Source organism: Rutidosis leptorrhynchoides, chromosome 1 (assembly GCF_046630445.1).
Source record: "Rutidosis leptorrhynchoides isolate AG116_Rl617_1_P2 chromosome 1, CSIRO_AGI_Rlap_v1, whole genome shotgun sequence".
Taxonomy (NCBI): Eukaryota; Viridiplantae; Streptophyta; class Magnoliopsida; order Asterales; family Asteraceae; genus Rutidosis; species Rutidosis leptorrhynchoides.
Genome location: NC_092333.1, coordinates 552,421,700 through 552,493,788, shown reverse-complemented (window position 1 = coordinate 552,493,788; position 72,089 = coordinate 552,421,700). Strand labels below are relative to the sequence as shown.

The 72,089-nt window shown below is 35.7% G+C and overlaps 1 long non-coding RNA gene across 1 annotated transcript; it reads left to right on the top strand.

Annotated features, from left to right (window-relative positions):
* The first annotated feature begins 46,775 nt into the window (after positions 1 to 46,775).
* On the top strand, positions 46,776 to 52,570 carry LOC139886371 (uncharacterized). The gene is made up of 3 exons (XR_011772412.1): positions 46,776 to 46,891; positions 46,957 to 47,059; positions 52,512 to 52,570. It is a non-coding gene; the product is annotated as an uncharacterized lncRNA (long non-coding RNA).
* The last annotated feature ends 19,519 nt before the right edge of the window (positions 52,571 to 72,089 follow it).

Below are 72,089 nucleotides of genomic sequence, written 5' to 3'. Positions count from 1 at the left end.
AATTCAATCCACCTACGCTGCCTCATATTCAGTTGTTTCTGATTAAATATGTGTTGTAAGACGTTGTTATAACGATAATCGTTATATATATCATTTTTGAGTTTCTTAAATTAATAGTCTCATTTTTATGTATATAACTCATTGTTAAAATACCTAATGAGATACATACTTATAATAAAAACATGTTAACTATATATATAACCATATATATGTCATCGTATAGTTTTTACAAGTTTTAACGTTCGTGAATCACCGGTCAACTTGGGTGGTCAATTGCCTATATGAAACATATTTCAATTAATCAAGTCTTAACAAGTTTGATCGGAGGATCCCGGAATGATAGGGGATATTCTTATATGTATCTAGTTAATGTCGGTTACCAGGTGTTCACCATATGAATGATTATTTTTGTCTCTATGCATGGGACGTATATTTATGAGAACTGGAAATGAAATTCTTGTGGTCTATTAAAATGATGGAAATAAATGATTATGATAAACTAATGAACTCACCAACCTTTTGGTTGACACTTTAAAGCATGTTTATTCTCAGGTGTTAAAGAAATCTTCCGCTGTGCATTTGCTCATTTTAAAGATATTACTTGGAGTCTTTCATAGCATATTTCGAAGAACGTTGCATTCGAGTCATTAAGTTCATCAAAGATTATTATTAAATCAATTTATAGTTGGATAGTGGATATTATGAAATGGTATGCATGCCTGTCAATTTTCAATGTAAAGAAAGTTTGTCTTTTAAAAACGAATGCAAGAAGATGAAATGTCTTATTCATTCATATGGTGAACACAATAATATTAATTGAGTAAGTTTCATTTGCCTATCAGAGCAAATACCTCGCCTGTCATTTCATAATATCCACTATCCAACTATAAATTGATTTAATAATAATCTTTGATGAACTCAATGACTCGAATGCAACGTTCTTCGAAATATGTTATGAAAGACTCCAAGTAATATCTTTAAAATGAGCAAATGCACAGCGGAAGATTTCTTTAACACCTGAGAATAAACATGCTTTAAAGTGTCAACCAAAAGGTTGGTGAGTTCATTAGTTTATCATAATCATTTATTTCCATCATTTTAATAGACCACAAGAATTTCATTTCCAGTTCTCATAAATATACGTCCCATGCATAGAGACAAAAATAATCATTCATATGGTGAACACCTGGTAACCGACATTAACTAGATACATATAAGAATATCCCCTATCATTCCGGGATCCTCCTTCGGACATGATATAAATTTCGAAGTACTAAAGCATCCGGTACTTTGGATGGGGTTTGTTAGGCCCAATAGATCTATCTTTAGGATTCGCGTCAATTAGGGTGTCTGTTCCCTAATTCTTAGATTACCAGACTTTAAAAAAATGGGGCATATTCGATTTCGATAATTCAACCATAGAATGTAGTTTCAATTACTTGTGTCTATTTCGTCAAACATTTATAAAAGCGCATGTATTCTCAGTCCCAAAAATATAAAGGGTAAAAAGGCAAATGAAACTCACCATACTATATTTCGTAGTAAAAATACATATAACGTCATTGAACAAGTGCAAGGTTGGCCTCGGATTCACGAACCTAAATTAATTATATATAATTATATGTTGGTCAATATTTGTCTAACAATTAGGTCAGGTCATAGTGTACCACAATCATAATGCTCGAGACTAATATGCAAAAAAGTCAATTTGACTCAAAATGATTTCCAAAATTTATACATGATTATAATATATTTTAAATATCATCGTTTTATATTTTTAAATATTTTTAAAAGATTTATTAGAGTAAATAATATAATTCATTTATTAATAAATAAAATTTTATATTAAAATTTATATAATAAAATATACTTTTATATATATTAAGTAATAAAATTTATAGGGTTCATTTAATATCATAAAGATAATATGATAGGTATTATTAAAGTAATTTATTACACGTAGTAAAATATGTTTGTATTACATATTTATTTGATAAAATAATATCTATAATGTTAGTAAATAAAAGTTGTATTATTTTGTAATAATAATTATTATTATAAAAATATCAATATTTATAATTACTAAGATGATATTATGATAAAACGATAATTCTAATTATGATAACTTTAATATTTACGATAATTTTTAATATTATCTTTAAAATAATAATTCTATTTAAAATGATAATAAAAATGATATTTTATAGTAACAATGACATTTCTATTAAAATGATAATTTTTGTTAAAATGATATTTTTTGTTAAAATGATAGTTTTGATATTAACGATACTTTTAATAATAATAGTAATGATAAAAATAATAAGAACGATAATTTTATCTAAATCAATATCTTATAATATTTTAATTTCATCATGATACTCTTACTCATTATTTCCTAATCGTTTCGTTTAATAGCTTTTAATCGTCTTTTATATCGTGTTCATAATAATGATAATAATAGTAATCAAAATAATTAGGTGTTACAAATATTTGTTTTAATTACACTAATATTAATAATGATAGTTACTATAACATTTTTAACGATAATACTAATAATTATCTTAATGATAATATAGTAATAATAATAATAACAATGACAATATCCATTTTTAAATAATGATATATATATTAATAATGATAATAATAATAATAATAATAATAATAATAATAATAATAATAATAATAATAATAATTGGATAATAATAATAATAATACTAATTATAACTTTAACGATAATAACGATAGTAATAAAAAAAATAACAATTTTTAATGATAAATCCCTTTTATTGATAAAGATAATAATAATGATAATAATAAGATAAAAAAAGAACGACGATAAAAATGACGATAATAATAATCATTTATAATAAAAATATAGAATATTCAATTGATTATAACTTCTAATCCGTTCATCGAAACCATTCGATATCTAAAGGAAAAGTCCTTAATTTTTCGCTAGCTTTCCAAGGACATGCATATCTTATACCTTATCTCAACCGCAAGTGTAACTAATTCAATATTCAACCTAACCTGTCTAAGGGCAATATCAAAAGTACAAGCATGCATAATCCTAAATACTCGAGCACTAGTCAGGGATACACTATTAGTATGTAAAAGTTAAATTATGAGTACTCACGTATCAATATTGAGATTCAATATTGCAGGAAAGGTACGTAGACGCAACGGAAATGATAAACACTATATTGACCTCATGAGCATACCCATGAACCATACTCAATCACCTCCATAGCTATAACCCATAATTTCCTTAATCCTATCCTACTCGAAAAACAATTTCGAAATCACTCGGACAGCACTCCGTCGTAATATTTTATGTATACTAATAATATCTTGAAATAATACGGAGTAAATATATATATATGTAAATCGATTGAGAGAGTTTAGAGAAAAATATTTTCAAGTTTCTATGAAATAATGAAACCTATTGAATTCTATTTATAATAGATTTTTGAATTATTAAAGTGAATTATTAAAGTATGAATTATTAAAGTGAATTATTAAAGTATGAATTATTAAAGTGAATTATTAAAGTATGAATTATTAAAGTGAATTATTAAAGTATGAATTATTAAAGTGAATTATTAAAGTATGAATTATTAAAGTGAATTATTAAAGTTAAAGTAAACTAAAAATAAAGTAAAGGTAAAGTTTAAGTATAGTAAAAGTATAAAACTATGTACGTATAATACGCGTATAAATATATATAATATTAATTTAAATCGTTATATATATTTAATAAAATAAAATATAAATATCGTTATCTTTACATACTAGTTAAGTAATGAGTTGTCAAAAGTGGTTCTAGATATTTATAAAAGTTATATATGTTTTAATAATAAAGTTCTTTTTAAACTGAAAACGTTTTTGTACTTTTGAAACTAAATAGATCAATCGAGTCTTTATGAGATTCAATCTTCCACTATCCTTTATCTAGTTCTCAATGATTGACAATTTGTTCTTATTTATAAATCACTTTACCATTTTCCGAATATTGTTAAAACGGAAAGATTTCTCAAATCAACGTGGGCCTTTCAACAGAGACTTGTAATCATAATTCAATATATCTGATAATTCAATCATTTGATCTTATCTTCTAATTCCATTGATAAATATTTTGAAACAGATACAATCATATAAAGTATTTAATCTAATATTTTGTTTACGTTTCAAGTTATAATATATATACACATATACATATATAATCATATTCGTTTAATGGTTCGTGAATCGTTGGAACATGATCGAGGTTGAATGAATGTATGAACATAGTTTAAAATTCTTGCAATTTAACTTAACAAATATTGCTTATCGTGTCGGAAACATATAAAGATTAAAGTTTAAATTTGGTTGGAAATTTCCGGGTTGTCACAGTACCTACCCGTTAAAGAAATTTCGTCTCGAAATTTGAGTGGAAAGGTCGTGAATGATAATAAGTATGTTTTCATGATGCATACAGGCTGAAAATTAGAGTTTTATATCAGCGAATAATTTGGATAAATAATCCATTTATATGAAAAGTACGAATGAAGCTAACATAGAAGAGTGAAATGAGTAAGTGTAGATTCATCTTATCATTTGACGTAGATATGAATGATTTCCAGATTTCAAGGGATTTGAAGAAAATCTTTGTAATAAGATTTGATTCTCCGGTAACAAAGGGAATTAGGATCCGCTTTAAATGCGATCGTCCATTTTAATTGTTCTGTCGGAGATTTTCTTATAAATTCACCTCCTTCGTTTTCTTACAACTCACACCTTCTGTTGATGCATTTTATGCAAGTCCCTAGACATCTACCCACATCCATTGCAGGTACAACAGTTTACAGGCCACCATGATAGTTCGTTATTATCCTATCCGTGTTTGTATGTGGTTACAGGAACTGCAGGAACGAGATTTGGATGTTTGACTATGTTAGACTTAGTCAGACGTCCGAGTGAAGCCTCACTCGTACGGATGACAGGCTCATACGCACGGTTGATGCTGAGCTAAGTCACAATTACAACCTAAATGAGAAGACACGAGTGAGTGATCACCCGTACGGCTGATGAAGCCAACTCATATGTGTGATGGATGAATCGTACGGGTGAGTCAATAGCAGTGGGTATATAAAGTCTTATGTTCTTCATTTTAGGTTAAGCCTCTCATTTGTTACACACACTCAGATCTAGTGAGCTCCTCCGATTCTCTCTCAACCCAAATCACCCAGGTGGTGAATAATAGCTCTAAGTGTTGATCTAATCACAATTGATTTAGTTGTGGTATGACTAAATTAATCCCAAAAAGCTTAACCTATTCACTAGAGGGTTTGATTCACTTATTCCGTCATTGTGTGAGTTAAATCTGTTGATTTCTAAGTTCCTAGTCATGTTTCATCACCTTCTATTCTTTCCCCCTCAACTCATATTTTAAAGTATTCATCAATATGCTCCATCCAGTTCTGATTCTCGATATACTTCTAACTTTCATATCGGTCATTCTTCTTTTTCATCTACCGCCGGAAGAATCTATTTACTTCTACTATACTCTTGGGTTTATAGTGTTTCTAGTTCTCCCGTGTCTTTATATTGCTATATGCATCGATATATATGGTTTATAACTTTTGGTTTGTCGTTGGGCTTTATATCTTCCCTTATATTTCAAAGTCTCTGTTTCTATCTTCTATAATCATTGTTATCCACAGTTAATGCTCTCTTTTATTTGCTGCAATTTATACCCCAATTTCTATTTCGTAGTTTTGTCCTTTCGTTTCTTTTTCTTGCGATTAAGCACCGCTTGTAATGGTCCAGAATTTGCAGATATGAATTTTGAAATGAACATTGTTAATGTTCTAGGAAGAAAATTGTAATGGCACGATCTTGACTTGTCAAATTACCAGAATACCTCAGAAAAAGCCGAATCATCAAGAAATATTTTCTTGATATTTTAGAGGTTAAATAGAATACAAGAGTCGTATAACATGGCACATGATGATGTTATGATCTGTGAATCATCACGTTCCATTTAGAAACTCGGCATCAATTACTGTAATATAATCACGTTGATCAAGTGTCATTATATTATACTAACTCATGCTTCAGTTTCCAACACTACTTCAAAAATATTCATATTTTAAACTCAAAGGTTTACAGAGTATAGGAACTAAACAGTTTCCTTTTTGATGTAATACAGATAGCGCAAAGAGATAAATGATTCCAGATAAGAATAGTTATGGAAATATCTTCAGAAATATGGAGGATATTTATAATGAAAGATACGATGATATCTTAGAATTTCTAATATCAGAGGATGATGAAGTATGTTGTCTGTAAGGGTTTAGTGTCAGGAGCAAGGTATTCGTTAATGACTTCAGCAGACACTGAATCATTTGGATTCTTTGAAGGCAGGTTCAGTCTTTGTGATTTGTCCACAGCCTCCTTCATACTTTGCTCAATCCGTTTTCCAGTTCCAAAACTTCTCTATTTCTGAGCTTTGCTAATACACTAATCTTTATCATCAAACTTTTTACTGCTAAGGTCGTTTACAGTTTTTGTTACTTCATCAGCATTTCGAGAACTAGTTCGCGGTTCAGAGTGTTTTTCAGAAACTTCACATTCGAAGTATGTAAGCCTTGGAAATAGACGTTATGTATAACTGTTGGCGTCAACATGCTGTGAGATTTCAAAATACTGATTTCTAATTCCCAATGATTCATATGGCAATTCTCGTTACAAGAGGCAGATGAGTAAATGATGAGGTTTCGATAAATATAATGATTCTTCAGAATGCCCAAGATCAGTGAAGTTGTTGGTAAGTTTATTGCTAATGTGGTGGAATATGAAAGGTTCTCTGGTAACAAAAGGGAAATCACATATATCAAAATTATGATAAGGCTACTCCGAATGAAAAAATTGAAGTTGTCTTGCTGGAGCTGTGATATAATTTGCTACTTTGCAAAGGAATTGCAAGGTTATTTTTGCTAATAAATGCCAAAAGATCTGACACAGATATGTGTTGAATTATGACTTTGGTTTCGAGAGCTTTTTAAGTACATAACTGTGGGTAATATGTGGTTGGATCATCATCTCGATTGCTCATTATTTGAAGTGTCTTCAGAGATTTTCGAAGGGTTTGAACACAGATTGTAATCGTTTGTATACATTTGATGTTCTAACACACTTTTGAAGTCAAAGTATAGCTTTGAAAGATGTAGGAATCTAAAAGTGATGGTACCGGTTATATCTCAAAATGAATTCTGAGATTTTAAAATCAGAATATGTAATTGGATTTGAATGAGTATGGTTGTTTTGATTTCTATGAAAGAATGTATATTATTGTGAAAGTAGGAAGTATAATTGATAATTTGCTTAATCTGATTCGAAGAATATAACATATTAATTGTGAATTTATATATATCTCTCGGGTATTACCTACCCATTAAAAAAAATTTCACAATTAATATTTTGTACATAAGAATTTTATTACAGTCTTTATGAAAATATATATGTATATATTCTTCTCAGATGTAACATAGATTTTAATGAGTTAATACTAAATTAAACTCATTCGATTTACGGTTGGAACTAGAATTGAATAATTCCTTGAAGGCTTTAGAGGTTACATAAGTATTTCTTCAATAATATTGAAATTATGAATCAATACTTCGTTATTTGTTGAGATGTGATGTTGGTTTTTGTTAAATTCTTGTGAACTTCACAAAGTACGAATGATGTTATCTGAAAAGTTTCGGTTACATCAATGATGAAGTGTAAAATCAAATATATACTTGATTTATTAGGAATTGGAATTTGTTGAATTGAGACAGAGATTGTAGTTAACGATGGTTAAGTCGCGGGTGAGGGACGTACATTATTGCATATTTGTAATATGAATTAACCGAGTAGTTAAGATTCACACACAATAGCTTAGCACGGAAAGATTTATTTTTTATTTCAAAATATATATATATATATATATATAAAATATATATATAATTTCTTCAGAGGGAATGAGTTAATTCTTCATAACTTGTTGATACAATATACACGTTATTGATTCGTAATGATGTAAACAGTGATTCTTGAACTGACGGAGTTTGTGATGTTATAGGTGTTGTTGATTCTGATGTTGACTGTACTGACGATGCTGGTGATGCTGACGGTACTGTTGATGCTATTGGTAAAACAAGTTTAACTTGTTAATCACACACCATTTTTGTCAGGGTTTTTACTCTTCCTTCTATCATTTTGGTTCGCTTAACTGATTTATGGTTAGGGCTAGATTAGATAATCTCTAAGACTTTAGAGATTATATAATCGCCGTGGAATGTTTCTCCAATGAAGTTATGAATTAATACTTCGTCAGTTATTGTTGTTGGTACTCCTTGGTATCTATGGTGCGTATGACGTTGATGCTCGTGGGACAGATTATGAAGTTGAGGTTTACAACGCGGTTGTGGTTGGAGGTGGTAATGGTACTGTTGGCGTTGATGATGGTGGTACTGGTTATGTTGCTGATGCTGCTGCTGGTGTTTGTAATCTCTGCACCATATTATCCAAAGCCACTACCCGAGCGCGAAGTTCGTTGACTTCTTCTATTATTCCAGGATGATTGTCGGTCGGAACGAGCGGATAAATAAAATCTAGAATTTGATGTAGTATATAATCGTGACGAGATACCCTGGAAATGAGAGAGAAAATGGTGTCTCGAACAGGTTCGCCGGTAAATGCTTCAGGTTCTTCGCCAAGAGGGCAATGTGGTGGATGGAAAGGATCGCCTTCTTCTTGTTTTCAATGATTGAGGAGGCTACGAACCCATCCCCCAATTCATCCAGAATAGGTGATGACTGATTGATTGATCCATTCCGGTCACACGGCTTTCGGAGCTTGAGTGAGATTCTATTTCGGAATCCGAGTGACTTGAACTGATGACAAATTCCATTTCATACGATTGGATAAAGGATTTTTAGATATAAAATGATTTTTCGGCTATCGGGTGGTATTCTATTTACATAGGATATCTATATATAGAGATCAAATGATTTCAAAGATTACGGAGGAATTTGCGGGATATGTCAGGTAAAGTTTAAAGTAACAGATACGATAAGATATGATTTAGCAGATACGCTAAGATATGAATTTTGTCTATACACTACTCATGCAATTAATGTAGCAAGACGTGTCTAGACTAATAATGATAAGCAGGTAATTTCCTATGGATGATAAGCAGATGATTTCCGACTAGAAATGATAAGCAAAACTTTTGACATGCAGACACGGTCGAAGTCCAGACTCACTAATGCATCCTAACGACTTATCAGTTAGACACACTAATGCAGACCTGGTTCGCTAAGACCACCGCTCTGATACCAACTGAAATGGCCCGTTCATATACATTATAAACGATTCACAATAGTTGATTACATTGTGAGGTATTTGACCTCTATATGATACATTTTACAAACATTGCATTCGTTTTTAAAAGACAAAATTTCTTTACATCGAAAATTGACAGGCATGCATACCATTTCATAATATCCACTATCCAACTATAAATTGATTTAATAATAATCTATGATGAACTCAATGACTCGAATGCAACGTTCTTCGAAATATGTATGAAAGACTCCAAGTAATATCTTTAAAATGAGCAAATGCACAGCGGAAGATTTCTTTAACACCTGAGAATAAACATGCTTTAAAGTGTCAACCAAAAGGTTGGTGAGTTCATTAGTTTATCATAATCATTTATTTCCATCATTTTAATAGACCACAAGAATTTCATTTCCAGTTCTCATAAATATACGTCCCATGCATAGAGACAAAAATAATCATTCATATGGTGAACACCTGGTAACCGACATTAACTAGATACATATAAGAATATCCCCTATCATTCCGGGATCCTCCTTCGGACATGATATAAATTTCGAAGTACTAAAGCATCCAGTACTTTGGATGGGGTTTGTTAGGCCCAATAGATCTATCTTTAGGATTCGCGTCAATTAGGGTGTCTGTTCCCTAATTCTTAGATTACCAGACTTTAAAAAAATGGGGCATATTCGATTTCGATAATTCAACCATAGAATGTAGTTTCAATTACTTGTGTCTATTTCGTCAAACATTTATAAAAGCGCATGTATTCTCAGTCCCAAAAATATAAAGGGTAAAAAGGCAAATGAAACTCACCATACTGTATTTCGTAGTAAAAATACATATAACGTCATTGAACAAGTGCAAGGTTGGCCTCGGATTCACGAACCTAAATTAATTATATATAATTATATGTTGGTCAATATTTGTCTAACAATTAGGTCAGGTCATAGTGTACCACAATCCTAATGCTCGAGACTATTATGCAAAAGTCAACAAAAGTCAATTTGACTCAAAATGATTTCCAAAATTTATACATGATTATAATATATTTTAAATATCGTCGTTTTATATTTTTAAATATTTTTAAAAGATTTATTAGAGTAAATAATATAATTCATTTATTAATAAATAAAATTTTATATTAAAATTTATATAATAAAATATACTTTTATATATATTAAGTAATAAAATTTATAGGGTTCATTTAATATCATAAAGATAATATGATAGGTATTATTAAAGTAATTTATTACACGTAGTAAAATATGTTTGTATTACATATTTATTTGATAAAATAATATCTATAATGTTAGTAAATAAAAGTTGTATTATTTTGTAATAATAATTATTATTATAAAAATATCAATATTTATAATTACTAAGATGATATTATGATAAAACGATAATTCTAATTATGATAACTTTAATATTTACGATATTTTTTAATATTATCTTTAAAATAATAATTCTATTTAAAATGATAATAAAAATGATATTTTATAGTAACAATGACATTTCTATTAAAATGATAATTTTTGTTAAAATGATATTTTTTGTTAAAATGATAGTTTTGATATTAACGATACTTTTAATAATAATAGTAATGATAAAAATAATAAGAACGATAATTTTATCTAAATCAATATCTTATAATATTTTAATTTCATCATGATACTCTTACTCGTTATTTCCTAATCGTTTCGTTTAATAGCTTTTAATCGTCTTTTATATCGTGTTCATAATAATGATAATAATAGTAATCAAAATAATTAGGTGTTACAAATATTTGTTTTAATTACACTAATATTAATAATGATAGTTACTATAACATTTTTAACGATAATACTAATAATTATCTTAATGATAATATAGTAATAATAATAATAACAATGACAATATCCATTTTTAAATAATGATATATATATTAATAATGATAATAATAATAATAATACTAATAATAATAATAATAATAATAATAATAATTGGATAATAATAATAATAATACTAATTATAACTTTAACTATAATAACGATAGTAATAAAAAAAATAACAATTTTTAATGATAAATCCCTTTTATTGATAAAGATAATAATAATGATAATAATAAGATAAAACTAGAACGACGATAAAAATGACGATAATAATAATCATTTATAATAAAAATATAGAATATTCAATTGATTATAACTTCTAATCCGTTCATCGAAACCATTCGATATCTAAAGGAAAAGTCCTTAATTTTTCGCTAGCTTTCCAAGGACATGCATATCTTATACCTTATCTCAACCGCAAGTGTAACTAATTCAATATTCAACCTAACTTGTCTAAGGGCAATATCAAAAGTACAAGCATGCATAATCCTAAATACTCGAGCACTAGTCAGGGATACACTATTAGTATGTAAAAGTTAAATTATGAGTACTCACGTATCAATATTGAGATTCAATATTGCAGGAAAGGTACGTAGACGCAACGGAAATGATAAACACTATATTGACCTCATGAGCATACCCATGAACCATACTCAATCACCTCCATAGCTATAACCCATTATTTCCTTAATCCTATCCTACTCGAAAAACAATTTCGAAATCACTCGGACAGCACTCCGTCGTAATATTTTATGTATACTAATAATATCTTGAAATAATACGGAGTAAATATATATATGTAAATCGATTGAGAGAGTTTAGAGAAAAATATTTTCAAGTTTCTATGAAATAATGAAACCTATTGAATTCTATTTATAATAGATTTTTGAATTATTAAAGTATGAATTATTAAAGTGAATTATTAAAGTATGAATTATTAAAGTGAATTATTAAAGTATGAATTATTAAAGTGAATTATTAAAGTATGAATTATTAAAGTGAATTATTAAAGTATGAATTATTAAAGTGAATTATTAAAGTTAAAGTAAACTAAAAATAAAGTAAAGGTAAAGTTTAAGTATAGTAAAAGTATAAAACTATGTACGTATAATACGCGTATAAATATATATAATATTAATTTAAATCGTTATATATATTTAATAAAATAAAATATAAATATCGTTATCTTTATCATACTAGTTAAGTAATGAGTTGTCAAAAGTGGTTCTAGATATTTATAAAAGTTATATATGTTTTAATAATAAAGTTCTTTTTAAACTGAAAACGTTTTTGTACTTTTGAAACTAAATAGATCAATCGAGTCTTTATGAGATTCAATCTTCCACTATCCTTTATCTAGTTCTCAATGATTGACAATTTGTTCTTATTTATAAATCACTTTACCATTTTCCGAATATTGTTAAAACGGAAAGATTTCTCAAATCAACGTGGGCCTTTCAACAGAGACTTGTAATCATAATTCAATATATCTGATAATTCAATCATTTGATCTTATCTTCTAATTCCATTGATAAATATTTTGAAACAGATACAATCATATAAAGTATTTAATCTAATATTTTGTTTACGTTTCAAGTTATAATATATATACACATATACATATATAATCATATTCGTTTAATGGTTCGTGAATCGTTGGAACATGGTCGAGGTTGAATGAATGTATGAACAAAGTTTAAAATTCTTGCAATTTAACTTAACAAATATTGTTTATCGTGTCGGAAACATATAAAGATTAAAGTTTAAATTTGGTTAGAAATTTCCGGGTTGTCACAGTAATACAAATATGTTACAACAAAATAAGTTTCTTGAATGCAGTTTTTACACAATATCATACAAGCATGGACTCCAAATCTCGTCCTTATTTAAGTATGCGACAGCGGAAGCTCTTAATAATCACCTGAGAATAAACATGCTTAAAACGTCAACAAAAATGTTGGTGAGTTATAGGTTTAACCTATATATATCAAATCATAATAATAGACCACAAGATTTCATATTTCAATACACATCCCATACATAGAGATAAAAATCATTCATATGGTGAACACCTGGTAACCGACATTAACAACATGCATATATAAGAATATCCCCATCATTCAGGGACACCCTTCGGATATGATATAAGTTTCGAAGTACTAAAGCATCCGGTACTTTGGATGGGGTTTGTTAGGCCCAATAGATCTATCTTTAGGATTCGCGTCAATTAGGGTGTCTGTTCCCTAATTCTTAGATTACCAGACTTAATAAAAAAGGGGCATATTCGATTTCGATAATTCAACCATAGAATGTAGTTTCACGTACTTGTGTCTATTTTGTAAATCATTTATAAAACCTGCATGTATTCTCATCTCAAAAATATTAGATTTTAAAAGTGGGACTATAACTCACTTTCACGGATTTTTACTTCGTCGGGAAGTAAGACTTGGCCACTGGTTGATTCACGAACCTATAACAATATATACATATATATTAAAGTATGTTCAAAATATATTTACAACACTTTTAATATATTTTGATGTTTTAAGTTTATTAAGTCAGCTGTCCTCGTTAGTAACCTACAACTAGTTGTCCACAGTTAGATGTACATAAATAAATCGATAAATATTATCTTGAATCAATCCACGACCCAGTGTATACGTATCTCAGTATTGATCACAACTCAAACTATATATATTTTGGAATCAACCTCAACCCTGTATAGCTAACTCCAACATTCACATATAGAGTGTCTATGGTTGTTCCGAAATATATATAGATGTGTCGACATGATAGGTCGAAACATTGTATACGTGTCTATGGTATCTCAAGATTACATAATATATAATACAAGTTGATTAAGTTTTGGTTGGAATAGATTTGTTACCAATTTTCACGTAGCTAAAATGAGAAAAATTATCCAATCTTGTTTTACCCATAACTTCTTCATTTTAAATCCGTTTTGAGTGAATCAAATTGCTATGGTTTCATATTGAACTCTATTTTATGAATCTAAACAGAAAAAGTATAGGTTTATAGTCAGAAAAATAAGTTACGAGTCGTTTTTGTAAAGGTAGTCATTTCAGTCGAAAGAACGACGTCTAGATGACCATTTTAGAAAACATACTTCCACTTTGAGTTTAACCATAATTTTTGGATATAGTTTCATGTTCATAATAAAAATTATTTTCTCAGAATAACAACTTTTAAATCAAATTTTATCATAGTTTTTAATTAACTAACCCAAAACAGCCCGCGGTGTTACTACGACGGCGTAAATCCGGTTTTACGGTGTTTTTCGTGTTTCCAGGTTTTAAATCATTAAGTTAGCATATGATATAGATATAGAACATGTGTGTAGTTAATTTTAAAAGTCAAGTTAGAAGGTTTAACTTTTGTTTGCGAACAAGTTTAGAATTAACTAAACTATGTTCTAGTGATTACGAGTTTAAACCTTCGAATAAGATAGCTTTATATGTATGAATCGAATGATGTTATGAACATCATTACTACCTTAAGTTCCTTGGATAAACCTACTGGAAAAGAGAAAAATGGATCTAGCTTCAACGGATCCTTGGATGGCTCGAAGTTCTTGAAGCAGAATCATGACACGAAAACAAGTTCAAGTAAGATCATCACTTGAAATAAGATTGTTATAGTTATAGAAATTGAACCAAAGTTTGAATATGATTATTACCTTGTATTAGAATGATAACCTACTGTAGAAACAAAGATTTCTTGAGGTTGGATGATCACCTTACAAGATTGGAAGTGAGCTAGCAAACTTGAAAGTATTCTTGATTTTATGTAACTAGAACTTGTAGAATATATGAAGAACACTTAGAACTTGAAGATAGAACTTGAGAGAGATTAATTAGATGAATAAAATTGAAGAATGAAAGTGTTTGTAGGTGTTTTTGGTCGTTGGTGTATGGATTAGATATAAAGGATATGTAATTTTGTTTTCATGTAAATAAGTCATGAATGATTACTCATATTTTTGTAATTTTATGAGATATTTCATGCTAGTTGCCAAATGATGGTTCCCACATGTGTTAGGTGACTCACATGGGCTGCTAAGAGCTGATCATTGGAGTGTATATACCAATAGTACATACATCTAAAAGCTGTGTATTGTACGAGTACGAATACGGGTGCATACGAGTAGAATTGTTGATGAAACTGAACGAGGATGTAATTGTAAGAATTTTTGTTAAGTAGAAGTATTTTGATAAGTGTCTTGAAGTCTTTCAAAAGTGTATGAATACATATTAAAACACTACATGTATATACATTTTAACTGAGTCGTTAAGTCATCGTTAGTCGTTACATGTAAATGTTGTTTTGAAACCTTTAGGTTAATGATCTTGTTGAATGTTGTTAACCCATTGTTTATTATAACAAATGAGATGTTAAATTGTTATATTATCATGATATTATGATATATAATATATCTCAGTATGATGTATATACAGTTAAATGTCGTTACAACGATAATCGTTACATATATGTCTCGTTTCGAAATCATTAAGTTAGTAGTCTTATTTTTACATATGTATTTCATTGTTAATACACTTAATAATATATTTACTTATCATTTAACATAATTAACCAAGTGTATCAATATCTTAATATGATTCATATGTACCTAGTAAGACGTTGTTATAACGATAATCGTTATATATATCGTTTTCGAGTTTCTTAAATTAATAGTCTCATTTTTATGTATATAACTCATTGTTAAAATACCTAATGAGATACATACTTATAATAAAAACATGTTAACTATATATATAACCATATATATGTCATCGTATAGTTTTTACAAGTTTTAACGTTCGTGAATCACCGGTCAACTTGGGTGGTCAATTGTCTATATGAAATACATTTCAATTAATCAAGTCTTAACAAGTTTGATTGCTTAACATGTTGGAAACATTTAATCATGTAAATATCAATCTCAATTAATGTATATAAACATGGAAAAGTTCGGGTCACTACAGTACCTACCCGTTAAATAAATTTCGTCCCGAAATTTTAAGCTGTTGAAGGTGTTGACGAATCTTCTGGAAATAGATGCGGGTATTTCTTCTTCATCTGATCTTCATGCTCCCAGGTGAACTCGGGTCCTCTACGAGCATTCCATCGAACCTTAACAATTGGTATCTTGTTTTTCTTAAGTCTTTTAACCTCACGATCCATTATTTCGACGGGTTCTTCGATGAATTGAAGTTTTTCGTTGATTTGGATTTCATCTAACGGAATAGTGAGATCTTCTTTAGCAAAACATTTCTTCAAATTCGAGACGTGGAAAGTGTTATGTACAGCCGCGAGTTGTTGAGGTAACTCAAGTCGGTAATCTACTGGTCCTACACGATCAATAATCTTGAATGGTCCAATATACCTTGGATTTAATTTCCCTCGTTTACCAAATCGAACAACGCATTTCCAAGGTGCAACTTTAAGCATGTTACAGTATTATTATTATTATTAATATTATTATGATTATTATTGTAATATTATGATTATCGTCATTAAGATGATTATGAACATATTAACAACATTCATGTTACAAAATTAATAATAAAAGTGATACGATAAAAATTATGAAAAATGGTCATAATTATTTGAATATAGGTACAATTATGAATACGATTACAAATTTAAGTTATAGAAACTGTAGTCATAAGTTTAGAAATTATAAGAAACTTAGGATAAATCTGATATGTATTATTAGCACTGATATTATTATCATTTACTAGAAGTATCATTTTAATTAAAATTATCAAAATTAGCATTTTTATTAAGATTACCATATACATTAAAATAGATACTATTACTACTAATATTATTACTATTATTATTATCATTACTATTATCATTCTTGTCAATACTGGTATTATTACAAATAGATATTTTATACAACAATACATTACAATAATATTAATATTACGTATCATTATATGGTTATTATTAAAATGATAATTACTAAATTATATATATAAAATGTATCAGTTAATACACAAATATATATTGTTATCATATATAAAACCTTACATATATATGTATAATATAAATAATGATAAATATTAACTATATAAAATATATAAATTAAATATATTAAAATGATCCAAATAACATGAAATATAACAAGTATATTATTAATAATAATATATATAAACTTGCTCGATTACGATTATATGTTTTAATAAATATACAATTGATATAGGTTCGTGAATCCGAGGCCAACCCTGCATTGTTCAATATAGTCATATGTATTTTTACTACAAAATACATTAGGTGAGTTTCATTAATCCCTTTTTAAATGCTTTTGCAATATATATATTTGGGACTGAGAATACATGCGCTGTTTTTATAACTGTTTTACGAAATAGACACAAGTAATTGAAACTACATTATACGGTTGAATGATCGAAACTGAGTATGCCCCTTTTTATTAAGTCTGGTAATATAAGAATTAGGGAACAGACACCCTAATTGACGCGAACTCTAAAGATAGATCTATCGGGCCCAACAAGCCCCATCCAAAGTACCGGATGCTTTAGTACTTCGAAATTTATATCATGTCCGAAGGAGGATCCCGGAATGATGGGGATATTCTTATATGCATATTGTGAATGTCGGTTACCAGGTGTTCACTCCATATGAATGATATTTTTGTCTCTATGCATGGGACGTATGTTTATGAGAAATGGAAATATGAAATCTTGTGGTCTATTAAAATTATGAAATGATTATTTATGATAAACTAATGAACTCACCAACCTTTTGGTTGACAATTGAAAGCATGTTTATTCTCAGGTATGAAAGAAATCTTCCGCTGTGCATTTGCTCATTTTAGAAACATTACTTGGAGTCATTCATGGCATATTTCAAAAGACGTTGCATTCGAGTCGTCGAGTTCATCAAGATTATTATTAAGTCAATTATAGTTGGATATATTCTGAAATTGTATGCATGCCGTCAATTTTCGTTGTAAAGAAAGAATGTCTTTTAAAATTGAATGCAATGATTGTAACATCCGTGTTACATCTGTCCCACATCGGTTGGAGAGGGGAACGAAGCATGCCTTATAAGGGTGTGGAGACCTTTCCTAGCATGACGCGTTTTGGCACCACAAGCGCAGCAGATACCATGAGAACTCTGCAGTTAAGCATGCTCGGGCGAGTGCACTACCAGGATGGGTGACCTCCTGGGAAAGTGTTCGTCGTCTTTGTTCGCCAAGAAAAATCCGTGAGCAACCTACGGGGGAGACAAGGGTACGTCCCTAATTCTGCAAAGCGGACAATATCATGCTACGGGGAACGTTTTACCTGGGATGCTACAGATGGTATCAGAGCCAGGCCCCGGACCAAACGTGCACAGCGAGTACGCTGTGTCCCATTAGGGGGGAGGATTGTAACATCCGTGTTACATCCGTCCCACATCGGTTGGAGAGGGGAACGAAGCATGCCTTATAAGGGTGTGGAGACCTTTCCTAGCATGACGCGTTTTGGGACCACAAGCGCAGCAGATACCATGAGAACTCTGCAGTTAAGCGTGCTCGGGCGAGTGCACTACCAGGATGGGTGACCTCCTGGGAAAGTGTTCGTCGTCTTTGTTCGCCAAGAAAAATCCGTGAGCAACCTACGGGGGAGACAAGGGTACGTCCCTATCTCTGCAAAGCGGACAATATCATGCTACGGGGAACGTTTTACCTGGGATGCTACATATATCATTGTTGCAAATCTTGTGGTTCACTTGTACTTACTTACTCAAACCTATGATTTCACCAACATTTTCGTTGACAAATTTCTATATTTTTCTCAGGTCCTTGAACATTTGTGTGATACATGCTTCCGCTCATTACTTTTGATACTTGCTTGGATGTCGAGTAAACATGCATACGTGAAGCGTCTTTTGGGTACTTTCATTTGTGTCGCATATGTTTAAATTGTACTTTAAACTTTGTTATGTAACTAGTTGTCGAACTACCTTGTAAACCTTGAAACATCTTTACTTTTGAAATGAATGCGACATACTTTTGGTCAAACGTTGTTTTAAAGACTTATGACCACGTAACGGGACCTAAGTAGACGCCGCCGTCAATGACGATTTTGACGGGTCGCTACAGATGGTATCAAAGCGTTGGTTGTAGGGATTTAGAGTTCATTGGTGTCAACCCCGAGTCATAGGGTACATTAGTGAGTCTAGACTACAACCGGCATATAGACTTGAAGTAGGAATTACTTGACTACTTGGCATTATACTCGAACGTTTCTACTCATATCTACTCTTGTTTCATCTTAACCTCACGTTGTTTAATTTGATTGACGCGCCACCTTGACTATATGAAATGATGTCGAATACACATATGAATCAGGGTAATATAATTTCCGGGATTATATTACGGTGACTCATATGAACGTTCCGATATTGTGGCATAAAGAATTTAAGGCGAGTCAAGGAAAATTTTTCTCTCTATCCTTATTCCATATCATGATTAGTATTATTGAAAATACTAATCAACGGTATTCTTGTGTTTTGAAAGAACAATGCCTCCTCGTCGTGTGCCACGCCATGAGACTCCCGAACAAGCTCTACAACGAATGATACCACCGCCGTGGAAGCGGCCATGGCCGATCACTCCTCCAACAATAACAACAACCACAACAACAATCAAGGAGCCAGTAACTCAAGCGAGGGATGCTCCTATAAAGCCTTCATGGGGTGCAAACCTCACACTTTTGATGGAACCGGGGGACCGGTTGTACTCACTCGATGGTTCGAACAAACGGAAGCCGTTTTTAGCATAAGCGGTTGTCGAGACCAAGATAAAGTCAAATATTCCACCCACACCTTTTCCGGTATCGCCCTACGTGGTGGAACACCTATGTACAATCGGTGGGTACCGATGAAGCTCACGCCCTCTCTTGGGCCGACTTGAGGGAAAAGATGATTGTCGAATATTTCCCTCGTGAAGAAACCCGAAGGCTTGAACCAGAATTAAGAACTTTAAAGGCGGTCGGAGATGATCTCAAGGCATATACTCAACGATTTTCCGAACTAGCCTTGATGTGCCCAAATCTTGTGAACCCCGAAGCTTTAAGGGTTGAACTTTACATGGATGGTCTTCCAAAGAGCATCAAACACGGAGTAATGTCATCCAAACCCACTAATCATCAAGAAGCTTTGAACATGGCCCGCAAATTGATAGAAACGGTGGACGAAATTGTAGTGCCGGCACCTAAAGCCGAGGATAAGTCGGGTAACAACAAAAGAAAATGGGAAGCCCCCCAAACAAGCAACAACAACTTTGCTAAGAAGCCTTACACCTCCGACGGCAAGAAGGGTTATGCCGGGAACCTACCTCTTTGCAACAAACATCACTTTGGTGAATGTGGCAAGTTAATTTGCCACCAGTGCCAAGGAGTTGGTCATAAGGCCAATGAGTGTAAAAGTGTTGCCCCCATCGCTCGAAAGGGGCCCAATGCACCAAAAACGGGCACTTGTTATGAATGTGACCAAACGGGCCATTATAGAAATGCATGCCCGAAGAGGAAAGATAACCCCAATACGCGCGGCCGAGCTTTCAACATCAACACCGAGGAAGCCTGAGATGACAATGAATTAGTCACGGGTACGTTTCTTCTCAACAACACTTATGTTACTTGTTTATTCGATTCGGGTGCCGATAAATGCTTTGTATCCGAGACTTTGATTCATTCTTTTAGCACTCCACCACTCCCACTAGATACCACTTATACCATTGAAGTGGCCAACGGGAAACTATTGAGTGCCGACACATATTACCAGGGGTGCACATTAAACATTTTGGGTAATGAATTTGAAATTGACTTGATACCCATGGAACTAGGAAGCTTCGATGTAATAATCGGTATGAATTGGCTAGCTAAAACGAAATCTCACATCCTTTGTGATCTTAACGCAATCCGAATTCCTATCGAGAATGGTGAACCTTTGATTGTTTATGGCGATAAGAGTTGCACCGGACTCAACCTCGTTTCGTGCCTTAAAGTTAGAAAACTACTCTGTAAGGGTTGTTTCGCGATCCTTGTTCACGTTAAGAAAGTCGAGTCCGATGAGAAGCACATCGATGATGTGCCAATTGTTAGTGACTATTCCGATGTATTTCCAGACGAATTGCCGGGTCTTCCACCTCATCGACCGGTAGAATTCTAAATCGATCTTATTCCGGGAGCCGCACCCGTAGCACGTGCACCATATAGACTCGCTCCATCCGAAATGCAAGAATTGCAAAGTCAAATCCAAGAACTACTCGATCGTGGTTTTATCCAACCTAGCCATTCACCGTGGGGCGCTCTGATTTTATTCGTTAAGAAGAAAGATGGATCCCTACGAATGTGCATTGATTATCGTGAACTAAATAAATTGACGGTTAAGAACCGATATCCTCTTCCTCGCATCGATGACCTATTTGATCAATTACAAGGGTCTAGTGTATATTCAAAAATCGATTTCCGTTCGGGTTATCATCAACTAAGGGTTAAGGAGGAAGACGTCTCCAAAACTGCTTTCCGGACTCGTTATGGTAGTTATGAATTCCTTGTCATGCCATTTGGTCTCACTAATGCACTGGTAGTGTTCATGGATCTTATGAACCGCGTGTGCAAACCGTACCTTGACAAATTCGTTATCGTGTTCATCGATGATATTTTGGTCTATTCGAAAAACGAAGAAGAACACGAGGAACATCTCCGACTTGTGCTTGAACTTTTAAGACAAGAACGGCTCTATGCCAAATTCTCCAAGTGTGAATTTTGGTTGAAGGAAGTTCAGTTTCTTGGTCATGTTGTAAGTGATCAAGGTATTAAAGTCGACCCATCAAAAATCGAAGCCATTAGTAAATGGGAGACTCCTACTACTCCTACTCACATTCGTCAATTTTTGGGTCTCGCCGGATACTATCGTAGATTCATCAAGGATTTCTCTTTGGTTTCTCGTCCTCTAACCACGTTAACTCACAAGGGAAAGAAATTCATTTGGGCAACCGAACAAGAATCCGCATTTCAAATCTTGAAAACGAAGCTAACCACCGCTCCTATCTTGTCACTTCCTGAAGGCAACGATGATTTTGTTGTGTATTGCGACGCCTCGAAACATGGTTTTGGGTGTGTGTTGATGCAACGAACGAAAGTCATTGCTTACGCTTCTCGACATATACGACACATGATCTCGAACTCGGAGCCGTTGTCTTCGCACTTAAAATGTGGAGACACTATCTTTATGGAACCAAAAGTACCATCTTCACCGATCACAAAAGCCTTCAAAACATCTTCGATCAAAAACAACTAAACATGAGACAACGACGGTGGATTGAAACTTTAAATGATTATGATTGCGAGCTTCGTTACCATCCCGGAAAGGCAAATGTAGTAGCCGATGCCTTAAGTCGAAAAGAAAGAGCGGTGCCTCTTCGTGTCTGAGCTTTAAACATCACCATCCACACCAACCTTAATAACCAAATTCGAGTAGCCCAAGACGAGGCTCTCAAGGATGAAAACATCTCTTTCGAACACTTGAACGTCCTCACCTCTCGATTCGAAGTTAAAGAAACCGGACTCCGATATTTCGCCGGGAGGATTTAGGTGCCTAGTTATGGGGACCTACGAAGCCTTATTTTAGATGAAGCACATAAGTCACGATACTCGATTCACCCCGGTGCCAATAAGATGTACCACGACCTTAAAGAACAATATTGGTAGCCGAACATCAAAAGGGACGTAGCTACTTATGTTTCCAAGTGTTTGACATGTTCCAAAGTCAAAGCCGAACACCAAAGACCGTCTGGACTACTTCAACAACCCGAGATCCCGCAATGAAAGTGAGAAAGGATAACGATGGATTTTATCACCAAGCTACCAAAAATGACGGGAGGTTATGATACCATTTGGGTTATTGTTGACCGTCTCACCAAATCCGCACACTTCCTTGCCATGAAAGAAACGGACAAAATGGAGAAACTTGCACAACTTTACATTAAGGAGATCGTAGCCTGACACGGTGTACCTTTATCGATTATCTCCGACCGAGATGGCCGTTTCGTTTCTAGATTTTGGCGTACTTTACAAGAAGCGTTGGGAACGCGTTTAGACATGAGCACCGCATATCATCCTCAAACCGTTGGACAAAGCGAACGTACAATTCAAACCTTAGAGGACATGTTACGAGCTTGCGTGGTTGATTTCGGAAAAGCTTAGGACAAGCACTTACCTCTCGCCGAGTTCTCTTACAACAATAGTTATCACGCGAGTATTAAAGCCGCACCTTTTGAAGCGCTATATGGCCGAAAATGTCGTTCACCTCTTTGTTGGGCCGAGGTAGGCGACGTGCAAATCACCGGACCCGAACTCATTCACAAAACCACCGAGAAAATCGTTCAAATCCGAGATAGGCTTAGGACGGCCCGAAGTCGTCAAAAGAGCTATACCGACAAACGACGCAACGATCTTGAATTTCAAGTCGGTGACCGAGTAATGATAAACTCGCGCCTTGGAAAGGTGTAATCCGTTTTGGGAAACGCGGGAAGCTGAATCCAAGGTATATTGGTCCTTTCGAAATCTTGGAGCGTATTGGAACTGTTGCTTATCGTTTAGATCTTCCACCTCAATTGAGCTCCGTTCATCCTACCTTCCATGTATCTAACTTGAAAAAGTGTCTTGCCAAACCCGATATCGTCATCCCTCTCGAGGAACTTACTATTGATGACAAACTTCATTTTGTGGAGGAACCGGTTGAAATTGTGGACACCTCCGTCAACACATTGAAACAAAGCCGAATTCCGATTGTTAAAGTCCGTTGGAACGCCAAAAGGGGACCCGAGTTTACTTGGGAAAGGCAAGATCAAATGCAAAGGAAATACCCTCACTTATTTCTGGTTCCGGAAACGCAAGATTTCGAGGAAGAAACAACGACTACTACGCCTACTTAAATTTCGGGACGAAATTTCCTTTAAGGAGTAGGTAATGTAACATCCCGCCTTTTTCCATTTACTTTTCCGTTTAATTATTTAAAGTCCGTTATATGACTATAACATCTCCCATTAATATGCGTTTTAAATTATCTCGTTTAGGTAATTCACGCACCCGAACGAAAGTTGAGGGACTAAACTTGATAAGGGATCAAACCCTTGACTAGGTCAAAGGGTCAAACCCCTTTCATCCATTCATTTTCATCCTCATCTTTTACTACTTCCAAATCCTCTCAACATTCAATCCTTAATTCATCATCTAAATCCGATTTTGGAGGCTAACATCAAAACAAATTACATATTTGGAATCCTCTCTTCATTCTCTACGTTTTGATACTAATTTCATCTCGATTGGGTAACTTTCTAAAAACTCTAAATTTCATAATCTTAGTGTTCTTGACTTAAAGGTGTGTTAATTAGTGTCTATGGCTCATTGTGATGTCGTATATGTAATTTGTATGCTCGATCTTGTGAATTGACATAACTAGCATAAACTTGAAAAAGAGCTTGTTAAATCTTTGATTTTGGATAATGAAATGTGTTTAGATGTTAATGGTTGTGTGTTCAAAGTGTTAGTTACTTCATTAGCTTCGTTTTGGTGTGTTGATTGACATGAAAACCTTACATTAACATGATTATTGGTTTTGAGATTTTGGTTAGGGTTTGATAAGCTTTATATGAACTTTTGATGTATCAAATGCTATGAAATATTGTTGATAAGTGTTTGCAACGTGTGTTTGATTACCTTCGAAAAGGCATATCATACATGTAAATTGGTTACCCGAATCATGAAATGCGTTTTTAGAACTTGAACCTTTGATTATGAACGTTTAATATGGTTTTGGGTTGTTGTAGGTGTTGAATTACTTGTTGAAATGTGTCTAGTCATTTTCTTCATCAAAATACCTTTCCAACGGGGTATGATACATGTTTTGGTTGTTTGCGGATCATAAAATGTGTTAGTTTGGTTTTTGGTTCGTGCACTTAGAAGGTTTCTGCATCAGACTTGAATACCAATCTGGACGCCGTCCAGACCCTTGGACGCCGTCCCAGATTTCAAAGCTGGACGCCGTCCAGATATTTGGACGCCGTCCCAGCCTTCAAAGCTGGACGCCGTCCAGACAATCTGGACGCCGTCCAGATACACTGGCAGGCTTCTGTCTTCGCTGGTCATTTTACGGAAAATGTTTGCTATGCTATGTACCTCCGATTCACATTTAACTTGTTCTAACATGCTCATATATGATTAAAAACCTCAGAAAAATAGTTCGGGACCCGACCCGAATGTGTTGACTTTTTCGTTGACTTTGACCCGACCTAAGTTGACTTTTAATCAAACTTAACCAAATATTTGGGCAATCGTTCTAACATGCTTTTATACTTGTACCTTGCATGAAACATGACAATTTGATTCACATGCTATTATGATCGAGTCTTAACGAGCCATAGGACAAATTGAACACTTTGACCTATCGTGTTTACCGATATTGATATAAACCTATTTGTTTAGGTCAAGACTAGCATTGTTCTTTGCACACATTACTTGTTGAAGTACTTATTACTCGTGCACACAAGGTGAGATCATAGTCCCACTTTTACTCTTTTGCACTTACATTTGGGATGAGAAAACATAAACGTTTCTTTTTACTAAGTGAACACAAGTACAAGAAAACAAACATTCTACATACGAGTTTGAACAAAAATCCTCAATTCGATTATCATTAGTTACACTTGCCGGGTGTAAGCGAGAACTTATGTTATATGGCCATATGGGTTTGACAAACCCTCATTCAAACGGTTCGCTACCATTTACGAATGAAATATATTTTCGAGAAACAGTGTATGTTCTAACACTATTGTGATGGGTTTCTATGGAAGGAATGTTAAGCATTGATAATTGGGTGCTCGCGAAACAAACTTTTGGAATGTATTACTATTATATCATTGTTGCAAATCTTGTGGTTCACTTGTACTTACTTACTCAAACCTATGATTTCACCAACGTTTTCGTTGACAGATTTCTATGTTTTTCTCAGGTCCTTGAACATTTGTGTGATACATGCTTCCACTCATTACTTTTGATACTTGCTTGGATTTCGAGTAAACATGCATACGTGAAGCGTCTTTTGGCTACTTTCATTTGTGTCGCATATGTTTAAATTGTACTTTAAACTTTGTTATGTAACTAGTTGTCGAACTACCTTGTAAACCTTGAAACATCTTTACTTTTGAAATGAATGCGACATACTTTTGGTCAAATGTTGTTTTAAAGACTTATGACCACGTAACGGGACCTAAGTAGACGGCGCCGTCAATGACGATTTTGACGGGTCGCTACAACTATCACCCAAATCGTATCATATTGGGTTCTCGCCGTCTTCGGTAACTTAGTAATGAAGTCCATGGTAATGTGCTCCCATTTCCATTTCGGGACTTCCAAGGGTTGTAACTTACCGTACGGCTTTTGGTGTTCGGCTTTAACTTGCAAACACGTGACGCATTGTTCAACATACTTAACCACATCACGTTTCATACCGGGCCACCAATAATCTTTCTTCAAGTCATAGTACATCTTTATTGCACCCGGATGAATGGAATACTTTGACTTATGTGCTTCATCTAGTAGCACTTGTCGGTTACCACCCATCTTAGGTACCTACACTCTTCCTTGAAACGACAACAAACCACGCGAGCTCATAGTAATGAACTCCGTTTGCCCCACAATCCGCTCTTCATGCTTGTTGTGAACATACATTTCTATTTGAATCTCACCAAGCCTTACAAGGAAATCGTTAGTAATAATCATGCGTAACGATCCTACTCGTATCGTTGGATGTTGACTCTTTCGACTCAACGCATCCGCGACCACGTTCGCCTTTCCCGGATGGTAAAGTATCTCACAATCATAATCCTTTACCACATCCATCCACCTACGTTGACGATAATTTAAATCTCGTTGAGTAAAGAGATGTTTCAAACTCTTATGGTCCGAATAAATCGTACACTTGACACCATACAAGTAGTGGCGCCAAATTTTCAACGCATGAACCACCGCCGCCAATTCAAGATCGTGAGCCGGGTATCTCTTTTCGTGTTCCTTTAATTGTCGAGAGGCGTAAGCGATGACTTTACCTCTTTGCATCAAAACACACCCGAGCCCATTTAAAGAAGCATCACAATAAACCGTCATGTCTTCTACCCCTTCCGGCAACACTAACACCGGAGCTTGACACAATTTCTCTTTTAACAATTGAAAAGCGATTTCTTGCTCGTTCTCCCAATTGAACCTTACGTTCTTCCTCGTCAATTTAGTCAAAGGAGAAGCAATCTTAGAAAAGTCTTGGATGAACCGACGATAATAACCGGCCAATCCAAGAAAGCTTCAGATTTCCGTAGGCGTAGTCGGTTGTCCTCAACTCTTCACCGTTTCTATCTTCCACGGGTCCACTTGAATTCCTTCTCGATTCACAATATGGCCAAGGAATTGAACTTCCCTCAGCCAAAATTCACATTTGGAGAATTTTGCATACAACTTCTCCTTCCGCAATGTCTTCAACACTTCACGCAAATGGTGCTCATGTTCCTTCATACTCTTAGAATAAACAAGTATGTCGTCGATGAACACAATTACCGACTTGTCCAACATAGGTTGGCACACTCGGTTCATTAGATCCATGAATGCCGCCGGTGCATTCGTAAGACCAAAAGGCATAACTACAAACTCAAAATGCCCATAACGCGTTCGAAAAGCCATTTTCTCTATGTCTTCCTCACGGACCCGCACTTGATGATAGCTGGACCGTAAGTCAATCTTAGAAAAATACGTTGCACCTTGGAGTTGGTCAAACAAATCGTCAATCCTAGATAATGGATAGCGATTCTTGATCGTCACTTTGTTCAACTCCCGATAATCGATGCACATCCGCATACTTCCATCTTTCTTTTTCACAAACAAGACCGGAGCACCCCATGGCAAGGAGCTCGGTCGAATGAAACCATTTTCAAGCAACTCTTGGGTTTGATTTAACAATTCTTACATTTTCGTCGGCGCTAAACGATAAGGAGTTTTAGCGATGGGAGTAGCTCCCGGAACCAACTCAATGCGAAATTCAACTTGTCTTTCCGCCGGAACACCCGGTAACTCATCCGGAAAAACGTCTTCAAACTCATTAACCACCGGAATTTTACGAATGGGTGGTGGCTCATCACGAGTATCAACTACATGAGCGAGATAACATACACCACCACTCTTGAGAAAACGTCGTGCACGTGCATAAGTGCATAATGGTACGAGTCTTCTTCGTTTATCACCATAAATAATCAACTCTCCCCCACTTGGGGTTCTCACACGAATGAACTTATCATGGCATGTAATATCAGCTCTATAACAATCGAGCCAATCCATGCCAACAACAATATCAAACTCACCCAAAATCATCGGAATGAGGTTGATTTTAAACGTTTCGGTACCAAACACAACATTACAATCTTTACACACATCAACCCCTAGCACCGTCTTACCATCCGCTATTTCAACTTCTACCGGATGACTTAACTTAGCTAGCGGTTTGTTAAACTTAGGCACAAATCGAGGCGATACAAAAGACAAATTAGCACCGCTATCAAATAATATCTTTGCCGGATTAGAATTAACCATGAAAGTACCTGAGACAACTTCATTGGAATGCCTGGCCTCATCGTTGGTCATCAAATAATTCCGCCCCTTAGCCGTGCCCGCCGCCTTCTCTAACCTCCTAACATGATCACCCCGCAAGTCGGGACACTCCGGCTTCTTATGCCCTTCTTTACCGCAATTAAAACAAGTGAGCTTGGTTGTGGATGATTGTTTTGGGCACTCACGAGCCATGTGCCCCCTTTGCCCACAATTGTAGCAAGCATAAGTAAAATCACCAGAAGCACCCTTCTTAACACTACCAACACTCTCAGAGCCCTTCTTGTACTTCTTGTTAGAAAAGTTCGAATGACTAATAGCTTCAAACTTCTTTTTATCGAAGGTAAAGCCACTCTTTCTCAAGATGAGCGACTCGAACCCTTTGGCCATATCAAACAACTCATCAAAACTCTTCACCACGTTCACACTAATCTTTTCTTGATAATTGTCATTCAAGATTCGGTAAAAGTCTTCCTTCAACATCTTATCATTCCCGACATACTCGGGGCAAAATTGAGTTTTTGACAAGTAAACGAATTTAAGAGTATTCAAATCCATCGACCCTTGCCTCAAGGAACACAACTCGTCCTTAAGCCTAGTAAGATAGGCCAAAGTTCGGTACTCTTGGAAGAACTCCGTTTTGAACTCATCCCAAGTAAAATCCATGCATTGTTCCTCGCCATAAACTTGGATTTTGGCATCCCACCATAGCTTTGCATCACCTCTTAGCATGCTACAACCATACCTTGTCTTTTTATCAATCGGGCAATCACAAGTTCGAAAGGCCCCCTCCATATCGGAGATCCACCGGGCACTCTTTAACGGGTCTCTTTCGCCCTCAAAAATAGGTGGTTGAGCATCTTTGAAATTCTTAAAGAAAAAGTCGCGTCTTCCCATATTATCATCATGAAGAACGGCCTTGACTTGCTCTTTGACTACATTGACTAATTGCTCGTCAATCGAGTCTAGAAACATCTTCTTAATCTCCTCAAGATATTCCTCCTTTTGACGTTTAAAGATGGCCTCGACTTTAGCCGTGAATTCGGGGTCCTCACTAGTGCCCCCATTTTCGGTGTCGTGTCCGTTTCTCATCTTCATTCTATAAAATGGAAAAGATTTAAACAATGAAACGAAACAAAAGGACATAACACGTATCCTTATACGTATACCCCACACTACTCCATCTTACTCAACAATCATCGTACATTACTTGTTTGACACGATTTGCACTCGTAACAATGGTAGCTAATCATTGTTACGCGAGCACGTCGCATTAACTTGCTAGTACAACATCCATCTCGCTTGATGATTGCTAAACACAACACAAATCAATTAGCACGAGGTTAGTTCACATAACCAAAGCACTAACAAATCCCGATTAGACCCAAAGTCCTACAAGTCCCGCATAAAAGCGCATACACAATAAAGTCTAAGTCTAGGCACCTATCTTAAGTCACCTAAATCCCTTAGACCATGCTCTGATACCACTTGAAACAACCCAACCCGTATTCCATACGATAAATAATTTTTTTTTAAATAATACACATTTACGCGCCAATTAAATATGTAAACCATTCCACACGTTTCGTTAAAACATACAACAAGTTTAGTGTTTACAAAAATGCACGAAGGCCATTAACGAATGTGATACAAGTTTGACCAACTACAAATGATAGTTTATAATCCAAACGACCCCTTGAGCATGGTTTGGGACTAAACTACCCAAAACGTAGGTCAACTTCCAAAAGCTTCATCATAACATCAACAAGGACACCTAGTTCCCAATAACCCCCTTGCCCTTGTCCACACCTGCATCTAAAAAGATAAACAACGAGAGGGGTAAGCTAATGCTTAGTGAGTGCAACAATTATACGTTTACATATACAACCTACTTACTTGCAATCACTTACACATTTACCACATACATGCTAGCAATATAAATAATCATACTATCCCAAGTATATTACCAAACCTTCCACCAAATGAGCTAGCATAACAATAGCATATAGTTTAAACAATATAATATGCTACAATCCACACACAACCATGGTTAACCAATCGAACGAGGGAACGGTGTTTAAAGACCGTTGGAGTTCATAACAACCATTAGTGCACTTAACACCTCATACACTAACCCCACGGTGGCATCTTAACACCTCGATACTTCACCCCGGGTGGTGCCTTAACACTTCGACACTTCACCCCGAGTGGTGTCTTAGCACATCGACACTTCACTCGTTACATCTTTCGAAGTGGGATCTTAACACATCGATGCTTCACTCCCGAGTGGTGTCTTAACACTTCGACACTTCACTCGCCACGTGAGAAGTGGTGTCTTAACACATCGACACTTCATAACTCAACTACACAAATAAATACATCATATATGCACGCATATAATTATTCCACTCACCTTAGCACTTCGGTGATGATTATGCACTTCCGAGCTTCAAAGCAAAGTACCTAATACATAAGTACACATTCAATTACACAACTAGTGGAATTAACCACATTACACCTACTTGAGCATTTAATGACCCAATTCGCATTAAATGACTCAAACACACCACAACCGCCCCTTTAATGGCCAAGACTCGACTTTAATCACTAAAGCTAGTGAATTAAAGTCTAGTAACTTCAACTAGCACCAACTTTGGGTAATTCATATCCAATTCACCCAAACTAGGTCAACATTACTCTTTTTGACCCATTTTAACTCTTACACTACCAAACTTGTCAAACATGACCTATTTACCATTTCAACAACATTTTACAAGTGTTCAATGCTTGACAACACCATTAACACTTACAAATCCTATTTTCATTAAACCAAAACCTAGCTTGTGGCTATTAGGGTTTCATTACAACAACATAACCCAAATTCGCCCATTTTACCCTCAAATGGGTCAAACAAGTCTCTAGTAACCAAAACCCTAGCCATTAACCAATTAAAACTCAAAACTTAGAGTTAGAACTTACCGAGACTATCAACGCGTAGCTAGAGATACAGGGAACAACTTTAATTCTTGCTCCAAAGATTAACCCTCAATCCTTCCTTCTCAAATCTCACTTTTAATCTAAATGGGTGTTGAGTTTTTTGGGAGAGAAAATGAAAGAAAAGATAAAAGAAATTAAATGAAATGGATGAGTGGTTGGGATTTAATGCTCCCATCAGATTTATACTCCAAATTACCAATTTACCCCTTAAAGTCATTTAAATTGAGCTAAAACTGGATTCTGTCCAGCAGGACTGTCGCGGCGCGGCCCATTTGTCGCAGCGCGACATACAACGGGAAAATTAACCCTCTTTAACTCAACTTCTGTTCCTGGTTTGCTTGCTTCGCCGCGGCGCGGACCAGATTGTCGCGGCGCGGCCTAAGGCTGGAACTGGACTCTTCGACCAACTTAACCAAATTTCTACTTTATTCAACTTGTACACTCCAAACCCGCATCCTATATTCACCTAGTCTTCCACAACAGTCTAACAAGACTAAACGCTTATCAAACCCCACATATAGACTTACATATGCACACATTATCAAGTATACATATATATCTATCTACACTTATATTCATACATTTACGCATAAGCTAACGAATTATAGACGTACAAATGATTAAGTATGTACCTTTCAATACGTACGGGAAAAACGGGATGTTACACCATCGTACAGTATAAGCTGTTGCTATTTATAAGCCGTTGTTAATGTGAAGTTGTCGCATTAACGCATGAAATATAATTTTTTTTTGCCTTATATATAATATATTCGTTTATCACTATTGTTAAAAGTGCGAGTGTCATGTGTGTTGTCATACATAGCCAACTTCCAACTGTCTAATATTGTTATATCATGTGTTTTTTATTTGTTAACGTTGTTACACTTTGGGTTAAATTTGTACCAGTATATTGTCTTACACAACTTTAGTCTAATGGCGAGTAGACAACGCCTAAAGAGTTCGACTCAAAATAAGAACGTCTACTTCGAGTGTATTAGAGAAAGTGATTGTGCTGCTGATATGTCTTTTGTATCCTCGAGGCAAATGGATGTTAGAAACATGTTAAGATATCGTAATCATATGGCTATTACCACCGCCTATCGATCATCTTCTTCCATCTGAATTTGCTGCCCAGTTACCTGAATCGACCCACATGTGCATACATATTTCATCCACAAGTTTCAATTCATCTGTTTCCAAAGGTAATGTTGTTGTCCATTAATTTGTATGCCATACTTTTGTTGTTGATTACTCATATTTGCATTCGTAGGCATTGACTATGTGACAAGATAAGTTGTTGCTACTGCACACATACCTGCTACTGTTCGCACTAACGATATTGGGATTATAACTTTTAAAGCTATGTCCAAATTTAGATATTGATACGTCCTCTTTAATTATAATTATCATTTTTTTTTACCTCTACCAGTACTAGCATTAGGCAAATATTTAATGGTTGCAAATGACAACATGCTACTTTGCATAACCACGGACTAGAAGATTTAGGATGCTTTATTCATTTTTGTTTGCATTCCCCCGCTTAGAAAACATTAAGAGAAATTCAAAAGTGATGGAGCATTATTTAGAGATTTATGATTTCCTATGGAAGCAAACTATCGAAATCCAATGCCACAGTTCGATGCTGAATGTGAAATTTATGACTAAAACATACTTTATTCACCCAACTCTTTTTTCAGTTAAATTAACTACAAACCAAAGTTACCAAAATTGATTGTCAGCTGAAAGTATAGCACAAATACTTGAAATCACATTGACATTTGGTTTGTCTTTTATATATTAACAAAAACTTCAAGTGCTAAGTTAATGACCAATCTTCTCTATTTAAGAGGCCATGACACCAGCTTATTTATTATGAAACATGTCGATGTAAGTGTCAGATATAGGTTCAAACTGACTTGCAACTTTGATTAATAATCATAAAGAATATTCTTTTCTTTTTTTTTACGAGGAACCCCCCTAGCGAAGAGCCATAATGGTTCCCCTCTAGTTGGTAAACCCCGGGTAAACGGCAAGCCAGGCCTCCACCGCTACCAGGTAAAGCATCCTCTAGTCAATCAGTCACTAAATGGAGCTAGCCCCAAGGTATTTGCCTTGAAGGGAATCGAACCCGTGACCTCTTGCTTCATTAGAAGTCCGCACATCTCAAAAATTTCGTTCTCTTCTTTTTATTCTGATTTTTTTTTTTAATTTCGTTACCCTCTTTTATTTTAGATGCATTGTTTTTGAAGTTGTTACGTGTGAAGGAGTAAGAGAGAATTTAACTTCTGATTTTGTTGTTTGTTTGTTGGTTGTTATTGAAATGTTACCCTATGTTTCAGGTTTCTTCTATTTCCCGTAACTTGAAAGTCTGTCAGCGCGTTTCATGTGTAAATTATTGTATATTTGGCGTTGTTCGGGTTTATGAAGAAGAGGCTACTCAGCGTTTAACATCGACAACATCCTCGATGTACCAACTCTGGATGCAGTTTCATCAATAATCACTGAAACCATTCAATCAGGTAACAAACCCTCAATACCCTAAATTATGTGTCTTTAACTTACATTTTGTACGAGAGCAATTTGGTTTACGACGTGTCAAAACAAACAAAATGTAAAAACACATCAGGTTAAAAATCCCCCATAATGCATTCTGAATTTTGATAACTTAATAACTAACCAATATGACCCATTCTAAATTCTATTAAATCTACCCCCTTTAACGGAAAACATCCATACCTATTGTCATCATCGACAAAAGTTAACCAAAAGTCATTCTTTCATTTGGATGTTTTGTAATTATGTACATTAGTCTTACTTTAAATGTTGTTTCCCAGATTATTTGCGATTTGGTAATTGACCATTATAAACCTCTTGAATTGTTCTATTCGCGACAACACACTGCAATATTACCCTGACTCTCTACAACATAACTACCTTTGCTTTATGAGCTTAATATTCTTGATTCAAACCATTATAACTACCTTTGTTTTTCCTGTAATATAACTTGCTAATTAATTGCATTATAGATGTTTACCAGTCTGGTACTGAAATAGATAATTGATGTTGTATTTTTCTTGCGGCTGAACTTTCTGATAGATCTATTTTTATGGTCTATCAAGGAACAAACAATAGTAGTCATATTCAACAATATGTTAAACTAATATGTTCTTTTCATCGCCCAACTCTTCAAAGGAACGTATAAAATAGACGACAAATTCACAACAGTGCAAATCACAACTGTGCAATTCATCGGGGAGGTACGTAAACTTAGTTGATTTCAAATGCTATGTATTTACATTTACATTTACATTGTCATTATAAGAAAAATTTTATATTTTGTAGCCACTCAAATGAATTAGTTAATAACTTATATATGCATATGTATTAAATGACACGTGTTTCTTTACTCAGGCTGCTTCACTCAATCGAGACGAAACTCCTTCGATTATATTTTTTTTTTATAGTTTGCTAATGCATATGCTAATAATTATAACAGCGGCGGATGTTCTTGGCTCTTCAGCGGATGAATTTGTGCTGGCCTGAAGGTATACAACTTTATTCAATTTATAACGATTTACATCTATAATCGTTTGTTTTAACCCTTTTCTCCTTATGAAGTTATAGTCTCTTCGATTGAATGAAGATTGCTACTGATGGTTTTGTGGGTCAACAGTTGTTGCTTTTTGAAGCAACCGACAAGTTGCTATGCGCTGCTGGTGTTTGCTTACAAATCGAAGGTATGGATTTGTAGATAGGCTATGTTAATGGATTAAAAAGTGTTGGTTTAGTTATGTTTTATATTTGTTAATTTTTTTTTTATTATTGTCCAACATGCTCCTCCTTTTAGTGCCCCTTTTGTTTGTTGCTGTGTTTTTGTGTTATCCCCGCCGCAACACGCGGACCGGACCTCGTTATGTTGACTATTAGTAGTTACAAATTTTATCTCTTCATTAGTCATGGTAGATGTTGATTACTTTTTAAATTTAAGTTAATTCTGTGTGTATTGATAGTTTGATTTGACTACAATAATCTTGCAATTTAGTTTATCTCATAAAATGTACTCAACCGGACTTTAGAATATGTGCGCTATGCTGTACTCAATTTAGTTTATGCTTATACATGAATGATTTGTTTGTAGGTAGTGCCTTTCGATTGAGAAGATTTAATGAAGACCTTGGACTTATGCTTCATGACTTTGATGCTTTTCATTAATCGACAATTGTTACCTTAATGTTATGTTGGATATTATATTGTTTAAGTTACCTATGTTTAGTGACATTTTCAACAATATTATGTATTAAATCCTTTTTGATATTTAATGCAATTTGTAATTAATTTGATTTCCAAATTCATTTCTATATATATATATATATATATATATATATATATATATATATATATATATATATATATATATATATATATATATATATATACATATACATATTTCTTATGACCTGTTAGGACGCTTTTTGTGGTACTAGATTAACATATAGTTGTATTGAGGCCCTTTTTTGTGGTCGTAAGTAGTACATCGATATTTTACGACCCTTTTGTTGGTACTAATGTAAGTTACCTTTATATTATGACTCTTTTTTCTTGGTACTAACATACTATATTTTTATAATACAGCCCTTTTTTGGTACTTAAAAGTTTATATTTATTTTAGGACACTTTTATTGGTACTAACATAAGTTATCTTTATATTAGAACACTTTTTTAGGTCCTAATATGGTCTACAATACAAATTTAGTGTCATATATAGTGTTTTAAAGACCTTTTTGTGCGTCTCAAAATATTATAAAGTGTCATAATATGTCACTCTATAAGGACCCTTTCGATGTTGTTTATATGACTCAAATAAAGGTCTTATAATCATATATGAGTTTTAGGACCCTTTTCACTTTATACAACCGTCTTATAGGAGACGCCATTTCGGTGCGTCCTTTCAAGTGAAAGGGCCTAAAACAACACATTTTAGGACACTTATGGGGGTCTTATATATTCATATTTCTTGTAGTGGATCACTTGATGAGCCTCCCAATAAGTAATAGGAATTGTTGACACGGGTTGAGGGATATGAGAAGCGTTGATGGCGTTAATAAATCAGAAAAGCCGATTAAGATGATTTGAATATGGGAGTGGACGAGTTCCTAGTTCTCGAAGGTAACCCATTCTTTGAGTAGTGAGATAGGCAAGATTTATCGGTTCATGAGTGAGAAGTGACCACATGACAACGACTTCGGTTCCGGAGATGTGAGTAGCGGTAGGTTCCCGATAATAGACATTGTTCGAAATGACATTAAGAATAAGTTGAAGATCGTGGCGGATGTCGTCATCTTGAATGCGAAGCCGTTGGTTGAGGTTTCGTTGTACTCCCGGAGTTGTGATGAGATCTAAGATGGGTTGCAATGGAAACGTAGGATTAAGTGATCTTAGATCGGTTGAAGGAGTATAGAAGGATCGCCCATTCGAAGAAATTGCCATAACGGTTCTGAATTGTTCAAGGGACCAAGTGTAAGGTGTATTGAAAAGTCGAAATGCCACTTGATCAGGGTTGGAAACATCAAGATTAGCATAGAATTCCCTAATGAGAGTTGGATAAATGGTTTCATCAAGCTCAAGAAATGAGAAACAATTGTTATGGGTAAAAAGTTGAGTTAACTCGAGAAACTCGGTATGATGAACGACACGCTCCTCATGAAGTGTTCTAGTCTCCATGTGTTGCCTATTGTTCGTGATACGTTCACTACAACAAAAGTGCACTTATAGGACCTTTTTTTCTGGGACCTAGTAAAATAAGGTCGTAAAAGCTACTTAGATAGGACCAGACGATATTTAGAGTCCCATTATGATATACTCTTTTAGAGTGAGGTCCCAAAGAGCTCTTTTGTGGGACACATTATTTTTTTTGTCCTATTATCAAATATTTTCATAGGACACTTAGAAAGTGGATCCTAATAGAGGAGCTTGTAAGACCTTTATTCGTTAGTGTCTCATTATGTGTTTATGTAATAGGACACTGGTTATGAACGTCATATGAAATATACGTTTAGAGGCCATTTATTTTCGAGAGTTTTATTATATTGTAGCATAATAGGACATTTTGTACATATGTCCTATAAATGTATGTTATTAAGACGAATGATTTTTTAGGGTCCAAATTATCATAATAGTTAATATAATATAATAGGACATTTAAATTGTTTATCGTATAAAGGGGCTTTATAAGACATTTAAATGTGTGTGTGTGTCTTATTATTTGGTAGAGTAATAGGACACATGATATGACGGTCATATGAAACTTACTCTTTATAAGACATTTATTTGTGTGAGTCGTATTTTGTAGATATAATAGGACACTTTTAGTTTTTGGGGTCATAATTATCATATGATTTCATATGACACTTTAGTTGTGAATCATAAAATGGTACTTTATAAGACACTTAACGGTTTAGTGTCGCATTATGTGTTTTTTTAGTAGGACACTTTATATAAAATTCATATGAAATAAACTATCATAGGACATTTATTTGTCCTAGTCGTATTATTTATTTAGCTAATAGGACATGTAATACTTATGTCGTATCATTGTCTATTTTTAGGACACTTTTAGTTTTTGGGGTCATAACTATCATATGATTTCATAGGATACTTTAATTGTGAATCACAAAATGGTACTTTATAAGACACTTAACGGTTTAGTGTCGCATTATGTGTTAATTTAATAGGACAATTTATATAAAAGTCATATGAAATAAACTATCATAGGAGATTTATTTGTCCCAGTCGTATTATATATTTAGCTAATAGAACATGTACTACTTATGTCGTATCATTGTCAATTTATAGGACACTTTTAGTTTTTGGGGTCTTAAATATCATATAATTTCATATGACACTTTAATTATGAATCATAAAATAGTAGTTTATAAGACATTTAACGAGTTAGTGTCGCATTATGTGTTAATTTAATAAGACATTTTATATAAAAGTCTTATGAAATAAACTATCATAGGAAATTTATAACTTTAAAGAAATTTGAGCAGTTAGAGGGGTGTGGGATGTTAAATCATGATGGTAATTAGACATGGGATTTAGGCATTCCTGTTATTTTGTTATTTTAGATCATTATGAGGAAATACAAAAACAAACCTTGGTGATCAAGGGTATCAAAGCAATATGGAAGATGAAGTACAGTGAGTTCATACTGGCCCGTTTAGAAATGGTTGTATGTAATGCAAGTGACTTTGGTGTTTTTAAATGCTAAAAGTTTGGTAAAAATATGTATGTCCAATTGAGCCCATTTGTACTCACTAGTTCGTGAAAAAGTTATTTATATTACTTTTATGTTTTTGCAAAAAGAAAAAAATAATAAGACATTTATTTGTTCTAGTCTTATTATATCTAAACATATTGAGACATTTGATATTTAGATCATATCAATGTAAGTTTTTAGGAACGTTAATAAGACGAATGACTTATTTGTGTCTTACGTTATCCAGGTTCCGTATTTAAGTCACAACGCCGTCTGGGTCAACAAGGGCCCTCACTACTGTCCTGAAAGCAAGAGTTTGAATATATCATGTAATCTAAAATTAAAAGTCATTTATTCGACGTTGGATATCAAATACAAAAGCCATTATTCTCAAACAATTAGCCTTGTTAGATATCAAATACAAAAACACACATGCTCCGTGAGCAATAATTCGATTTGGAGCTGAAGTACAACATACCTATAATTTATCAAAAATTCAAAAGCAAAAGGATTATATTATAATATACATGAATACAATATATATAGAAGCTGAATCATTGTAATTGTAATTGCATCATAAAAATATAGATACATGTAGGTGGCTTTCTATTGATGTTTTCTCAATTGTTGAAGCTTAAAATTAAGATTTTCATTCGACCAACTGAAGTGTGTTAAATACATCAGAAAAAAAAAATACAGTACTACTATAAAAATCCATCTAGCACGTCTGTATATCAAAATTTGAAAATGACTCCGTTACTAATCTGACCTTTCTGAAACTGTAAACAATGGTTACTAATCTGGTCTTTCTTGTTTAGATGATAGGCACACATATCAGCTTTTCATGACGTGTTTAATCAAAACATTTATTCCCGTACTACCTTTCAATGTTAAATGGTACCAACATTAGCAGACCCAAATTCCCTTATTACTTTAAAATATTCCGCTAATACGACAAAAGTACCAGATCCAAAGTTTTATAACCTGCAACAAAAAAGGCATAAAAAATACCTATTTCTCGTAAATTAAAAGGTTGATATTTCAACTGGTGTAATTTAATTAGTTTTAACACGTTAACGTGAACATGCACGTGGTGATCATAACCTAATAGTCAAAGATTACATGTATCATCCACTTTACCGGTACCTACTTGCATTAAATGAAAGTCTATTGTGTGACAATCAAATGCTTAAAGTTTAATTGAAATCAAAACTTTGTTAAAATTTAAAAGTCAATAACTTATAAATATATTAAATTTTAAAGACAACGCAATTCGAAACATAGCGACACAAGAGTTAACTGATACTTGCAAGCTTGTAACACAATGAGTGGCTAACCATAGTGACACAAAGAATTAACTGATACTTGCAAGCTTGTAAAAGTGACTAACCTTTACAACAGTCTTTCAATGTCACCAAATATCTACATGTAATTCGTCAGACCAAGTTTATCAACATTCCATGGAATGCTCAATAACCAAATTTAATTCTATATAGAAGTTGTAAGTACTGATATACATAGGTTGGAGATTGTGTAGAAACTAATGTTTGTTAATTGATGTGTATGATCATAACAGTACTAAAATGCTCCAAATAGTTAACTCCTAATGATGATACTTAAAAGTTTAACATCCGTTGATGATGCGGTATTACACGACTCTTATCACTTGTGCTTTATAATATAGATCAATTGTGATTAGTAAAGTAACATACCACATGCTTAGTAATATAAATATACCTTAAAGGTAACAGATCCTAAAAACTGAACGAACAAATAGGCATAACATTCTTTCTATAACACCCATGACCCATCCCATGCCATACCACTAAAAGGTGTTTTGAGTTTTGACCCAAACCCATTTTGACATCATCTAAAGATTGCCCACTTGCTATTCTGCAATAAACTTTATCTATTATGCGTTTGACACCCAACCAAAAAAAAAAAAAAAAAAAAATAGTACATAAGCACAAAGTTAAGCTGAAACAATACCTCGAACTTTTATTGAAGTACATCCAAGCCATTGTGAAGAAACTGTTACACACTTACACAAGGTTGACAACAAAACATGAGCCATTTGGGTTGAGTCATTCAGCATGAACCATTTGTCTATGTAGCAACCATGTGAGGTGTTGAACCGTAATAACACATAACATAAAGGTAAAACTGATGGACCGATAAAATCAATAAAGTTCACTCGTGGTTAAGGGAAGGGTATAATATTGTATCCGCTGACGGGTCGTAGGGGGTGATGGATATATTAAATCCGTTGCGGGTAAAATTCGACCCGACAATACTCATTTGAAGAACCCACGGGTATACCCGTCAAACAACCTGTAACAGAGCATGCGTGCCAGTTAATAGAAGATCTATGATGGTTATATTTTCAATACAATAAACAATTACTTTACTCAACGTCCTTTTTCATTACTTTGAGATTTTAAGATATGAAAAGGTATTTATAGTTTTTATAACCTAATTCTCTACAAGTTATTTCTTCAATTTTTTAAAGGAATTGAAACTTACAGGTTGCGGAAATCCATCTATAAGTCAATCATATACTAAAACCCCAAAATCCATTTCACAACCAAACGTTAAACAGAATTAGAAATTCGAAGAACAAATTAAACCAAGTTTTAATGGAAACATGAATATCTGCATAACAAGTCATTAGAATCATTCAAAACATATGGGCGTTTAACAATCAACAGATTCATACCTGTAAGTAAATCGTGAGAGAACAAACAGCCGGTAATTGAATTTTGTCGAAATCAGGTTATTCAATTTACTGTTTTTCAATCAGTTTCTACCTTTCTAGTGTTTTCCAGGGTTTGGGGTAATCCATGGTTGATGAAATCAGATTGCTCGACCGTGACGATGATTGTGACAAAATCATCGTATGATTTTAGTTTAGTTGATAAAGGGAGTTTAATTATGGAGATTTAAGAGGGAAGTGTTAAAAATTTTGAGAAAGAACATAGAAGCTTGGCGCCTAATTTTTAAGGGCATTTATATTTCCAACATAAAAAATACTCCTTAATAAATCTATTACGGAGTGAAATCTTTTTTAAGTGCATTATAAATTTGTACTGTACAAGTTCATAATGCACAATTATGGTAGATTTATTATTTTTGATTTTGGAAATATCATCCGCCAATTTTTTAGGGAGTAAAATCTTTTCAGTTTCAGATTGAGGATGTATTTTGATGAAAGTAGTTGCAACTTAATGAGATAGAGCTGTAACTTATTTTTAAAGCTGGTAGCTAAAGCTTATTTTCCAGTTCATAAACTCTATTTTTTTCATAAGCTACTAAAAATGATTTTCATAAGCTTTACTTTTTTTGTCTACCAAACGAAGCTTTTGACTTGAATCTTATTAAAATTATAAACTCAAACTCCTATAAGTTTCCATAAACTCCAATAAACCGCTCACCCAAACACAACCTCTATATCAACTAGAGATCGACATTTGTATTACAAAAAATATCAAATAAAATAAGGAATCAATATTTCCGATTTTTAAAAAAAAATAATAATAATTACTTTTATTATTATACTCGGTTTGATTTTGAGGCAAGTTGTTGCACATTTAAATTATTCAATATTTATAATATTCACTAAAATTTATAATTAAATATAATATTTAGTAAATCTAGTGAATGGATCCTTTAGAGCATTAAAGAAATGTAGAGAATTGAGAAAACTAAAGACCAAATGACAACTAACGACTAATAAAAAAAAAAAAACTATAGTTAATTGATCACATTTGAACGTTCACGTGGTCTCTCACACTACCGATGTCCACAATAAGTAACTAATAATTAATTTAAATAACATAATCGATTAATACGATGAAACCTCAAAATACGACATCCCATTTACCAGCTTTTTTCAATATACAAAATTCCATCAATTCTTCTTATATTATATTATACTAGCGTTTAAACTTGTGTATACACACGAGTTCTCAAATTTGATATCATTTGCATTTGCATTTAAATTTAGTTCTCTTACACGGTGATTCGGCGATGGTCTCGTGTTTTGGTGGTGGTTTGGTAGCCCGAGTAGCTCGGCACATTTACACCCTAAAACTAAACTAAATATACAACCGGACTATAACTATGGTCGGCCACCAAATACACACCAGAACACCACCAAACTACAAATTATACATGAAGAGACGTCAGTGAAACTATAACCATTCATAAACTTGATGAATTTCTTCGAAACTCAAAACACCAAACTACCAACCACCACCATCACCACCAGGGGCGTTTTTTAGAAGGGACAAGCGGGGGCAGCCGCCCCAGTGGATTTGCAATTTTCAGTGTAAAAATTTTGGATTTTTCGACTTTGCCCCCAGTGGATTTTTTTTTTGCCCCAAAACCTAATATTTTGTCCCAAAACCTTCAAATTTTGCCCAAAAATCTCCAAATTTTACCCTAAAATCTTCAAATTTTGCCTATAAACCTTCAAATTTTGCCCTAAAGCCTTCATAATTTGCCTAAAAACCTTCATTTTTTGACCAAAAACCTCCATATTTTGCTCAAAAAATTGCTACGGTTTTAACTTTTTTTTTGCCCCCGGTGAAGAAAAATCCTGGTACCGCCACTGATCATCACCCACCACCAACCATCATTACCGCCACCCACCACTACCACCACCCACTACCACCACCAACATCCACCACCATCACCACCAACATCACCACTCACTCACAACTACCCATCATAACCCACAACCATCACCATCCAGCACCACCACCACTACATACCACCATCGTCACCCATCACCACCACCGCCCACCTACCCAACACCACCCCACTACCACCACTACCAACCCCTACCGTCACCCACCACCACCACCACCGCTGCCCACCACCACCGTCACCCACCACCACCTCCCACCACCATCCTCCGCTATATTTGTTACTAACTACAATTATCAATGAATTATTTATTTTAAAAATCGGTGGTGTACGTGACTTATTATCAAATGACATTAAAAAAATACTCTTAGTCAATGAATATCAATATCAAATATCATGATAAAATGAAGATGTTTTTTGTAACAACAAAAAAATGTGTCAAGTAGACCTTACATCCTCAATATTGCGATATTAAGAGAAACTTACCCTCGAGCTTTGTTAAAATCAAACGAGTCGTGCTCGGACACTACAAAGTTCGGGCTCGGCTCGGCTCGTTTACACCCCTAGTTGCAAGAAAAATGTATGTGTAACAATAAATGCATTTTTAATAGTAAAAGTGTATGTATATATATATATATATATATATATATATATATATATATATATATATATATATATATATATATATATATATATATATAATGGATATATATTCATGGATGAAACTTTTTATCCATATTTATTTAGATTCATCCATATCCGTATCCATATCCATTAAGGTTCATCCATATCCATTACAATCGGGTGGATCAGATAAATATGTACAGGATCGGGAGACCATTGACTTCCGTAAATATTTGTAATATGCTCCCAACTGCATTTTGTTTTGGTTTTAAATTTGAGGTTTAAAATCTTTAAAAACAAAAACAAAATGTTTGAGAATGGCGAGCTAATTCCCTCTCTTTTCCTCTAAAATTTTGAACATTCCATTTTCTACTATACCTAATTTAGTTCATCTTCACCGACTGCATTTATGCCGTGTAGTCACCATCTTCGTACGTCGGTCACCGTCTCCTTTGCACTGGCATTGTCTTCGTCTTCACCAACGTCATCGTCTCTAGGGTTTTGTCAATTTACAAATTGAATATATGAAATCGTCAATTCTTGTTATCTTTAAATCTTTTCGGAGATCCGATATAGATAAAAGTATACTAGATTGATTTATCGGTAATGATTTATCTTTAATTTGATATTCGATTATTATCTGTTCATACGTATATGCAGATTCCCACATCTTCTATGCAGATTCGCACATCTTCAATTTGAACATCTCGTGTTAAAATAATAGTAGTTGGGATCAAGAATTAAACTTGTTGTTGAAATTGTTTTTGTATTTGGTTTATGATTATGCATATAAGGTGGTTGATTAGATGCTCATGTGAATTAATTATGTCATGTGTTTATAGTTATGTGTATGTGCAACAGTACGATCTGATTAATTATAAGATGTGTTTATATACATGTCAATCCAATTGTTGTTTGTTTCTGAGATATACTCTGTATTATTTAGTGGGTTTTGTGTATTATGCATTACTTTAGGTGACATTAAATCCATTTTACCCATATCCTATTAGGCTATTTGTTCATTAGTATTTACGTTTGACTCATTACAATTAGACATAACCCAAACTAACGCATTTATAAGTTAATGGGTTGGAATTGCCACCTCTGTTTCTTCTAACTACAAGGATACAAATCCGTTCATGATAGAAATTTTTACAGTTTCTAATGGTCCATTTCTTACACTTGACTTTATGTGCAATTATTAGATGATAAACATAACCTATTTGCTTAATTGTGAATATAACTGTATTATTGTACATGAACTCGCGTGTCTTAAGTTATTCTTGCTGATTTGCGATGTTGGTGTATAGCTATATGCAATAACTAAGTAATTGTGGAGCTGGTTTTTGTGTAATCTTGATGATCGTTAGGCTCGTTACTTCATGAATATAATTTGTGTAACATCTTTTTCTAAGAACACGGTGTGGAGTTCCTCGACCATAAAGTAGGCTCTCTTAAGTTTCATGAATGCGCTTCCAACCTTACCTAAGCAATCATGTCGTTGGATGCCAATGAAGATGTTGTAGTAGGAACCTGAGCTTGGTAATGTTACTTATAAGTTATAATACTCTAAATTATTTAAATGTTGATAGTTTGTGTATGTTATGATCGTGCGCCCAGACTTTGTCTCTTAATTAACATTGCTAACACTTGTTCCCGAATCCCTCGTATATCTATGTGAGAGTGCATGTATACATACTGCATGAGAGCCATGAGAAGTCACGTTATTTGTGTTTTTGAGAAAGTTTGATCTAATAAAGATAATTAGAATCTTGAATATTAAACTTTGTTGATAGAATCTGGTGCATAAAGGATGTTTGGTTGACTCGCCATGATTTTTTTTAGTTTAACATCGACTTGTGTTTTGCAGAAACATTGGGTGCTCAAAGGGCAGGTCTTGAAGACATGCTAAAAATTATGAAGAGAAAGGTATGCAAAATAAATAATAGAGCTTCAAAATCGAGATCATACAATGACAAATTATTCGAACTTGAAATCAAACACAATTCGAATTTATTCAACTTAGAGTCAAAGTTGTTATTAATCAAGCTGAGCCTACATTTCCTGATCCTTATCTCAGCTTTAGATCAGAAGTAGGAGCAACAGCAGCAGGAAGTTAGTGTGGATGATGATGGTGATCTTGCTTTACCTAGGCGCAACAGTGAGTTGTGCTTACCTTACTTTTGTTTATATGAGTACTTTTTTGTCCGTTTCCTTAATTTCACTGCTAAATTAACTAGCACGTTTGAACTATTTTTACTTTTATGCATAGGGAAAAGTGCTAAAGATGGATACAACCTGGAGTAATTTTCCAGTGTTTAATACGAAACAGGGACATATCTAAAAATAACGTTTAATTTTCAGAGCATACGATGGACAAGTTGGTTATATCTATTCAGCATAATATCACCTCATCAATTCCAAATGTTGGTCTGCAGGTAATAAATAGTTATATTGATTACCCTGTTACTTTGCTAGGGCTGATATAGTTCCCCATTATCAGGTATGGAGAGCTGAATTAGTTATTTCCGATTTTGTTTTGCATAAGATGTTCACTTCATCTGAGTTTGATGGTATTGTCGCGGTAGAACTTGGTGCTGGTACAGGTAATCATGTTCACTTAAGTGTAGTATATGGCTGCTATCAGATTTAGGTATTGAAATTGTTTGTCACCAGTAAAAAGGTAGTATTAAAATTGCTCCAGGGCCATAAAGAACTATCGTCTAACTAATTTTGATCCACTCAAATTGTTGTAGTAATTGATGGTTCTGTACACAAGTGCTTACATAATAAAGGATTTCGTTGAAGAAATTTGGTTCCAGATTATAAGACAGAATAGTAAAATTTAAGAACAAGAACTTATTGGAAATCCTTCTCCAATTATAGAAAAACTCTTATTCCAATCTCCTTATTACATCCCTATTTATAGTTGATTAACCTTATCCATTAAGTTAATCAAGTCTAGTCTAGAATAATCTAGGATAACCAAGTCTAGAATCATCTAGGATAGTCAAGTCTAGAATAAAATAGAAAAGTCAAGGAAGAAGCAAAATTGAAAACAATGACGGCTAGCCCACTTGTTATCCGTTCACATGTTCCACCTCCTCAAATCCATTTGAGATATAATTTCACAAAATAAACCTCTAACTATTACTTTATGTCAAGATTGGTCCAACAATCACCCCCCAATCTTGACCTTGAGTCATCATTTATTTCTTTGAGTCTTCAATCCTTTGAACCCCAAGAATCTCTCTCATTTCAGCAAACTTTAACTTCGGCAATGCTTTTGTAAGAATATCAGCCCGTTGCTGATCCCCACTGATGTGTTCAACTTTAATCTTCTCCATTTCAACACATTCTCGTATGAAATGATACCGTGTGTCGATATGCTTACTTCTTCCATGAAATACCGGATTTTTCATCAATGATATTGCTGACTTATTATCAACTTTGATCACGACTTGTTCTTCTTTTCTTCCAGTTATTTCAGCTAAGATTCCCCTTAACCATATTGCTTGACAAGCTGCTGCAGTAGCAGCCATAAATTCTGCTTCGCAGGATGATAAGGCCACTGTTTGTTGTTTTTGTGAATTCCAAGCAATAAGTCCATCATCAAAGTAGAACACTAATCCAGTAGTACCCTTTCCATCATCTGGGTCCACCGAGAAGCTGTCACTAAATCCAAGTAGGTTATTGCTACCATTCCTTCGATAGTGAATACCCAGGTCTACTGTACCTTTCAAGTACCTGAGAATTTGCTTAACAGCTTGAAGATGAGTAATTTTAGGAGTTTGCATATACCTACTTGCATATCCCACCGAGTATGCAAGATCCGGCCGTGTATGAATTAAATACCGAAGGCATCCAATTGTTTTTCGGTATTCAGTTGCATCAACACATTTGCTGCCATCATCTTTCATCAACTTCAGACCTGGTCCCATTGGATATTTAGTGGAATTGCACTCCCACATTCCTGCTTCCTCTAGGATTCTTTTAGCATATATTGATTGATGAATTTTTATTCCATCTATGCCTTGTATTACTTCGAGTCCGAGATAGTAAGAAAGTAAACCCAGATCACTCATCTCGAATTTATCTTCCATTTGCCTTTTGAATTGTTTAATTTTCTCCGGGTTATTACCTGTTACAATCAAATCATCAACATAAATTCCTACCAAAAGTAATCCTTCTTGTGTTCTTTTTGTGTATACAGCTTGTTCAAGCTTACACCTTTGAAATCCATATTCCTTTAGAACTCCATCTAATTTTGTATTCCAAGCACGTGGAGCTTGCTTCAAGCCATAGAGAGCCTTTGACAGTCTGTACACCTTTTGTTCCTTCCCCTTTATCACAAAACCTTCCGGTTGAGATACGAAGACTTCTTCCTTGAGGTCACCATGTAGAAATGCTGTTTTAACATCTAGGTGATGAACATCCCACCCTCTTTGGGCTGCCAAAGCTAGAATAAGTCTAACAGTCTCAAGTCTAGCTACGGGTGCGAATACCTCGTCAAAGTCTACACCATGTGTCTGGATGTAGCCTTTGGCAACTAGCCGTGCTTTATGTCGTGTGACATTTCCTTTTGCATCCCTTTTAATTTTGTATACCCATTTTAGTCCAATAGGTCGGTGTCCTTGGGGTAGATCCATTAACTCCCAAGTATTATTCCTTTCAATGGAAGCTATTTCACCTTCCATAGCTTGCTGCCATTCTTTATATCTTGTAGCTTCCCTGAAATTTGTTGGTTCTCCTTCAGTAAGAAGAAGATCATATACATCACTTTGATTTTTCCAACCTCGAGGTGGTGTATCATCATATGTCTCCTCTTCTGCCATAGATGGATCTGACTCATTGACTGTATCTGTCGGGAGACGAGACAACATAGGTCCTCGTTGTTTTACTGTTGTTTCAGGACTGCTAACATCAGAATGGGTTATGCTTTCCTCATTGGTCGATCTTCCTTGACTTGAGGAGTTGCTGCTTTGTGGGCTATATGAGCTACTTGGGCTGCCTGGTTCAGTAGGCCCATTTTCGGAATTTTGATCAGCCGAGAAAACTTCACCGGGGTTTATATGTATCACGAATTCTCCTTTGTGATTAGGTTCTTGATTGTATTCTACTCCGGAATGCCAATCCCATTTGCGTGCTTCATCAAATTCCACATCTCGACTGATTACTATTTTCATCTTCTCGGGATCATACATACGATGTGCCTTAGTTCCTGGTTCAGTTTCTAAATAAACCATAGGAATACTTCTGTCATCAAGTTTTTTTACTTGATCTGAAGGTACTTTCACATATCCAACACATCCAAACACTCGTAAATGATCAAGATTTGGTCTTCTTCCTTTTAAAACCTCATATGGTGTTTGATTTTTCAGAATCTTTGTGGGCAACCTGTTTAGAATATAAACCGAGTGACGTACTGCTTCAGCCCAGAAACTTTGTGGCATATCCATTGCTTTAAGAATACTCCTTGTTGTGCTCATCACTGTTCGATTTCGCCTTTCAACGATACCATTCTGCTTTGGCGTGTAAGGTGCAGTCAACTGTCTTGTGATTCCAGCATAATCACAATATTGATTGAACTCGTTGGATGTAAATTCTCCTCCCCGATCAGTTCTAAGGACCTTTATTTTCCTTCCATATTGATTTTCAGCAATCGCCTTGAATTTCTTGAATTGCTCAAATGCCTCTCCTTCGGTTTTTAACATGAAAGACCACATAAACCTGCTGTGATCATCAACAATCAGCATAACGTACTTGTTTCCCGCTTGGGTGGCAGGGGATATGGGTCCGCACAGGTCTGCATAAACATGTTCCAGTGGATTTTGGGCTCTAAAAGTCGTCTGGACAGGAAAACTTTGTCGTGAATGTTTCCCTGCTAAACATGCTTCACACATCTGTGTAGGGTGATCAATAACCGGCACTTCATCCACTAGATTGTTGGTCCCTAGCCGCTTTATTGTATCAAAGTTCACATGACCGAGACGGGCATGCCACAACCATGCTGGATCATCAATCTTGGCATGTAAACAGATTGGTGTCCCAACCTCGAGATTAATTTTATACAACCGATTAGGGGACCTTTGAACCTTCATTAGCAGCGATCCATCTACCTCAAACATATATAAGAAACCATGTTTGATCAAGATTACACAACCCCCTTCTTCAGCTTGCCCAAGACTAAATATGTTAGTCTTTAAGTATGGGATATAAAGTATGTCGGTCAACAAACGTTGTTCACCATTCTTACATGTTAAAAGAATAGATCCTCTTCCTTCTATATCCACATACGAGTTATCCCCAAATCTCACTGTACTACCAATATCCGTATCAAGTTTTGAAAACAGTCCTTTGTTTCCTGTCATGTGGTTTGTTGCTCCAGTATCTAAGTACCACATGTTTTCTCCACCATCATGTGACTCATACTTTGCTGGAAAAACCTTCTTTTCACTTAGATGAATTACTTCCTTCTCGCTTCTTTGATTGGCTACGGACATCAATAGTGCAGGTCTGTCATCATTAGCCACTGGTAGTTCGGTTGATCTAGCTTGAGTCAAATTTGCTTGTTCTCCTTTCTTTCGTGTTGGACAATCGGATGAGAAGTGTCCAAATGCATCACATCGAAAACACTGCAGCTTGGATCGATCTTTAGTTAAGTTTTAAGTTGTTTGTCTACCAGCAAAAAAGTTTTGTTCGCGGCCTGAACCCCTTCCTCGACCACCAAACTGTCCACGACCTCGGCCCCTACCCCGGGTGTCTTGGCCATTCCCTCGACCTCGATCAAAGTTGTTTTCCCTTTTCTTTCTTGAGTCCCATCCTTCATAGGACAACAGAAGTTGGTCATGGCTGTTATTTGTAGTCTTTAGACTGGTTCGTTCTTCGTAAGCTTTTAGCCTACCCACAACTTCCTGGAATTTCACCGTTTTGAGATCAACCGGTTGTTCGATAGTGGCTGTCATATTTAAGAATTTTTCTGGTATGGCAGTTAATATTTTTCTCACCAACGTGGTTTCCTCAATGACGGTTCCAAGTGCAGCTGATTTTGAGGCAATTCCAGAAAGTTTTGCTGCAAAATCATCAATTTTTTCGTTATCTTTCATCCTTGCTGCTTCAAATTCAGCTTTAAGAGTTTGAAGCCTAGCCTCCATTACTCGTTCAACTCCAAGGTGACGGGTCTTGATTGCATCCCAGATTTCCTTTGCATGGGTGCAATCTACAACTTGAAGAATCAAGTCTTCAGGTAAAGACTGATACAGATAAGCGATTGCAGCATTATCCTTTTTCTGATCGACATCAGTTCCAGGTTCAATTGATTCCCAGATTCCATGTGCCTTAAAAATCGCTTTGATCCTAAGCGACCAGATGGGATAATTGGTCGCAGTTAGGATAGGGCACTGGAACGTAAGATGACTGGTATCCTATATTGCATCCGAGGTATTGATAATATCCCCCATGAATCTGGTCTTCGATCGACGCTCGTATTTTTCTGTCTTAGAATCTGGTGATTGATCTAGTCCTTTTGATCAACAACACGATCCCTTTTGTAACTCAGCTCTGATACCAATTGAAGAAATTTGGTTCCAGATTATAAGACAGAATAGTAAAATTTAAGAACAAGAACTTATTGGAAATCCTTCTCCAATTATAGAAAAACTCTTATTCCAATCTCCTTATTACATCCCTATTTATAGTTGATTAACCTTATCCATTAAGTTAATCAAGTCTAGTCTAGAATAATCTAGGATAACCAAGTCTAGAATCATCTAGGATAGTTAAGTCTAGAATAAAGTAGAAAAGTCAAGGAAGAAGCAAAATTGAAAACAATGACGACTAGCCCACTTGTTATCCGTTCACATGTTCCACCTCCTCAAATCCATTTGAGATATAATTTCATAAAATAAATCTCTAACTATTACTTTATGTCAAGATTGGTCCAACATTCGTTTTATTAGGCAACTACCAATGAGTATTATATCTGTTAAATCAAGTTGATACATATGTTTGTCAATTGGTACCATAATGTTTTTCTTTACAATTGTTTCATTGGTTCAGGATGATATTCTCCAAAGCTGACGACTTCTACAGATTCATGTGAGGATCTCTTCGAAAAAATATTACTACATATTCAGGTGTCCATTTGACCTCTATTATTTACATTTATATTTACATCGTTAATTTCATTGTGTACGTTTTTTCAAGTGCAGACAATAATGAAGAGCAATTGCTTAGGCCATATGGTTTATTTGATATGGTGCTATTGGTGCGGCTATTGCTTTGCCTTGTACGTTTATCTCGGTATGTCCTTGTTACACTTGTAATATTTAGGATTTAAGATTAATTTTTATAACGTGCACCTGTATGTTTATATATGGATGGTTTATTTGTAGATGGTACGTGAGGATTGTTGAAGATAGATGCGGACCCAAGACTTTAAGTGTTGCTTGTCGTTAATTTTACATTGTTGTCAAATGTTAATTGAAGTCTTTATATGTTGGATTATTTATCAATTATTTATGTTTAGTGTTTCTAATGTTATGAAAATAATTTATTGAAATTTAATTATGGTTTGGTTTATTTTATATTTGTAATTAATATAAGTTATTAGTTATTAATTGGGTATTGATAATTATATCAAATAAAATTCGGATCTGAGTATGCGAACCTGACATGAATATCCGTACCTGACTAGAATATCCGAACCGAACCCAAATAACCAAATTGGACCCTAATTTACTGAACTGGACCCGAATGTCTGAACCGGGTCTGAATATCCGAAACCGGAACCGAAACTAAAGTGACTTGTTAGGACTTATAATTAGGTTATAATAAACTTGATATAATATGATGGAGACCCTTTATGTGGTATTAAAGTAACGTTTGTGCATATTAGGACCTATTTTTTAATACTATTGTAGGATGTTTTACTTTTGAGGACCTTTTTTCTTGGTACTAAACTAGTATATCGTTACATTAGGAACCTTTTTATTGGTAATAATGTAGAATTTTTTTTTAAATAATAGGACTCTTATTTGAGTACTAACATAATAATGGGACCATTTTTGTTAGTCCTTAAGAAAAATAAAATTTAAATAGGATCCCTTTGTTGGTACTAAGGTAATTTTTTTTTTACTTTTGGGACCTTTTTGTATGTCTCAATCTAAATACTTTTTGTATGTCTCAATCTAAATAAAAGTCACTCGATATGTGCTTGTAAGGACTTTTGTAACGACCCTGGTTTTTCCAACGTTATTTATTAATAATTATTATTATTAATACGCTTGATTAAACGAATGTATGTTATTACATTTACATGTTGCTTTAATTGCCCGTACTTGAACTTTAAATGCCCGAAACGTCTTTGTGACACCCGGAACTTGCACGAATAATATTTTAAGGTATTATTTACATTCATGATTAATTTTATTAATCATTTTAATTAACTAAGATGGTTAGTTAATTACTTGGGCTTAAGTTGGACCTATTTGGATTATTTGCAACTTGGGCTTTAATTAGTGTAATGGACTCTTGAATAAGACTCACAAGCCCACCCTACTTCTTTTAATGGACATTAAGCCCACTCTTGCATACTTGTAAGTATCATTTAAACATAAACTAACTAGTTACTTGCTTAAAGGAATCTAGTTTGCTCATTATCCCCATGTAAACAACCCTTTTAACCAACTTTTAACCTCTTTACTTGCAAGTACCCATCAAACAAACCTCTACCCCTTTTTTGCTGCAGAATGCCGAGTTTCTTGGCCACATTTAGTGGTGTTTTGGTTTCCATTTTTCATTCACAACTCACTTGAAGTCTTCTCTCAAAACACACACACATTACTTGCATATTCCCTCAAACTTTCTTCTCTTTTTCTCTCATACTTGTAAGTGTTTGAAACAACTTCTTTTCTTCTTTTCTTTGTTGGTAAAAACTGATTTCATAAACATTAATCATCATCATCTTTTGTTGTTTGTTACTTAATCTTGTTGTAGTTTAATTACTTGTAGATTACTAAGTTATTATTTACTTACTTACTTGTCTTTATTTACTAAGTTACAAGATCAAACTTTCTAGTTTTGATTCTTCATTTATATCTTGTATTTAACAAGAACATCAAGAACATAATCTCTCTAGTTATGTTCTACATATTTGTTTCAAAGAATTAAAGTTCATAGTTGTATAAACTCTTTACTTGTAGTTCTTGAAGTAACTTTGAAGTTACTTCACTTAAAGATCAACTTGGGTTGAATCTTTAAAAGTAAGAGCAACTATGAATCATCTTCTTGTTTAGATTAGCTTTCTACTTTATTTATTTCAAAGATTTAAAGTTTATAATCTTTAATTTTTGTTACTTGTGTTCTTGTTTGTTGTATGTTACTAGAATACCACCTTCATGGTTGGTTTAGGCTTATCATTCATTTTCTTTATTTCTTATTGTTAGTTGCTTACTACACATTTGAACAAGGACATGAAACCAACAAGAGCTTACACTTTGGTGCAAGTATCATGGATCCAACACTTGGTTGTGATCTTTCTTAGTGTTCATGAACTTGTTCATAAACTTACATGTAATCTTGGTTCATCAAACACTTACAACACTTGCACTTGAGTTATGATGGACAAACCTTGGTCAAAATGATGTTAACACATCAACGAGTTGTACACTTGAAGCTATACGCATCAAGGATGAGAACCGTGATGAACATCAAGCACCGAGACAACCGGAACTCTCCAAAACCCACTGTTCTGTCCAAAACCTACTGACCTGATGCTTCTGGAACAGACCAGTAGACCTGGGCTGTTCTAACCTTGATTTTTAGATAGAACTTTTCGAGTAGATAACTTTTCATATAGGACTCGTCTTAATCCGAGTTACGGTTTAGGATTTACGGCCCTCCGATCGTTACCATGTCCTTTAACGTTGTGCAGAAATTTCTGACCTACTCGCACTTAGACCGTCGCCACGGTCAAACCAAGACGAGTTTGCTTCTGTAAATTTTACCACACTTAAGGGACTCATAGACGGAGCCATGACCACTGGTCTCACCTTAATTCAGTAAGGGTAGAGGCCGTGGTGACTGACCGAAGTCAGCCTTTGTTTTAAACGACTTTCATAAACGAGTCTTACTTGTTACCTTTTGTTTAATGATGATTGATGATGACCCTTATGACCTTAATTACGTATTTGTAAACCTTTTGAGACGACTTATTGACTTAGTGCTATTTGACTTAGGTTGAGGACGTTTGGACCGTTACTTGCACACCACTTTCCGACTACTACCTTACCATTACTACTAATCATTGTGAGTTATAGCATTCCCTTTTTACTTTAACTTATTTTGGGAACTGAGAATACATGCGGATTTTATGTTTTACATACTAGGCACGAGTACTTAAAGTTTATATATGTGTGGGTTATATAACGGCAGAAACATTCCCTTTAGCTCGGTAACGTTTAATCATTGGTTTTTGAACCGTGAACGCGAATCTTAGATATGGATCCATAGGGTTTGACATCCCCACTCGGGCTAGTAGCGCTAGCATTTAACGAGTGTTTAATACTTCGAGGTTATACGCACTTGCCAAGTGCACTTTAAGGGGGTACATTAAACGTTAAGTTAGTTACCGGGTGCCCACGGTTAAACATATACTTTTACATACTTTTGAATCGCTCGTTGTAGCACTGAAATCTCGTGGCCTACTTACATTACTGTTATACTTAAACTATAGCTCACCAACCTTTGTGTTGACCTTTTTAAGCATGTATTTTCTCAGGTGTTTGAAGTCGCTTCCGCTATCTTACTAGTCGTGCTGTAGAACCCGCTGCCTAGAGTTGTTATCGCATGACTACTTATGTTGCATTCAAACTTTTTACTTATGAACTTATGTTATGTAACGAGCATTATGGTCACGTACACTTATTTAATGCTTCTACTTAGTGAAGCATACTTTTGATTTGTAAAACAATTGACGTATGTTATGACGTCACTTTTATTAATGAATGCAAACTCTGTTTTTAAAACGCATATAGTACTTAACCTTGTAATGATCCTGTTGATGATGGTCCGTACATGATGATTTAGTACGGGGCGTCACAACTTTTCTGTGTGGTCGTTATATATATTATAGGACCCGATAATTGGTTTTATAATCTTATTACCTTTTAGGACACTTTTTTGCGTCTATACTTTATACGACCGCCTTAGTTGGTACACATGTCATGTTGTCCTTTCAGGCCAAAAGGTCCTATAAAGTGACATTATAGGACCAATTTGGGTGTCCTATATGTACACTTTTGTTGTAGTGGTTGATTTCTCGTGTTGGTCATTTCTTAGAAAATATCACAAATTTAGCAAACTAATTAAGTTGTTAAGTTTGAAAATCTATATGCTAAACATGTGTAGATTAGTCCTTGTCTAGACTTATTTTGAAAACTATGAATTTGAAATTAAATTGTACTATTTTTCTTTTGAAAATTTAGACAAGTTTCATCATTTTGCTCTATGTTTGTCAAAAGTAGATACTAGTCATGAGATTGATAAGTATCATAATGAATTGTTCAAACATATGTGTGTGTGCATGAGTGAATTTAAAAATTTGAAGAATATATGAGTTTTTATGCAAGAAATCACTATTATGAAAAGAAAAAGCTTTTTACAATAATTTTACTCATATATTTAAGTAATTCATGCAAGAAATAAGTGTTCCTATGATTTTGAAAAGAATATAATCAAAAGTATGGTGATTACCTTGAATAGATTTGAAAGAGTATGGACCACTTTTTGAAGAATACTTGAAGGTAGGACAAAAGTAAAACCAGAAATTCAGTGGTTAGGGTTTAAGGAAGAGATGTGGTTGGTGGAAAAGTTGTTTGGGTATTAAATGATTTTCAAAAAGGACAAAGAAATTCGTCAGATGTAGCGACCCGACAAAATCGTCATTGACGGTGCCGTCTACTTAGGTCCCGTTACGTGGTCATAAGTCTTTAAAACAACGTTTGACCAAAAGATATGTCGCATTCATTTCAAATGTAAAGATTGTTCAAAGTTTACAAGAATAGTTCCACCACAAGTTACGTTACAAAGTTATAAGTACAAATGAAACTTATGCGACACAATTTAAAAGTAGCCAAAAGACGCTCCATGTATGCATATATACTCGACATCCAATGCAAGTATCAAAATAATGAGCGGAAGCATGTATCATGTATCGTTCAAGGACCTGAGAAAAACATAGAAATCTGTCAACGAAAACGTTGGTGAAATCATAGGTTTGAGTAAGTAATTACAAGTGAACCACAATAGGGGGTACATTAAACGTTAAGTTAGTTACCGGGTGCCCACGGTTAAACATATACTTTTACATACTTTTGAATCGCTCGTTGTAGCACTGAAATCTCGTGGCCTACTTACATTACTGTTATACTTAAACTATAGCTCACCAACCTTTGTGTTGACCTTTTTAAGCATGTATTTTCTCAGGTGTTTGAAGTCGCTTCCGCTATCTTACTAGTCGTGCTGTAGAACCCGCTGCCTAGAGTTGTTATCGCATGACTACTTATGTTGCATTCAAACTTTTTACTTATGAACTTATGTTATGTAACGAGCATTATGGTCACGTACACTTATTTAATGCTTCTACTTAGTGAAGCATACTTTTGATTTGTAAAACAATTGACGTATGTTATGACGTCACTTTTATTAATGAATGCAAACTCTGTTTTTAAAACGCATATAGTACTTAACCTTGTAATGATCCTGTTGATGATGGTCCGTACATGATGATTTAGTACGGGGCGTCACATTTGGTATCAGAGCATTGGTTGTAGGGAATTAGGATGCATTAGTGAGTCTAAGACCGACCCGAGTAGGATTCACTAATAGGGCTAATCTACAACTTGTTAGTTTACTTGTTTCCGCTGAACTTACTACATGCTGCTGCTTACTGTTACTGCTATATGCCGTATGCTACTACATGATTTCACTACTGCATGCTATTACTTGCTTTCGATTGCATGCTAGTTTCGTACGATTACTGATATTGCCATGCTACTTATTGTTATACATGATTTAAACTGTTGGCCTATTATTTGCTTGCTTTATGACATACTGACATGGAAAATTTATTTTTCCTTGTTCAGATGTCGGACGTTCCACCTACTGACATCCCGAGCGGCTCAGGCCCCGTTGTTCCTCCCACTGCTGCACCTGTTGCTGCTGCTGCTGCTGCTGACATTCCGGCCCCGACACCCACTGGCGACCCCGGCGCCTCTAGTTCTGGAGCTAGCTCTAGTGTGCCTATCCCGGCGTCTTCTTCCAGACCCCTGAGGCAACTGGCTCGCATTGGTGGCATGGAGATCCCCGCGGAGTTCGGGGAAGGACCCTTCCGTAATCACTGGCGCACACCTTGCCGACGCACTGCCGACGGCCGCTTAGCCGTGATTACGCCAGGCCGACACCGACAGATGTTGGCCGCTTTCGGATACGTTGAGCCACCCGCGCCACCACCGCATGATTCAGACGACGGTTCTTCCACCGATGCTTCTTCAGACGACACCTCATCTGACGACTCCAGTGATGAGGAGGATCCCGCTGACCGACCGATTCAGGCACCTTCTACCCCGCCGAAGAAGCGGTATCGCTTCGCTGGCATAATTCCTGGTCGTACTGTCACTGACGCTTATGGTCGGCGTCGTAGGATCACTGCACGTAAACGGCTGGTGCCGTACCCCGCCGACCCACTGATATTACCGTCTCCACCCAGAGCTGGACCATCCACTTCAGCACCACCGGCTCCACCTGCACCGCCAGCACCACCTGCCCCACCATCTTCCTCTAATGAGGAAATGAGGCGGGAGATTGAGATTCTCCAGACTCGAGTTACTGAGCTCGAGGAGCAGATGACTCATGTTTTGGACATCTTGTACCCACCATCGCCGTAGGACTTTGTACTAGATTCTGTATTGTAATCTCTTTTGTAATTTCATATTTCACTTATGTAATGTACGAACTTATTGTAATGTATGAACTTATTATCATTAATGAATGGAATTTGTGTTGCTTACTTTGTGCGCTAGTGTTCTATTTACGTTATCATATCATGGTTTTGTGGTACCTATATATGCTTGCACTACTTAATCAACATGTGTTGTGCTGTTTTCATGTTGGTTGTTATATACTATATTATTATTATTTGCATAATGGATTTTGACTTGAGTCAAAATGTTTGTATAGAACACCATGGCCAACGGAAGAACCACACCTACCACCGCCCAGATTGAGGAAATGATTAACGAGCGAGTCGCTGCTGCACTAGCTGAAAGACAACCCCAAGTTCCACCACCACCGCCTGTCAATCCACCTGTCGTTCGAGATGGGTGTACTTACAAGGAATTCCAAAACTGCAAGCCACATTACTTCAGTGGCACTGAGGGACCCGTCGGTCTCACCAGATGGTTCGAAAAGTTGGAATCGGTATTCAGGGTTAGCAACTGTTCTGAGGCTAACAAAACGAAATTTGCATCTTGCACGCTGTCTGATGGCGCGCTCACATGGTGGAATACCATGGCCCAAGCGAAAGGAATTGATGAGGCGTATGCTACGCCTTGGGAAGAATTTAAATGTGCTATGATCGAGGAATACTGTCCGAGAACCGAGATTCAAAAGATGGAAATCGAATTTATGCAATTGAAGACCGTAGGGAACGACCTTAACAGCTACAACCGTAGGTTTTTGGAATTGGCTCTTATGTGTCCAACCATGGTCACCCCCGAATTTAAGCGTTTGGAGAAATACTTCTCGGGACTTCCTAAGTCCATCAAGGGTAATGTTACCTCATCCAAGCCACCAAGCGTTCCCGAAGCAATGCGCATGGCGCATACTCTCTTGAATCAAATCATCCTTGACGAGCCAGAGAAGGCTAAGTTCGAAACTGTTAGTGGTGAAAAGAGGAAATGGGACAACAACCACAACAACAACAGGGGTAGGAACTATGATCAAAACCTGGCAAAACGACATGAAGGGTTCAGGCAAAACAACAACATGCACAACAACAACACCAACCCCAACAACAACAACCGCACCAATCCGAACTACAAAGGAACCTTACCACAATGCAATAGGTGCTACAAGCACCACACTGGGTATTGCAATGTTATCTGTGAGAAGTGCCAACGATCTGGACATGTTGGCAAGGATTGCAAGGTTACCACTTTGAATGTGAAGCCAAACCACAACAACAATGGGCCTAAGAAGTGTTATGAATGTGGAAAGACGGGCCATTTCAGAAATGAGTGTCCTAACAAGCGTAAGGATGGCGGACCACCACGTGCTAGAGCCTTCAATGTTAATGCAAGGGACGCTCGCGACAACCCCGACTTGGTGACAGGTATATTCAAGATCAACAATCTTTTAGCTTCTGTCCTATTTGATACTGGTGCCGATAGGAGCTATGTGTGTAGACATTTTTGTGATAAGTTAGATTGGTCGTTAGTTCCTTTGAAGGAAAGTATGCTTGTCGAAGTCGCCAATGGAAAACTTGAAAAGGTTGACCATATTAGTCGTGGAGCTATTATCAACATAGCTGGTGCAGATTTCGAAATTGATTTGATACCTATCAAACTGGGAAGTTTTGACGCGATCGTCGGTATGGATTGGTTGAGCAAGATAAAGGCCGATGTTATCTGTGGAGATAAAGCACTTCGCATACCTCAAGGAGATGGCGAACCACTGGTTATCTATGGAGAGAGATGTACCTCGAAGTTGAACCTCATTAGTTGCGTGAAAGCGCAAAAGATTATGAAGAAGGGACGCTTTGCTGTCCTAGCACATGTGAAAGCAGTAGAAACTGAGGTGAAGAACGTGAACGATGTGCGTATTGTGAACGAGTTTTCCGATGTCTTTCCCGAAGAACTGCCTGGATTACCGCCACCGAGGGCAGTAGAGTTTCAGATTGACTTAGTGCCAGGAGCTGCACCTGTAGCTCGCGCACCTTATAGACTCGCACCTTCCGAGATGCAAGAATTACAGAGTCAACTACAAGAGCTATTAGATCGAGGGTTTATCCAACCAAGCTTTTCGCCTTGGGGCGCACCTGTGTTGTTTGTAAAGAAGAAGGATGGATCCTTCCGTATGTGTATCGACTACCGTGAACTCAACAAATTGACTATCAAGAATCGATATCCTCTTCCACGAATTGATGATCTTTTTGATCAACTACAAGGATCGAGCGTTTATTCAAAGATCGATTTGCAATCCGGATATCACCAGCTGAGGGTGAAGGAAAGTGACGTGATGAAAACTGCATTTAGGACCCGTTATGGTCATTATGAGTTCCTCGTGATGCCATTCGGTTTGACAAATGCCCCTGCCGTGTTCATGGATCTCATGAATCGTGTCTGCAAGCCTTACTTGGATAAGTTTGTTATCGTCTTCATAGATGATATCCTCATCTACTCTAAGAGCGAAGAAGAACATGAGCAACACCTTCGGCTTGTGCTTGAACTCTTAAGACAAGAGCAACTTTACGCCAAATTCTCCAAGTGCGAATTTTGGTTGAAGGAAGTACAGTTTTTGGGTCATGTTGTGAGCGACCAGGGTATCAAAGTTGATCCCGCCAAGATTGAAGCCATCAGCAAGTGGGAGACCCCCACTACTCCAACGCATATTCGCCAATTTCTAGGTCTCGCCGGTTATTATCGAAGGTTTATCGAAGGATTTTCTCTGATTGCGCGTCCTTTGACCGCACTGACTCACAAGGGCAAGAAGTTCATTTGGGAACCCACACACGAATCAGCATTCCAAATTTTGAAGAAGAAGTTAACCTCCGCACCTATCCTATCACTTCCTGAAGGCAGTGACGACTTTGTTGTTTATTGCGATGCATCGAAGAGTGGTTTTGGTTGTGTACTGATGCAACGATCAAAGGTTATTGCCTATGCCTCCCGCCAATTGAAGATTCATGAGCGGAACTACACTACACATGATCTTGAACTTGGAGCCGTTGTCTTTGCACTCAAATTGTGGAGACATTATTTGTATGGAACTAAGAGCACTATCTTCACCGATCACAAGAGTCTCCAGCACATCTTCGATCAGAAGCAATTGAATATGAGACAGCGTCGATGGATCGAGACGCTCAACGACTACGATTGTGAACTCCGTTATCACCCTGGCAAGGCCAATGTTGTAGCTGACGCTTTAAGCCGAAAGGAGAGGACGGCACCTCTCCGTGTTAGGGCTCTGAACATCACCATCCATTCGAACCTCAACAACCAGATCAGAGTAGCCCAAGTTGAGGCTCTCAAGGAGGAGAACATATCTCACGAGCATTTGAACATACTTGTCTCTCGATTCGAGGTTAGAGAGTCTGGACTCCGATGTTATGCCGGAAGAATTTGGGTACCTTACTATGGAGATCTACGAAGCCTGATACTTGATGAAGCACACAAATCGAGATATTCGATTCACCCCGGTGCAGGTAAGATGTACCACGACCTTAAAGAACAGTATTGGTGGCCGAATCTTAAGAAGGACGTTGCGACTTATGTTGGTAAGTGTTTGACTTGCTCGAAGGTTAAAGCCGAGCATCAGAGACCTTCTGGGTTACTTCAACAGCCGGAAATCCCACAATGGAAGTGGGAAAGGATCACAATGGATTTCATTACTAAGCTGCCGAAGACGGTGGGCGGATGCGATACTATTTGGGTTATTGTTGACCGCCTCACCAAATCTGCACACTTCCTAGCGATGAAGGAAACTGATACAATGGAAAGACTTGCTCAGCTGTACATCAAAGAGGTTGTATCTCGTCATGGTGTACCTTTATCAATCATCTCCGATCGCGATCCCCGTTTTGCTTCCAGATTTTGGCGTTCTTTGCAAGAAGCCATGGGAACTCGTCTTGACATGAGTACTGCTTATCATCCTCAGACTGACGGGCAAAGTGAACGAACGATTCAGACCTTGGAGGACATGCTGCGTGCATGTGTCATTGATTTTGGAAAGGCCTGGGAAAGGCATTTGCCACTCGCCGAATTCTCGTACAACAACAGTTATCACTCAAGCATTAATGCTGCACCTTTCGAAGCATTGTATGGTCGTAAGTGCCGATCTCCTATTTGTTGGGCCGAAGTAGGCGAAAAGCAAATCACCGGACCCGAGGTAGTTCGCGAAACCACAGAGAAGATTGCTCAGATCCAAGCTAGACTTAAGACTGCCCGTGATCGCCAAAAGAGCTATGCCGATCTTAAACGGAAAGACTTTGAATTTAATGTTGGTGATCGTGTAATGTTGAAGGTTGCACCTTGGAAAGGTGTGATCCGTTTTGGAAAACGTGGAAAGTTGAACCCACGATACATTGGTCCATTCGAGATCTTGGAACGTGTTGGACCAGTTGCATACCGTTTGGATCTACCAGCACAATTGAGCTCAGTTCATCCTACCTTCCATGTGTCAAACTTGAAGAAGTGTCTTGCTGCACCCGAACTCATCATACCTTTGGAAGAACTTACTATTGATGACAAACTCCACTTTGTGGAGGAACCTGTTGAGATTATGGATCGTGAGATCAAAACTTTGAAACGCAACAAGATTCCGATTGTACGAGTACGATGGAATGCCAAACGAGGACCTGAGTTTACTTGGGAACGAGAGGATCAAATGATGCGAAAGTATCCTCACCTTTTCCCGACTCCTCCATCTACTTCAGCTTAAAATTTCGGGACGAAATTTTCTTTAACAGGTGGGTAATGTAACGACCCTGGTTTTTCCAACGTTATTTATTAATAATTATTATTATTAATACGCTTGATTAAACGAATGTATGTTATTACATTTACATGTTGCTTTAATTGCCCGTACTTGAACTTTAAATGCCCGAAACGTCTTTGTGACACCCGGAACTTGCACGAATAATATTTTAAGGTATTATTTACATTCATGATTAATTTTATTAATCATTTTAATTAACTAAGATGGTTAGTTAATTACTTGGGCTTAAGTTGGACCTATTTGGATTATTTGCAACTTGGGCTTTAATTAGTGTAATGGACTCTTGAATAAGACTCACAAGCCCACCCTACTTCTTTTAATGGACATTAAGCCCACTCTTGCATACTTGTAAGTATCATTTAAACATAAACTAACTAGTTACTTGCTTAAAGGAATCTAGTTTGCTCATTATCCCCATGTAAACAACCCTTTTAACCAACTTTTAACCTCTTTACTTGCAAGTACCCATCAAACAAACCTCTACCCCTTTTTTGCTGCAGAATGCCGAGTTTCTTGGCCACATTTAGTGGTGTTTTGGTTTCCATTTTTCATTCACAACTCACTTGAAGTCTTCTCTCAAAACACACACACATTACTTGCATATTCCCTCAAACTTTCTTCTCTTTTTCTCTCATACTTGTAAGTGTTTGAAACAACTTCTTTTCTTCTTTTCTTTGTTGGTAAAAACTGATTTCATAAACATTAATCATCATCATCTTTTGTTGTTTGTTACTTAATCTTGTTGTAGTTTAATTACTTGTAGATTACTAAGTTATTATTTACTTACTTACTTGTCTTTATTTACTAAGTTACAAGATCAAACTTTCTAGTTTTGATTCTTCATTTATATCTTGTATTTAACAAGAACATCAAGAACATAATCTCTCTAGTTATGTTCTACATATTTGTTTCAAAGAATTAAAGTTCATAGTTGTATAAACTCTTTACTTGTAGTTCTTGAAGTAACTTTGAAGTTACTTCACTTAAAGATCAACTTGGGTTGAATCTTTAAAAGTAAGAGCAACTATGAATCATCTTCTTGTTTAGATTAGCTTTCTACTTTATTTATTTCAAAGATTTAAAGTTTATAATCTTTAATTTTTGTTACTTGTGTTCTTGTTTGTTGTATGTTACTAGAATACCACCTTCATGGTTGGTTTAGGCTTATCATTCATTTTCTTTATTTCTTATTGTTAGTTGCTTACTACACATTTGAACAAGGACATGAAACCAACAAGAGCTTACACTTTGGTGCAAGTATCATGGATCCAACACTTGGTTGTGATCTTTCTTAGTGTTCATGAACTTGTTCATAAACTTACATGTAATCTTGGTTCATCAAACACTTACAACACTTGCACTTGAGTTATGATGGACAAACCTTGGTCAAAATGATGTTAACACATCAACGAGTTGTACACTTGAAGCTATACGCATCAAGGATGAGAACCGTGATGAACATCAAGCACCGAGACAACCGGAACTCTCCAAAACCCACTGTTCTGTCCAAAACCTACTGACCTGATGCTTCTGGAACAGACCAGTAGACCTGGGCTGTTCTAACCTTGATTTTTAGATAGAACTTTTCGAGTAGATAACTTTTCATATAGGACTCGTCTTAATCCGAGTTACGGTTTAGGATTTACGGCCCTCCGATCGTTACCATGTCCTTTAACGTTGTGCAGAAATTTCTGACCTACTCGCACTTAGACCGTCGCCACGGTCAAACCAAGACGAGTTTGCTTCTGTAAATTTTACCACACTTAAGGGACTCATAGACGGAGCCATGACCACTGGTCTCACCTTAATTCAGTAAGGGTAGAGGCCGTGGTGACTGACCGAAGTCAGCCTTTGTTTTAAACGACTTTCATAAACGAGTCTTACTTGTTACCTTTTGTTTAATGATGATTGATGATGACCCTTATGACCTTAATTACGTATTTGTAAACCTTTTGAGACGACTTATTGACTTAGTGCTATTTGACTTAGGTTGAGGACGTTTGGACCGTTACTTGCACACCACTTTCCGACTACTACCTTACCATTACTACTAATCATTGTGAGTTATAGCATTCCCTTTTTACTTTAACTTATTTTGGGAACTGAGAATACATGCGGATTTTATGTTTTACATACTAGGCACGAGTACTTAAAGTTTATATATGTGTGGGTTATATAACGGCAGAAACATTCCCTTTAGCTCGGTAACGTTTAATCATTGGTTTTTGAACCGTGAACGCGAATCTTAGATATGGATCCATAGGGTTTGACATCCCCACTCGGGCTAGTAGCGCTAGCATTTAACGAGTGTTTAATACTTCGAGGTTATACGCACTTGCCAAGTGCACTTTAAGGGGGTACATTAAACGTTAAGTTAGTTACCGGGTGCCCACGGTTAAACATATACTTTTACATACTTTTGAATCGCTCGTTGTAGCACTGAAATCTCGTGGCCTACTTACATTACTGTTATACTTAAACTATAGCTCACCAACCTTTGTGTTGACCTTTTTAAGCATGTATTTTCTCAGGTGTTTGAAGTCGCTTCCGCTATCTTACTAGTCGTGCTGTAGAACCCGCTGCCTAGAGTTGTTATCGCATGACTACTTATGTTGCATTCAAACTTTTTACTTATGAACTTATGTTATGTAACGAGCATTATGGTCACGTACACTTATTTAATGCTTCTACTTAGTGAAGCATACTTTTGATTTGTAAAACAATTGACGTATGTTATGACGTCACTTTTATTAATGAATGCAAACTCTGTTTTTAAAACGCATATAGTACTTAACCTTGTAATGATCCTGTTGATGATGGTCCGTACATGATGATTTAGTACGGGGCGTCACAACTTTTCTGTGTGGTCGTTATATATATTATAGGACCCGATAATTGGTTTTATAATCTTATTACCTTTTAGGACACTTTTTTGCGTCTATACTTTATACGACCGCCTTAGTTGGTACACATGTCATGTTGTCCTTTCAGGCCAAAAGGTCCTATAAAGTGACATTATAGGACCAATTTGGGTGTCCTATATGTACACTTTTGTTGTAGTGGTTGATTTCTCGTGTTGGTCATTTCTTAGAAAAAATCACAAATTTAGCAAACTAATTAAGTTGTTAAGTTTGAAAATCTATATGCTAAACATGTGTAGATTAGTCCTTGTCTAGACTTATTTTGAAAACTATGAATTTGAAATTAAATTGTACTATTTTTCTTTTGAAAATTTAGACAAGTTTCATCATTTTGCTCTATGTTTGTCAAAAGTAGATACTAGTCATGAGATTGATAAGTATCATAATGAATTGTTCAAACATATGTGTGTGTGCATGAGTGAATTTAAAAATTTGAAGAATATATGAGTTTTTATGCAAGAAATCACTATTATGAAAAGAAAAAGCTTTTTACAATAATTTTACTCATATATTTAAGTAATTCATGCAAGAAATAAGTGTTCCTATGATTTTGAAAAGAATATAATCAAAAGTATGGTGATTACCTTGAATAGATTTGAAAGAGTATGGACCACTTTTTGAAGAATACTTGAAGGTAGGACAAAAGTAAAACCAGAAATTCAGTGGTTAGGGTTTAAGGAAGAGATGTGGTTGGTGGAAAAGTTGTTTGGGTATTAAATGATTTGCAAAAAGGACAAAGAAATTCGTCAGATGTAGCGACCCGACAAAATCGTCATTGACGGTGCCGTCTACTTAGGTCCCGTTACGTGGTCATAAGTCTTTAAAACAACGTTTGACCAAAAGATATGTCGCATTCATTTCAAATGTAAAGATTGTTCAAAGTTTACAAGAATAGTTCCACCACAAGTTACGTTACAAAGTTATAAGTACAAATGAAACTTATGCGACACAATTTAAAAGTAGCCAAAAGACGCTCCATGTATGCATATATACTCGACATCCAATGCAAGTATCAAAATAATGAGCGGAAGCATGTATCATGTATCGTTCAAGGACCTGAGAAAAACATAGAAATCTGTCAACGAAAACGTTGGTGAAATCATAGGTTTGAGTAAGTAATTACAAGTGAACCACAAGATTTGCAACAATGAGATAATAGTAATACATTCCAAAAGTTTGTTTCACGAGCACCCAATTATCAATGCTTAACATCCCTTCCATAGAACCCCATCACAATAGTGTTAGAACATACACTGTTTCTCGAAAATACATTTCATTCGTAAACGGTAGCGAACCGTTTGAATGAGGGTTTGTCAAATCCATATGGCCATATAACATAAGTTCTCGCTTACACCCGGCAAGTGTAACTAATGATAATTGAATTGAGGATTTTTGTTCTAAACTCGTATGTAGAATGTTTGTTTTTCTGTACTTGTGTTCACTTAGTAAAAGAAATGTTTATGTTTTCTCATCCCAAATGTAAGTTCAAAAAGAGTAAAAGTGGGACTATGATCTCACCTTGAGTGCACGAGTAGTGAAGTACTTCAACAAGTAAACGTGTGCAAAGAACAATGCTAGTCTTGACCTAAACAAATAGGTTGTATCAATAACGATAGTCACGATTGGTCAAAGATGTTCAATTAGTCCTATGGCTCGTTAAGACTCGATCATAATAGCATGTGAATCAAATTGTCATGTTTCATGCAAGGTACAAGTATAAAAGCATGTTAGAACGATTGCACAAACATTTGGTTAAGTTTGATTAAAAGTCAACTTGGTCGGGTCAAAGTCAACAAAAAAGTCAACACGTTTGGGTCGGGTCCCGAACTATTTTTCTGAGGTTTTTAATCATATATGAGCATGTTAGAACAAGTTACATGTGAATCGGAGGTCCATAGCATAGCAAACATTTTTCTTAAAATGACCAACGAAGACAGAGTCTGTCAGTGTATCTGGACGGCGTCCAGATTGTCTGGACGGCGTCCAGCTTTGAAGGCTGGGACGGCGTCCAAATATCTGGACGGCGTCCAGCTTTGAAATCTGGGTCGGCGTCCAAGGGTCTAGACGGCGTCCAGATTGGTATTCCAGTCTGATGCAGTAAGCTTCTAAGTACACGAACAAAAAACCAAATAAACACAATTTATGATCCGCAAACAATCAAGTCAAGTATTTTATACCGTTGGGATGGTAATTTGATGAGGAAGACAACTAAACACATTTCACCAATTAATCTACCTATTATAACAACCAAAATCGCATCTAATGCTCAACATTAATCGCATACAAGTTCATAAATGCAATTCAATGATTCGGGCAACCAATTTACATGAATGATATGCCGTTTCGAAGGTAATCAAGCATACAATCCAACTAAACACTTACCAACAATAATCCATGGCATTCAATGCATCAAAAGTCCATTTCAAGTTCATCAAACCCTAACCCAAATTCACCGAAATCATAAATCAAGTTCATGAACTTTTCTAAAGCAACCTACACATCAAATTGAAGCTAGTGATACTAGGAACACAATTAGAACATGAACTTTTAACATCTAATAACATATGATCATCCAAAATTCAAGAACAACACATCAAAATTCAAGTTCATGCTAGTTACACTAAAACAACGAGATCGAGCATATAAACCGTATAATCATGTTGGACTTGAGCCATAGACACTAATTAACACTTTTATAAGTTAAAAACATAAAGAACACAAAATCTAGTGATTTTAGAAAGTTACCCAAATGTAATGAAATCGGTATGGAATCGAAGAGGAAGATGCAAGGATCACGAATTTGTAATTTGTTTTGTTGCTAGCTTCCTAATCCGAATTTAGATGATGAACTCTTGTTGGTGTTCTTGAGAGAAAAAGGGAGTAGAAGAAAGATGGAGATGTTGAAATGAGAGGAGGAGGTTGAAGGTTTGACTAGTTGACCTAGTCAAATCTTTGGCCTCTTGGCAAGTTTAGTCCCTCTAATTTGAATCGGGTGCGTGAATTACCTAAACGAGATAATTTAAAACGCGTATTAACGGGAGATGTTATAAACATATAACGGAGTTTAAATTAGTATAACGGAAAAGTAAATGGAAAAAGGCGGGATGTTACATTACCTACTCCTTAAAAGAAATTTCGTCCCGAAATTTAAGTAGGCGTAGTAGTCGTTGTTTCTTCCTCGAGATCTTGCGTTTCCGAATTCACGAATAGATGAGGATACTTCCTTTGCATTTGATCTTGTCTTTCCCAAGTAAACTCGGGTCCCCTTTTGGCGTTCCAACGGACTTTAACAATCGGGATTCGGCTTTGTTTCAATGTCTTGACGGAGGTGTCCACAATTTCAACCGGTTCCTCCACAAAATGAAGTTTGTCATCAATAGTAAGTTCCTCGAGAGGGATGATGATATCGGGTTCGGCAAGACACTTTTTCAAGTTAGATACATGGAAGGTAGGATGAACAGAGTTCAATTGAGGCGGAAGATCTAAACGATAAGCAACGGTTCTAATACGCTCCAAGATTTCGAAAGGACCAATATACCGCGGATTTAGCTTCCCGCGTTTCCCAAAACGGATTACACCCTTCCAAGGAGCGACTTTTAACATGACGCGGTCACCGACTTGAAATTCAAGGTCGTTGCGTCTTTTGTCGGTATAGCACTTTTGACGACTCCGGGCCGTCCGAAGCCTATCTCGGATTTGAACGATCTTCTCGGTGGTTTCGTGAATGAGTTCGGGTCCGGTGATTTGTACGTCGCCTACTTCGGCCCAACAAAGAGGTGAACGACATTTTTGGCCATATAGCGCTTCAAAAGGTGCGACTTTAATACTCGCATGATAACTATTGTTGTAAGAGAACTCGGCGAGAGGTAAATGCTTGTCCCAAGCTTTTCCGAAATCAACCACGCAAGCTCGTAACATGTCCTCTAAGGTTTGAATTGTACGTTCGCTTTGTCCATCGGTTTGAGGATGATATGCGGTGCTCATGTCTAAACGCGTTCCCAACGCTTCTTGCAATGTACGCCAAAATCTAGAAACGAAACGACCATCTCGGTCAGAGATAATCGATAAAGGTACACCGTGTCGGGCTACGATCTCCTTAATGTAAAGTTGTGCAAGTTTCTCCATTTTGTCCGTTTCTTTCATGGCAAGGAAATGTGCGGATTTGGTGAGACGGTCAACAATAACCCAAATGGTATCATAACCGCCCGTCGTTTTTGGTAGCTTGGTGATAAAATCCATCGTTATCCTTTCCCACTTCCATTGCGGGATCTCGGGTTTTTGAAGTAGTCCGGACGGTCTTTGGTGTTCGGCTTTGACTTTGAAACATGTCAAACACTTGGAAACATAAGTAGCTACGTCCCTTTTGATGTTCGGCCACCAATATAGTTGTTTAAGGTCGTGGTACATCTTATTGGCACCGGGGTGAATCGAGTATCGTGACTTATGGGCTTCATCTAAAATAAGGCTTCGTAGGTCCCCATAACTAGGCACCCAAATTCTTCCGGCGAAATATCGGAGTCCGGTTTCTTTAACTTCGAATCGAGAGGTGAGGACGTTCAAGTGTTCGAGAGAAATGTTTTCATCCTTGAGAGCCTCATCTTGGGCTACCCGAATTTGGCTATTAAGGTTTGTGTGGATGGTGATGTTTAAGGCTCGGACACGAAGAGGCACCGCTCTTTCTTTTCGACTTAAGGCATCGGCTACTACATTTGCCTTCCCGGGATGGTAACGAAGCTCGCAATCGTAATTGTTTAAGGTTTCAATCCACCTTCGTTGTCTCATTTTTAGTTGCTTTTGATCGAAAATGTGTTGGAGACTTTTGTGGTCGGTAAAGATAGTACTCTTGGTTCCATAAAGATAGTGTCTCCACATTTTAAGTGCAAAGACAATGGCTCCGAGTTCGAGATCATGCGTCGTGTAGTTTCGTTCATGAATTTTGAGT